Genomic DNA, 57250 nt, shown 5'->3' on the forward strand with positions numbered 1-57250 from the left:
TAGGTGTAGATAACCTCTACTGTCCCTATAGTGTTATAGGTGTAGATAACCTCTACTGTCCCTATAGTGTTATAGGTGTAGATAACCTCTACTGTCCCTATAGTGTTATAGGTGTAGATAACCTCTACTGTCCCTATAGTGTTATAGGTGTAGATAACCTCTACTGTCCCTATAGTGTTATAGGTGTAGATAACCTCTACTGTCCCTATAGTGTTATAGGTGTAGATATCCTCTACATGTCTGACCCCTCTACTGTGTAATGCTCATCTTACCTTCTGAAGGCAATGAACTGTGACGTGGCGTCATTCTTCAGTCCTGGAGCAGCTTCCAATAAGAGTCCGATAGCCACCTGAAGGTCTGAAAAACAACATATTGTGTTGCATTATATTGGTAGTGTTCTGTGTTTTCAGATGGAGTCCACGGTGTTCTCACCATAGTCAGAGTCCTCGGTGGTGTTGGGCAGCAGGATGAGGATGAACCTCTTGTCTTCAGAGGGCATGGTGTAGCTTCCATTCAGATCCAAGATGGCGTCATAGTGGAGCGGTCTGAAACTACGATTCATTCCCATCTCTGCGATTCTGATTATTTATTTTTTTAAAGGACAGACGCAGGATTTTTCGTTTCTCATGGTATCAGGACATGACAAAAACAGGTCAAAAAAATCAATCTTACAGAATTTACAATTATAATATTTTTTTTAAAGAAAATTAATTTTATATCTGAATTTGCAAAGTTTTATATAAACTTTATTCTATTAATTCTATACTGAATTAATGAATGGTTCTTTTTATTTTATATTATCAAAGAGTCACTGTGGTATTTTTATGTTTGTTTGACAACTAAAGACAAAAACCAATGCCATATTTACTGTCCGGCGTTGTTGACGATGAGTTGAGACTCAGCTCTGTGATTGGTCCTCATCTCGATGGCCCAATGGGCTCGGCCCAGACTGTGGAACAGGTCATACAAGGTGTTTCCTGGCTGGATACTGGGCAGCTGACGCACATCACCTAGACAAACAGGCAGACTGTGGAACAGGCCGTACTTCCTGACGGGCCACACCCAGGTGGTGAAGGTAGGAAACAACATTTCCACTTCGCTGACCCTCAACACTGGGGCCCCACAGGGGTGCGTGCTCAGCCCTTTCCTGTACTCCCTGTTCACCCATGACTGAGTGGCCATGCACGCCTCCAACTCAAATCATCAAGTCTGCAGACGAAACAACAGTAGTGGGCTTGATTACCACCAACAACGACGAGACAGCCTATAGGTAAGTGAGGGCTCTCTGGGGGTGGTGTCAGGAAAACAACCTCTCACTCAACGTCAACAAAACAAAAGGAGATGATCGTGGACTTCAGGAAACAGCAGAGGCAGCACCCCCCTATCCACATCGACGGGACAGTAGTGGAGAAGGTGAAAAGTTAAGTTCCTCAGGGTACACATCACAGACAAACTGAATTGGTCCACCCACAGACAGTGTGGTGAAGAAGGCGCAGCAGCACGGCTGAAAAAATGTGGCTTGTCACCTAGAACCCTGACAAAACTTTAAAAAGATTCACAATTGAGAGCATCCTGTCGGGCTGTATCACCGTCAGGTAACAGCAACTGCACCGCCCTCAACCGCAAGGCACAACACATCCCCTGCCCTCCAGGAGACCTACGCCACCCGATGTCACAGGAAGGCCAAAAAGATCATCAAGGACAACAACCACCCGAGCCACTGCCTGTTCACCCCACTACCATCCAGAGGCGAGGTCAGTACAGGTGCATCAAAGCTGGGACCAAGAGACTGAAAACAGCTTCCATCTCAAGGCCATCGGACTGTTAAACAGCCACCACTAAACACAGAGAGGCTGCTGCCTACATACAGACTCAAATCTCTGGCCACTTTAATAAATGGATCACTAGTCACTTTAAACAATGCCACTTTAAATAATGTTTACATATCTTACATTACTCATATCTCATATGTACAGTTGAAGTCGGAAGTTTACATACACCTAAACTCAGTTTTTCACAATTCCTGACATGTAATCCTAGTAAAATGTCCCTGTTTTAGGTCAGTTAGGATCAACACTTTATTTTAAGAACGTGAAATGTCAGAATAATAGTCGAGAGAATGATTTATTTCAGCTTTTATTTCTTTCTTTCATCACATTCTCAGTGGGTCAGAAGTTTACATACACTCAATTAGTATTTGGTAGCATTGCCTTTAAATGGTTTAACTTGGCCATCGATTTTGTGAAGTGCACCAGTCCCTCCTGCAGAAAAGCACCCCCACAACATGATGCTGCCACCCCCATGCTTCACGGTTGGGATGGTGTTCTTCAGCTTGCAAGCCTCCCCCTTTTTCCTCCAAACATAACGACGGTCATTATGGCCAACCAGTTATATTTGTGTTTCATCAGACCAGAGAATATTTCTCCAAAAGGTACAATCTTTGTCCCCATGTGGAGTTGCAAACCGTAGTCTGGCTTTTTTATGGCGGTTTTGGAGCAGTGGCTTCTTCTTTGCTGAGCAGCCTTTCAGGTTATGTCGATATAGAACTCCGTTTTTACTGTGGATATAGATACTTTGTACCTGTTTCCTCCAGCATCTTCACAAGGTCCTTTGCTGTTGTTCTGGGATTGATTTGCACTTTTCACACCAAAGTACATTCATCTCTAGGAGACAGAATGCATCTCCTTCCTGAGCAGTATGATGGCTGCGTGGTCCCATGGGGTTCATACTTGTGTACTATTGTTTGTACAGATGAACGTGGAACCTTCAGGCGTTTGGAAATTGCTCCCAAGGATGAACTAGACTTGTGGAGGACTACAATTTATTTTCTGAGGTCTTGGCTGATTTCTTTTGCTTTCCCCATGATGTCAAGCAAAGTTTGAAGGTAGGCCTTGAAATACATCCACAGGTACACCTCCAATTGACTCAAATGATGTCAATTAGCCTATCAGAAGCTTCTAAAGCCAAGACATAATTTTCTGGAATTTTCCAAGCTGTTTAAATGCACAGTCAACTTATTGTTTTTAAACTTCTGACCCACTGGAATTGTGATACAGTGAATTATAAGTGAAATAATCTGTCTGTAAACAATTGTTGTCCTAACCAACTTGCCAAAACTATAGTTTGTTAACAAGAAATCTGTGGAGTGGTTGAAAAACGAATTTTAATGACTCCAACCTAAGTGTATGTAAACGTCAACTGTTTATACTGTATTTTATACCATCTATTGCATCCTGTCATCGTTCCTTCCTTCCTCCTAATCTCATTCCATCCCTATAAAGGTAGTTGTTGGGGAATCGTTAGAACTAGAAGCACAAGCATTTCGCTACACTCACATTAACATCTGCTAACCACGTGTATGTGATTAAAAACATTTGACTTGATTTTGATTTGACAAGAAGTTGGTCGGCTGGATAGTGGTCAGCTGACAGCATCAACCAGCCAAACAGTCAGTAAGTCCTAACCCTTAAGTCCTAGCAGGGTTATTAAGCAGTGTAGTCTAATGTCATTCAGATAATGGAGGAGCTTATTGGGATACAAGGTGATTTGTCGATCAGTGATTCCGAGCTGTCTAGTGGGCCACATCGTGTTTCCCTTGTGTAAGACAGGAAGTCCATTGTATAGGACAGGAAGTCTTCACCTTACCCAACTCTGTTCCACCTTCACCCCCCCCACCCCACACGTGTTGGCATCACACTTTACATGTTGAACATGTGCAGCTTAAACCTGAACTAAAAAATGAACGTACCCAAGATGACGAACTTCCTGAGCTGTGCGTGTTTGGTGAGCATGGTGAGGACGGAGTGGAGGAGCTGAACACACACCAGACTGCCCTCGTCCACCACCAACACGCGCACACGCGCAAACTTCCACTCCTCAGGAGCCCCGTTGGGGTCTTTCTTGGCCTGCATGAAACTCCACACTACCTGAAAGGGAAGGGTGACAGGGAAGAGTGAACAGGAGGGAGGGGTTAGGTATCTGTGACCTCTGGAAGTGGCACTATGTACAGTCGTGGACAAAAGTTTTGAGAATGACACAAATATACATTTTTCACAAAGTCTGCTGCTTCAGTGTCGTTAGATATTTGTGTCAGATGTTACTATGAAATACTGAAGTATAATTACAAGCATTTCATAAGTGTCAAAGGCTTTTATTGACAATTACATGGAAGTTGATGAAAAGAGCCAATATTTGCAGTGTTGACCCTTCTTTTTCATGACCTCTGCAATCCGCCCTGGTATGCTGTCAATTAACTTCTGGGCCACATCCTGACTGATGGTGGCCCATTCTTGCATAATCAATGCTTGGAGTTTGTCAGAATTTGTGTTTTTTTTTGTCCACCCGCCTCTTGATGATTGACTCGATAAACGGTTGATTTAGGTGCAATCTTACTGGCAATAATATATTTGCCTGTGAAGCCCTTTTTGTACAAAGCAATGACGGCACGTGTTTCCTTGCAGGTAACCATTGTTGACAGAGGAAGAACAATGATTCCAAGCATCACCCTCCTTTTGAAGCTTCCAGTCTGTTATTCGAACTCAATCAGCATGACAGGGTGATCTCCAGTTTTGTCAACCCTCACACCTGTGTTAACGAGAGAATCACTGACATGACAGCTGGTCCTTTTGTGGCAGGGCTGAAATGCAGTGGAAATGTTTTTTGGGGGGGGGATTCAGTTCATTTGCATGGCAAAGAGGGACTTCGCAATTAATCTTCATAACAATCTGGAATATATGCAAATTGCCATCATACAAATTGAGGCAGGAGACTGTGAAAATGTATAATTTGTGTCATTCTCAAAACTTTTGGCCACGACTGTACAACACATGGACCTGACTACTGATGTTCAACTGGTTCATTTAGAACAGTGTGGCCGCCCACGGTGAGTGTGGCCGCCCACGGTGAGTGTGGCCGCCCACGGTGAGTGTGGCCGCCCACGGTGAGTGTGGCCGCCCACGGTGAGTGTGGCCGCCCACGGTGAGTGTGGCCGCCCACGGTGAGTGTGGCCGCCCACGGTGAGTGTGGCCGCCCACGGTGAGTGTGGCCGCCCACGGTGAGTGTGGCCGCCCACGGTGAGTGTGGCCGCCCACGGTGAGTGTGGCCGCCCACGGTGAGTGTGGCCACTGACAGAAAACAAGTGGAAAACTTGACCTACAAATTACACAAATAATCCTTTGTAAACCATGAAAGTGATAAAACATTTCAGCTGTTTATTTTGGTCTCACCGATACCTTTCTATTACAGAAACAAAGCCTACGTGAGAATGTGACTTCTAGCTTTACCCAGGCTAATGTTTGCCATTCAGAAACCTGTTCTGTAGTCGGCTAATAGCAGATAGTCAGAACTGGGTCAGAACCATTCTAGAAGTCCTTCTAAGGGCAGAACCCGACTCCTGTACCAACCTGGTGCAGGGTGTAGGCCTTGAAGCAGGTCCTCTTGGTGAGCAGAGACGCAGCTCTCCCTGTGGGTGCTGTTAGTAACACCTCGTCCTCTCCCTGTAAAACCCACGACGACGACTTCTTTTCGTCCTTTACCTCCCCATTTAACTGAGAGAGCAGACTCTTCGACCGGGCTTCTTCCTCCCACGCCTCGGCTTCCTCCCACGCCTCAGACCCCAATGAGTCATTTTCAAAGTCCCAGCATGCCTTCGCGACCTCCTTCTCTGGGCTCTGCTGCAAGGCGGCCTTGAACACCAGACTCACCACCGTGGTCTTACCACAGCCCCCCTTACCACTGATCACAGTCACCGGATTGAAGCAGATCATCTCTGCTGCACGTACCTGGTCTGGGTCTAAATCTACTGGAGGAGGGTCCTGGTCTGGGTCTAAATCTACTGGAAGAGGGCCCTGGTCTGGGTCTAAATCTACTGGAAGAGGGCCCTGGTCTGGGTCTAAATCTACTGGAAGAGGGCCCTGGTCTGGGTCTAAATCTACTGGAGGAGGGCCCTGGTCTGGGTCTAAATCTACTGCAGTAGGGCCCTGGTCTGGGTCTAAATCTACTGGAAGAGGGCCCTGGTCTGGGTCTAAATCTACTGGAAGAGGGCCCTGGTCTGGGTCTAAATCTACTGGAAGAGGGCCCTGGTCTGGGTCTAAATCTACTGCAGGAGGGCCCTGGTCTGGGTCTAAATCTACTGGAGGGCCCTGGTCTGTAGGGGCTGGTTCAGGTTTGATGTGGTCTGGGACAGAGTATCCGCTGGCTGTTCTAACAGCAGTACTAGTACGGTCTGTCTCTGCAGCGCTGCCATCCATATCACACCTTTCATTCAGCTCATGAGCCTTCCGCTCTGCGTCGGAGTCCCCTTCACCATGATCCTCCCTACTCCCTCCATCCGCTCCCTTCTTCCTCAGCCTCTGCAGAGCTGAAGCAGTCAGCACCTCTATGACATCCAGAGGTAAAACCCAGGGCTCTTCCTGCACCAGACAGCGTAGGCACTCAGCTATCCCAGTCTCATAAGAATGCAGGTTCTGCAGCGCCACCTTCTGGCGATCCCGCACCACTACGCCCAGCTCTTTGAGGAAGTGGACTGCGTCCCACACCTGAATGAAAGTACGAACGAATTAACTACATTTGAAATAAAAAAAAAAAAAATACATATGGAGCTGCCTCAGCAAGCGAACCAACAAACACATAAAACACAAAGTGGACAGACGTATTTGTTCTGTGTTCCTCGTACCTCCACCTCCACCACGGAGCTACACCCTCTCCTGACCTCGTCACACAGGGTGGGGAGCTCCGTGTAGGTACTGCCCGTCCTGTGGCAGTGGTTCTTCAGAGAGTCGTAGACTCGCAGGGCGTTACGCTGCTTCAGAGGGATCTCTTGGAAGAGTTTACACTCATGGAAGGATCTCAGCTGAGCCTCGCAATGGACCACCTTCAACTCCTTGTACATAACCTAGAGAGAGAGGGGAGTAGGGGAGGGGGAGGGGGAGAGGGGGAGCAGGGGAGAGAGGGGAGGGAGGAGGGGGAGGGGAAGATGGAGGAGGGGAGTAGGGAAGATGGAAGAGGGGAGTAGGGAAGATGGAAGAGGGGGAGTAGGGGGAGTAGGGGGAAGAGGGAGGGAGGGGGGAGGGAGGGGAAGAGAAAGAGGGAGGAGGGAGGAGAGAAAGAAAGGGAGGGAGGGGGAGAGAAAGAAAGGGAGGGAGGGGGGAGAGGGAGAGTAGGGGAGAGGGAGTAGAGGGGAGAAAAAGAGAGGGAGGGGGGAGAGAGGAAAAGTGAGAAGCGATTACTCAAGATAAATTCATCATTTTCTTATTTTAGTTTATGTCAAGGCGTTCATGGCAGATAGGAGGGATGCTATGTGATGCTACGTGATAGGAGGGATGCTATGTGATGCTACGTGATAGGAGGGATGCTACGTGATGCTACGTGATAGGAGGGATGCTACGTGATGCTACGTGATAGGAGGGATGCTACGTGATGCTAGGATAGGGATGCTACGTGATAGGAGGATGGAGGATGCTACGTGATAGACAGGATAGGGATGCTACGTGATGCTACGTGATAGGAGTGATGCTATGTGATAGGAGTGATGCTACGTGATAGGAGGGAGTGATGCTACGTGATAGGAGTGATGCTACGTGATGCTACGTGACTGGAGGGATGCTACGTGACTGGAGGGATGCTACGTGATGCTACGTGACTGGAGGGATGCTACGTGATTGGAGGGATGCTACGTGACTGGAGGGATGCTACGTGACTGGAGGGATGCTACGTGACTGGAGGGATGCTACGTGACTAGGCTACGTGGATGCTACGTGATTGGAGGGATGCTACGTGATGCTACGTGATAGGAGGGATGCTACGTGATGCTACGTGAGGGAGGGATGCTACGTGACGTGGAGGGATGCTACGTGACTGGAGGGGATGCTACGTGACTGGAGGGATGCTACGTGACTGGAGGGATGCTACGATGACTGGAGGGATGCTACTATAAGATGAGGGATGCTGGAGGGATGCTACGTGACTGGAGGGATGCTACGTGACAGGAGGGATGCTACGTGACTGGAGGGATGCTACGTGACTGGAGGGATGCTACGTGACTGGAGGGATGCTACGTGACTGGAGGGATGCTACGTGACTGGAGGGATGCTACGTGATAGTTCACTGCTGGATTGGTCCGATCGAAGACTACAGAAACTGTTGACAGAGTATGTTAACCAATCACAGTCCACAAGCAGCCAGGAGGTTATGCTTTACATAGTTAAAGCCCAGCTTCCAGACGTCCGTCTTGATCATCTCCTCTATTTTGGCCAGCAAGCTGAGATCCTCCTCTTCCTCCTCTATCTGTGTAGCACCCTGTGCCGCAGGATGTTTTGGGCTTTTCTTTCCCGACTCAGGAGCTCTGTGAAGCGCCCTGGCAGTAGGGTAGGCAGGTATCTCATCACATGGGGGTACAGAGAGGCAGCAGTCACGCGCATCCCTGCAACTGACAGACATACCGATGACATGAGCTGTGTTCCAGATACAGTATGTTAGTATGGGTATGTTAGTATGAGCTGTGTTCCAGATACCCATACTAACATACCGTATGTTAGTATGAGCTGTGTTCCAGATACCCATACTGTATGCTAGTATGAGCTGTGTTCCTGTGTTCCAGATACCCATACTAACATACTGTATGTTAGTATGAGCCGTGTTCCAGATACACATACTGTATGTTAGTATGAGCTGTGTTCCAGATACCCATACTGTATTTTAGTATGAGCTGTGTTCCAGATACCCATACTGTATGTTAGTATGAGCTGTGTTCCAGATACCCATACTGTATTTTAGTATGAGCTGTGTTCCAGATACCCATTCTAACATACTGTATGTTAGTATGAGCTGTGTTCCAGATACACATACTAACATACTGTATGATTAGTATGAGCTGTGTTCCAGATACCCATACTAACATACAGTATGTTAGTATGAGCTGTGTTCCAGATACCCATACTAACATACAGTATGTTAGTATGAGCTGTGTTCCAGATACCCATACTGTATGTTAGTATGAGCTGTGTTCCAGATACCCATACTAACATACAGTATGTTAGTATGAGCTGTGTTCCAGATACCCATACTGTATGTTAGTATGAGCTGTGTTCCAGATACCCATAGCCCATACCGTATGTTAGTATGAGCTGTGTTCTGTATGTTAGTATGAGAGCTGTGTTCCAGATACCCATACTAACATACTGTATGTTAGTATGAGCTGTGTTCCAGATACCCATACCGTATGTTAGTATGAGCTGTGTTCCAGATACCCATACTAACATACTGTATGTTAGTATGAGCTGTGTTCCAGATACCCATACTGTATGTTAGTATGAGCTGTGTTCCAGATACCCATGATAACATACTGTATGTGAGTATGAGCTGTGTTCCAGATACCCATACTAACATACTGTATGTTAGTATATGCTGTAAACCAACGGTAACATTTCATGTTGAGCGCTGATGCTCACACATCTACCGGAGCCGTTTCTGTTGCTATGCAACCGATTGCTAGCTTGTCAGCGTAACAAATGACTTGCTTGACTTCGGGGTGTTCGTAATGCTTCGATCTGGGAGTGCCAGAGTGCGCTCTGGGCGTTTGTAAATTCAAGGCGTTGTCAGATTCAACGGGTGTTGAGCGTTGGTAACTAACTGTGCTGCTGGCAACTAACTGTGCTGCTGGCAACTAACTGTGCTGCTGGCAACTAACTGTGCTGCTGGCAACTAACTGTGCTGCTGGCAACTAACTGTGGAGAAGAAGTTGGAGAGGATGGGGGACATCATCTATGAGTACGGGACAGAAAGATTTGGAGTGGAAGAGGCAAAAGGCGGGAGAAAGGTTCCAACCCCACCAGTTTCCAGAAGGCAACAAGAAATCAAGCGCCTCGTTCAAGAAAGGCGGCAGCTTAAGAAACAGTGGAAGAAGGCCTCGGAAGTGGAAAAGGAGGGCATAGAGGCACTTCAAGCTGACATCAAAACCCGGTTGGCATCCCTCCGTAGAGCAGAGAACCTACGGAAACGCAGAAGGAAAAAAGAACAAACTAGAATGCTACGATTCTATAAAGATCCCTTCAAGTTCCTTAAAAGTCTCTTCACAAAAGAAAAAGTGGAGCTCTAAAAACAACAAAGAAAGACCTAGAGGAGCACCTGAGAATAACAAACGTTGACTCAAAGCGACATGAACATCTGGCCATCCCATCAGATATCCCACCCATTGAACCCCGGAACATCATATTGAGACCAGCCCTCCGACATGGAAAGAGGTGGAAGACACAGTTCGACGGGCAAGAACAGCATCAGGCCCGGGGCCAAATGGAGTCCCGTACAAAGTGTATAAGAACACACCAGACGTCCTGAGGTTCCTCTGGAGGCTTATGAGAACAGCTTGGCAGAAGAAGATAATACCCAAAGTGTGGCGTAGGGCAGGCGGGGTCCTGATCCCTAAGGAGAAGGATGCAGTGAACATCAGCCAATTCCGCCCAATCTCCTTACTGAATGTCGAGGGAAAAATCTTCTTTAGGGTCATTGCCCAGAGGATGGCTGAGTACCTACAAAGGAATACGTCCGATGCATCTGTACAGAAGGCAGGAATATCAGGGTTCTCTGGCTGCTTGGAACATTCCAGCATGATCTGGCTCAGATCCAAATGGCCAAGGTGGAGAAAAGGGACCTCCATGTAGTCTTCCTCGACCTCGCCAATGCATTTGGCTCTGTGCCCCATGAACTCCTGTGGTCTGCCTTCAGATTTTTCCACATACCGGACACCATCACAAACCTGGTGAAGTCGTACTTCCAGGATCTGCAGTTCTGCTTCACCACCTCAGAGTTCACCACCTCATGGCAGTGCCTGAATGTAGGTATAATGGCGGGATGTACCATTTCTCCGTTGGCATTCACAATGGCAATGGAGGTTATCATCAGATCCTCAAAATGGGTTGCTGGTGGACAGCGAGATCGACTCTGGTTTCCGCCTCCCTCCACTCAGAGCCTACATGGACGACATTACAACATTGACCACCACTGTCCCATGCACCAGGAGACTGCTCAGAAAACTTGAGGAGAACATCAGCTGGGCCCGTATGAAGATTAAACCATCCAAGTCACGCAGCATCTCGATTGTGAAGGAGTACTCTCTGACCTGAAATTCTTCATCGGAGATGACCAAATCCCAACAGTGTCTGAGCAGCCGGTAAAAAGCCTTGGAAGGTGGTATGATGCAAGCCTGAAGGACAAAGACCAGGTGCAACAGCTGCGCAAAGACATCAGTAGTAGCCTACAGTCCATCGACAACACCCAGCTACCTGGAAAGTTAAAGGCCTGGTGTCTGCAGTTTGGACTCCTACCCCGGGTGTTGTGGCCCTTAGCACTGTATGAGGTTCCAATCTCAACAGTGGAGAAGATGGAAAGAGGAGTCACAGGCTACTTAAAGAAGTGGCTTGGAGTTCCACGATGCCTTACCACCATAGGCCTCTATGGAGATGGTGTCCTCAAGCTGCCCCTCACCAGTCTAACAGAGGAATTCAAGTGTGCAAAAACCAGGCTCCAAATGACACTGAATGAATCTCGAGACCCAGTGGTGAGCAACAACGCGCCGACCTTGGCAACTGGGCGCAAATGGAGGCCAGGAAAAGCAGTCCAGGAGGCAACAGCAGCCCTCAGACATGCTGACATTGTGGGTCATGTTCAGCAAGGGAGAGGAGGCCTTGGGCTAACTAGCCGTGCTGCTTGGAGTAAGGCCACTGCACCAGAGCGGCGGAAGATGGTAGTGCAGGAAGTACGCCATCAGGAGGAGGCTGCAAGGTGGGCCAAGGCAGTCTCTCTTGCCAAACAGGGACAGTGGACTCGATGGGACAGTGTGGAGAAGAGGAAGATCAGCTGGAAGGATCTGTGGGCCATGGAAGCGAGGCGGTTGAGCTTTTCCATCAGAGCAACATATGACGTCCTTCCAACACCAGTTAATCTTCACCAATGGTATGGTGAAGATCCGGATGTGCCCTCTGTTCCATGCCAGCCAACCTCAGGCACATTCTCACAGGCTGTAAAACAAGCCTCGCCCAAGGACGTACACTTGGCGTCACAACCAAGTCCTTAAAAACCTTGCGTCCGCCCTGAGGACAAGCGTAGTTGCCACCAACTCCCTACCACCCACAGCAGCATCACACTCCTGTACGGACAAACTTTGTCCGCAGATAGGGGCTAAACCACCGAAGAGCGGCTCTACACCATTAGAGCGAGACCAGCTGCGCTTGGCCCGCCGACTGGAAAATGCTAGCTGACATTGGCCGGCAACTTGTGTTTCCTCCGGAGATGCAACCACCACCCTAAGACCTGACATGGTGCTCTGGTCCCGTTCACTCAATAAGGTCTTCATCATTGAGCTCACAGTACCCTGGGAAAACTCAGTAGATGAGGCTTATGAGCCAGAAAACATCTGCGCTATGCTGATCTAGCTGCCAGAAGCACGGCATCATGGCTGGAACACAGAAGTCCGACCAGTGGAGGTGGGCTGCAGAGGTTTTGTGGCAACATCTACAACCAGACTGCTTAGAGACCTGGGAATTAAGGGCCAGAGCCAGCGTTCGGCAATCAAAGCTGTATCAGAGGCGGCAGAAGGCAGCAGTCAGTGGCTCTGGATGAAGAGCTGTGAAAGACCCCAGCTGGGCCCCGAAGTGAGAGGGCCAGGAGGTATGCGGTCAACAATGATTGACTCAGGGAGGAGGACGCCCCTGCCATGCATAGTCCCATGGGATGTTTGCTATCAACAACAAATGCAACTCCTATGACTAATTGGGAATGGGACGCAAGCGTAGGGATTGATCACCCTGTCGCTGGCCGCCTTTGAGGAGGGTGTATAGTGTGAAAGGCCGAAACACCTAGGAACCAAAGGTACACTACTGACGATGCGCTCCCCAAATTTCACCACGCTCACTGTTCATTAACTCTGGAAGTGCTTGCACAAAGGATAGTAACATCTCATCCTGTGTTCTTGGAATCTGTGCTGCTGGCAACTAACTGTGCTGCTGGTAACTAACTGTGCTGCTGGCAACTAACTGTGCTGCTGGCAACTAACTGTGCTGCTGGTAACTAACTGTGCTGCTGGTAACTATTGAAATACGTTTTTTTTTTGCCTATTGACCGACACATTCAACGGGTGTTGAGTGTTTGTAAATTCATCAGAGTGCTCTGAAATCAGAGTAGATAGCCAGAGGGAATTTACAAACGCACCCCTATGACTAATAAGCATACTACATACCCAATTTGTGTCACAAATAGTATGGTTAGTATGGTATAGAATGGTATAGTTAGTATGGTATAGAATGGTATGGTTAGTATGGTATAGAATGGTATAGAATAGTTAGAATGGTATGGTATAGTAATGGTATGGTTAGTATGGTATGGTTAGTATGGTATAGAATGGTATGGTTAGTATGGTATGGTTAGTATGGTATAGAATGGTATAGTATGGTATAGAATGGTATGGTATGGTTAGTATGGTATGGTTAGTATGGTATGGTTCGTATGGTATAGAATGGTATGGTTAGTATGGTATAGTATGGTTAGTACTACCATATGGTATGGTATAGTATGGTATAGTTAGTATGGTATAGTATGGTATGGTATAGAATGGTATAGTATGGTATGGTTAGTATGGTATGGTATAGAATGGTATAGAATGGTATGGTTAGTATGGTATAGATGGTTATGGTATGGTTAGTATGGTATAGAATGGTATGGTTAGTATGGTATAGAATGGTATGGTTAGTATGGTATAGAATGGTATGGTTAGTATAGTATGGTATGGTTAGTATGGTATAGTATGGTATAGTATGGTATAGAATGGTATGGTTAGTATGGTATAGTATGGTATGGTTAGTATGGTATAGTATGGTATAGAATGGTATAGAATGGTATGGTTAGTATGGTATATATGGTATGGTTAGTATGGTATAGTATGGTATGGTTAGTATGGTATAGAATGGTATAGTTAGTATGGTATAGAATGGTATGGTTAGTATGGTATAGTATGGTATGGTTAGTATGGTATAGTATGGTTAGTATGGTATGGTTAGTATGGTATAGAATGGTTAGTAGTTAGTATGGTATAGAATGTATGGTATGGTTAGTATGGTATGGTTAGTATGGTATGGTATGGGTATAGTATATGGTAAGGTATGGTATAGTGGTATGTATGGTATAGTATGGTATAGTATGGTATGGTATAGTATGGTAAGGTTAGTATGGCATAGTATGGTTAGTATGGTATAGTATGGTAGAAGTATTCAAACACAGCTATGGTCTTTACTCACAGCACAAGATGTATCTCTCCCCCACATCCACCTACCTGAAACAGAGACCAAGGCTTTAATCTGCTGTGCCAAAGCTCTGTGCTGCTCTCCTTCCTCAAACTCAGCCAGAACTTCCTGCAAGTTAGCAAACTCCACCTTCCTTCCCATCGGCAGCCAAGCAAAGAAGGGGCCGACAAACTGTGCGTCCACGCCGCAGGCGGTGAGGAACAGAGACAGGACAGAGTGGTCCGGGTCTCCCTGGAGGTCTGAGCGAAGGCGGTAGGCAGGGTAGCCCCGTAGCACCAGCTTGCCCCTGGCTGCGCGGGCCGTGCAGGTAGCCTCCCACCACGGGTCCTTCAGACTGAACCGGCCCAGTACTCTGCATCTCTTACCAGACACGCTGTCCAGGAAATCAACTAGAAAGGACACGGGATAGAAAATGAAACAATTACACAAGATAGTTAGTTATTGAGCTGACTAACGTTAGTTATATCATCAGCATGTATTCATCGTGGTGGATTGTATGATAGTGTTTTGTGGGAGGTGGGTTATAATTTGTGGGAAAGTTCCAACAGGAATCTGTAACAAAAACTTGGTAAAGTACAAGGTTGGCAACAAACAACGCATACAAAAGTATCATGATCAATTCACCTAACTAAATGCCGAATAGGCATCAACTCACCACGTAGCTTATTCTTAATGTTTGTTCGTAGGCTACCAGAGAGAGGACAGACATTTGTACGGAATAAACATGCTGAGTGGACAAAAACTTACTGAAATAGTCCACCCTCTCTACCCGGTATCTTATTCTGCCGCTATACAACTTTGTATACGTTGTTTTGTTGGCAAACCTTGTACTTTACCACGTTTTTGGTTACAGATTCCTCCTGTTGGAACTTCCCCACAAATTATACCCACCTTTCTGTGGGTCTATTAGTGTCACTAACAAGAGATAAACCAGATTGAACAAACTATATAAATTACAGTAGACTGCTTTCTCTACAGTTGGAGAAATTACAATCAATACAAGCTCGACCGACAAAGAGTGACACTGTCGCAGTCCCTTTACATTTACATTACATTTAACTTGCTTGCTAGATAAATATGCCTAATTTGTTGCAAGTGACAACCGCATTAGCTAGTTAGGTTAATTTATACATGTGAATTTATCAAAGCTATGATGATCTGTCAACGACCACTCACCTTCGTTTCGGCCCGGTACGGAGGAATTAAACACGTGTCCTCCTGAACTAACGCTGTCCATCTCTTTCATATCCAGAAACTCCGGCTGTGCTTCTTCTTCCTCCTCCTCATCATCATCATCATCTTCCCAATCAGAGTCGGAGTTTTTAACCTTCTTTTCGGGTAAAATGTAACCTACTAGGATTCTGTCACCAAGAGGACACCCCGACTGTGACATTTCTGTTTTGTTTTGCTTATTTCGCGCGTCAATTTAATTTGACAGCTGATATTTAAAAAAAAGGAAGTGGAAAAGCGGAAGTGCTTTTGCTTTTTTTCCCGAGGCAACCTAAAAAAATAAACTATCGTGTGAGCGCCACCTACCGGCCTGGGGGTTAAGGTGCAGCTTGATGAGTCTCATCTGGTTATCATTAGTCTTACCAGATACCACAACATCGTATTTTAAATCATGAATGCCGTTATAGTTGTGAATTACAGTGAAAGCGGACTATAGTTTGTTTACCTACAAATAATTCAAACGAATTCATCCCACATTGTCAATCTTATTTTATTAATAAAAGGCATGAAAAAATGTAAAGTCATCTTACAAAAACATAAGTATTAATAAATAATAATATATAATAATAATATATGTCATTTAGCAGACGCTTTTATCCAAAGCGACTTACAGTCATGTGTGCATACATTCTACATATGGGTGGTCCCGGGGATCGAACCCACTACCCTGGCGTTAAGTAAAGGGATAGTTGACCCAAATTACAAAATGACACATTGGTTTCCTTACCCTGTCAGCAGCCTATGGACAAGGTATGACAGCAATTCATGCTTTGGTTTAGTTTCCCTGGTACTGTTTTTACACGCTAACGTTTTAGCATGAACCCATCATTTTAAATTATCTTTATGAAATGTTTTTATTATAGAAGTACTGTATAAATTATATCCTAATTTTATAAATAAGAAATATAAAATGGAATCTGTCAGCAGATAATAAATACCTTTCTACAATAATATATATTTTTTAGCATAATATACTGTCAACGAAGGACATAGATTGCTGTCATTCAACCATATGAACATCACGTCTAGTCACATACCAGGGCTGGATTCCCTAAAAGCATCGTAGCACTGACTTTAATTCCATTCAAACTAAATGGATGAAAGATGATCATAGTGCTACGATGCTTTTAGGGAAACCAGCCCAGATCCGTACAGTCATTTAGAGAAAGGGAGATTTGAAACCATCTACAGTATCCTGTGGCTGAGTGGCCAGGACCAGGTCATTTAACCAGGGCCAGGTCATTTAACCAGGGCCAGGTCATTTAACCAGGGCCAGGTCATTTAACCAGGGCCAGGTCATTTAACCAGGACAGGACCAGGTCATTTAACCAGGGCCAGGTCATTTAACCAGGGCCAGGTCATTTAACCAGGGCCAGGTCATTTAACCAGGACCAGGTCATTTAACCAGGGCCAGGTCATTTAACCAGGGGTCATTTAACCAGGGCAGGTCATTTAACCAGGACAGGGCCAGGTCATTTAACCAGGAGGACCAGGTCATTTAACCAGAGCATTTAACCAGGACCAGGTCATTTAACCAGGACCAGGTCATTTAACCAGGACCAGGTCATTTAACCAGAGCCAGGTCATTTAACCAGGACCAGGTCATTTAACCAGGGCCAGGTCATTTAACCAGGACCAGGTCATTTAACCAGGGCCAGGTCATTTAACCAGACCAGGTCATTTAACCAGATATTTATGGAGGTCATTTAACCAGGGCCAGGTCATTTAACAGCAGGCCATGTAACCAGTATGCCATGTGTCATTTAGAGTAGTGAAGTTGCCCATTTAGATGCTGGTCTTTAACCAGGGGTCTGTTTTGTGTTTTTAACCAGGGCCAATGGTTTTAAGATTTTAGGACCAGGTCATTTAACCAGGGCCAGCAATGACAAGCAGATATATGGATCAGCTTTGTCACTCCTCTGGTCATGGAGACAGACAGGCCAGTTCCTGTATGCATTGTCATTTAGAGTAGTGAAGTTGCCCTGATGCTGGTCTGGGGTCATGGAGACAGAGAGGAGTTCCTTCTAGATCAGCTTTGTCACTCCTGGGTGGTCATGGAGACAGACAGGAGTTCCTCTGTAGCTTTGTCACTCCTGGGTGGTCATGGAGACAGAGAGGAGTTCCTCTGTAGCTTTGTCACTCCTGGGTGGTCATGGAGACAGAGAGGAGTTCCTCTGTAGCTTTGTCACTCCTGGGTGGTCATGGAGACAGAGAGGAGTTCCTCTGTAGCTTTGTCACTCCTGGGTGGTCATGGAGACAGAGAGGAGTTCCTCTGTAGCTTTGTCACTCCTGGGTGGTCATGGAGACAGAGAGGAGTTCCTCTGTTCTGAGGAGGCCTCTGTTGTACAGATCAATCTTATTCATCATTCTCTGCTTGGCAGGGTTGTCCACTATACTGAGGGAAGAGAAGCTGAGGTCACCTGAAACATAGACAGAACAATTTGAATTAAACCAGTATGTGACTCTGACTCAACATTGGCTGCTGTGTAAAGAAATTATCTTTGAAATCTTAATTTTTATACAACCAGGTTCTGAAGCTAAAACAGTGTTTTTCCTTGATCCTTTGACCATATATAGGGAGTTATAGTCTATAGGTAGTTACAGTCTATAGGGAGTTATAGTCTATAGGTAGTTATTGTCTATAGGTAGTTATAGTCTATAGGTAGTTACAGTCTATAGGTAGTTACAGTCTATAGGGGTAGTTATAGTCTATAGTCTATAGTAGTTATAGTCTATAGGGAGTTATAGTCTATAGGTAGTTACAGTAGTCTATAGGGAGTTATAGTCTATAGGTAGTTACAGTCTATAGGTAGTTACAGTCTATAGGTAGTTACAGTCTATAGGTAGTTACTAGTCTATAGGTAGTTATAGTCTATAGGTAGTTACAGTAGTTACAGTCTATAGGTAGTTATAGTCTATAGGTAGTTACAGTCTATAGGTAGTTATAGTCTATAGGTAGTTACAGTCTATAGGTAGTTAGTTACAGTCTATAGGTAGTTACAGTCTATAGGTAGTTACAGTCTATAGGTAGTTAGTCTATAGGTAGTTACAGTCTATAGGTAGTTATCTAGTCTATAGGTAGTTACAGTCTATAGGTAGTTATAGTCTATAGGTAGTTATAGTCTATAGGTAGTTATAGTCTATAGGTAGTTAGTCTATAGGTAGTTATAGTCTACAGGGAGTTATAGTCTATAGGTAGTCTATAGGAAGTTACAGTCTATAGTTAGTCTATAGGTAGTTAGTCTATAGGTAGTTAGTCTATAGGTAGTTATAGTCTATAGGTAGTTATAGTCTATAGGTAGTTATAGTCTATAGGTAGTTATAGTCTATAGGTAGTTATAGTCTATAGGTAGTTACAGTCTATAGGTAGTTAGTCTAGGTCTATAGGTAGTTAGTCTATAGTCTATAGGTAGTTATAGTCTAGTCTATAGGTAGTTAGTCTATAGGTAGTTATAGTCTATAGGTAGTTACAGTCTATAGGTTATAGTCTAGTTATAGTCTATAGGTTAGTCTATAGGTAGTTAGTCTATAGGTAGTTATAGTCTATAGGTAGTTATAGTCTATAGGTAGTTACAGTCTATAGGTAGTTACAGTCTATAGGTAGTTAGTCTATAGGTAGTTAGTCTATAGGTAGTTAGTCTATAGTCTATAGTTACAGTCTATAGGTAGTTATAGTCTATAGGTAGTTAGTCTATAGGTTAGTTATAGTCTATAGATAGTTACAGTCTATAGGTAGTTATAGTCTATAGGTAGTTATAGTCTATAGGTAGTTAGCCTATAGTCTATAGGTAGTTACAGTCTATAGGTAGTTACAGTCTATAGGTAGTTAGTTATAGATAGTTAGTCTATAGGTAGTTACAGTCTATAGGTAGTTACAGTCTATAGGTAGTTATAGTCTATAGGTAGTTAGTCTAGGTAGTAGCCTATAGATAGTTATAGTCTATAGGTAGTTACAGTCTATAGGTAGTTAGTCTATAGATAGTTATAGTCTATAGGTAGTTATAGTCTATAGGTAGTTAGTCTATAGGTAGTTACTATAGGTAGTTATAGTCTATAGTATAGGTAGTTACAGTCTATAGGTAGTTATAGTCTATAGGTAGTTACAGTCTATAGGTAGTTATAGTCTCTAGGTAGGTAGTTATAGTCTATAGGTAGTTATAGTCTATAGGTAGTTAGTCTATAGGTAGTTATAGTCTATAGGTCTAGTTATAGTCTATAGGTAGTTTATAGTCTATAGGTAGTTACAGTCTATAGGTAGTTATAGTCTATAGGTAGTTATAGTCTATAGGTAGTTAGTCTATAGGTAGTTATAGTCTATAGGTAGTTATAGTCTATAGGTAGTTAGTCTATAGTAGTTAGTCTATAGGTAGTTATAGTCTAGTCTATAGGTAGTTATAGTCTATAGGTAGTTACAGTCTATAGGTAGTTATAGTCTATAGGTAGTTACAGTCTATAGATAGTTACAGTCTATAGGTAGTTACAGTCTATAGGTAGTTACAGTCTATAGGTAGTTATAGTCTATAGGTAGTTACAGTCTATAGGTAGTTACAGTCTATAGGTAGTTAGTCTAGTTACTATAGGTAGTTATAGTCTATAGGTAGTTATAGTCTATAGGTAGTTAGTCTATAGGTAGTTACAGTCTATAGATAGTTATAGTCTATAGCTAGTTAGTCTATAGGAAGTTACAGTCTATAGGTAGTTACAGTCTATAGGTAGTTAGTCTACAGAAAGTTAGTCTATAGGTAGTTAGTCTATAGGTAGTTACAGTCTATAAATAGTTATAGTCGATAGGTAGTTAGTCTATAGGTAGTTACAGTCTATAGATAGTTATAGTCTATAGATAGTTACAGTCTATAGGTAGTTAGTCTATAGATAGTTAGTCTATAGGTAGTTATAGTCTAGGTAGTTATAGTCTATAGGTAGTTACAGTCTATAGATAGTTACAGTCTATAGGTAGTTACAGTCTATAGGTAGTTACATTCTATAGGTAGTTAGTCTATAGGTAGTTACAGTCTATAGGTAGTTACAGTCTATAGGTAGTTAGTCTATAGATAGTTAGTCTATAGGTTAGTTACAGTTAGTCTATAGGTAGTTACAGTCTATAGGTAGTTAGTCTATAGGTAGTTATAGTCTATAGTCTATAGGTAGTTATAGTCTATAGGTAGTTAGTCTAGTCTATAGGTAGTTACAGTCTATAGGTAGTTACAGTCTATAGGTAGTTACAGTTATAGATAGTTATAGTCTATAGGTAGTTTATAGTCTATAGGTAGTTAGTCTATAGGTTAGTCTATAGGTAGTTACAGTCAGTCTATAGGTAGTTATAGTCTATAGGTAGTTAGTCTATAGGTAGTTATAGTCTAGTTACAGTCTATAGGTTATAGTTATAGTCTATTAGGTAGTTACAGTCTATAGGTAGTTAGTCTATAGGTAGTTATAGTCTATAAATAGTTATAGTCGATAGTCTATAGGTAGTTACAGTCTATAGATAGTTATAGTCTATAGGTAGTTACAGTCTATAGGTAGTTAGTCTATAGTCTATAGGTAGTTTAGTCTATAGGTAGTTAGCTATAGATAGTTAGTCTATAGGTAGTTACAGTCTATAGGTAGTTACAGTCTATAGGTAGTTACAGTCTATAGGTAGTTATAGTCTATAGGTAGTTAGTCTATAGGTAGTTACATTCTATAGGTAGTTATAGTCTATAGGTAGTTATAGTCTATAGGTAGTTATAGTCTATAGGTAGTTACAGTCTATAGGTAGTTAGTCTATAGGTAGTTAGTCTATAGGTAGTTATAGTCTATAGGTAGTTAGTCTATAGGTAGTTAGTCTATAGGTAGTTATAGTCTATAGGTAGTTAGTCTATAGGTAGTTATAGTCTATAGGTAGTTATAGTCTATAGGTAGTTACAGTCTATAGGTAGTTATAGTCTATAGGTAGTTACAGTCTATAGATAGTTACAGTCTATAGGTAGTTACAGTCTATAGGTAGTTACAGTCTATAGGTAGTTACAGTCTATAGGTAGTTACAGTCTATAGGTAGTTACAGTCTATAGGTAGTAGTTATAGTAGTTACAGTATAGGTAGTTATAGTCTATAGGTAGTTATAGTCTATAGGTAGTTATAGTCTATAGGTAGTTACAGTCTATAGGTAGTTAGTTATAGTCTATAGGAAGTTAGTTATATTTAGTTACAGTCTATAGGTAGTTATTAGTCTATAGGTAGTTAGTCTATAGTCAGTATAAATAGTTAGTTATAGTCTATAGGTAGTTACAGTCTATAGATAGTTAGTTATAGATAGTTACAGTCTATAGGTAGTTAGTCTATAGGTAGTTATAGTCTATAGGTAGTTAGCCTATAGTCTATAGGTTAGTTAGTTAGCCTAGTCTTATAGGTAGTTACAGTCTATAGGTAGTTAGTTAGTTAGTCTATAGGTAGTTAGTCTATAGATAGTTAGTCTATAGGTAGTTACAGTCTATAGGTAGTTACAGTCTATAGATAGTTATAGTCTATAGGTAGTTAGTCTATAGGTAGTTAGTCTATAGGTAGTTATAGTCTATAGGTAGTTACAGTCTATAGTAGTTACAGTCTATAGGTAGTTATAGTCTATAGGTAGTTACAGTCTATAGGTAGTTATAGTCTATAGGTATATAGTTATAGGTAGTCTATAGGTAGTTACAGTCTATAGGTAGTTATGGTCTATAGGTAGTTACTCTATAGATAGTTATCTAGTCTATAGGTAGTTATAGTCTATAGGTAGTTAGTCTAGGTAGTTACAGTCTATAGGTAGTTATAGTCTATAGGTAGTTAGTCTATAGGTAGTTATAGTCTATAGGTAGTTATAGTCTATAGGTAGTTATAGTCTATAGGTAGTTACAGTCTATAGGTAGTTACAGTCTATAGGTAGTTAGTCTATAGGTAGTTATAGTCTATAGGTAGTTATAGTCTATAGTCTATAGGTAGTTATAGTCTATAGTCTATAGGTAGTTATAGTCTATAGGTAGTAGTCTATAGGTAGTTATAGTCTATAGGTAGTTACAGTCTATAGGTAGTTACAGTCTATAGGTAGTTACAGTCTATAGGTAGTTACAGTCTATAGATAGTTATAGTCTATAGGTAGTTACAGTCTATAGGTAGTTACAGTCTATAGGTAGTTACAGTCTATAGTTATAGTCTATAGGTAGTTATATAGTCTATAGGTAGTTAGTCTATAGGTAGTTACAGGTAGTTATAGTCTATAGGTAGTTACAGTCTATAGTTATAGTCTATAGGTAGTTACAGTCTATAGGTATTTATAGTCTATAGGTAGTTATAGTCTATAGGTAGTTATAGTCTATAGGTAGTTATAGTCTATAGGTAGTTATAGTCTATAGGTAGTTAGTCTATAGGTAGTTACAGTCTATAGGTAGTTACAGTCTATAGATAGTTATAGTCTATAGGTAGTTACAGTCTATAGGTAGTTACAGTCTATAGATAGTTATAGTCTATAGGTAGTTATCTAGTCTATAGGTAGTTACAGTCTATAGGTAGTTAGTTATAGATAGTTATAGTCTATAGGTATTTATAGTCTATAGATAGTTATAGTCTATAGGTATTTATAGTCTATAGGTAGTTAGTCTATAGGTAGTTACAGTCTATAGGTAGTTATAGTCTATAGGTATATAGTCTATAGGTAGTTAGTCTATAGGTAGTTACAGTCTATAGGTAGTTATAGTCTATAGGTATTTATAGTCTATAGGTAGTTACAGTCTATAGGTAGTTATAGTCTATAGGTAGTTACAGTCTATAGGTAGTTATAGTCTATAGGTAGTTAGTCTATAGATAGTTACAGTCTATAGGTAGTTATAGTCTATAGGTAGTTAGTCTATAGGTAGTTACAGTCTATAGATAGTTACAGTCTATAGGTAGTTATAGTCTATAGGTATTTATAGTCTATAGGTAGTTAGTCTATAGGTAGTTATAGTCTATAGGTAGTTACAGTCTATAGGTAGTTACAGTCTATAGATAGTTATAGTCTATAGGTAGTTACAGTCTATAGGTAGTTACAGTCTATAGGTAGTTAGTCTATAGATAGTTACAGTCGATAGGTAGTTAGTCTATAGATAGTTACAGTCGATAGGTAGTTAGTCTATAGATAGTTACAGTCTATAGGTAGTTAGACTATAGATAGTTACAGTCTATAGGTAGTTAGTCTATAGATAGTTACAGTCTATAGGTAGTTAGTCTATAGGGATTTACAGTCTATAGGTAGTTAGTCTATAGGTAGTTATAGTCTATAGGTAGTTACAGTCTATAGGTAGTTATAGTCTATAGGTAGGGCCTTGGGCTTAAACCTGGTTCGGTAAGGTGGTGAGGTATAACTCCTGGTCCCAAACATAATACTTGCCTTGAGGGAGGTCTGAGGGGCAGGGAGTAAACCCATTGGCTCTACAGTCTTCACAGCCCATTCCATTCACCTCAGCTGAACAGCTACATTGGACTGGCCAGCTACCGTAAAGATCCACTGGCTCTCCATTGGTCTGTAGGCTCTGGTCAGCCTCATCAGCCCCTAGCCCTGCTCTTTCTCCAGCCCCCTCCCGTGACAGGTGGCTGCTCCGCTCCCCACTGCCCAGATAGGTGACCTCTGACTGGCTACACTCACAGGGTCCTCCCTGGGCTGGAGCTGGCTGTGGGTTCTCAACGGGGTAACTGTGCAGCTCATCATCCTCCACAGGCACACTGGGGCTGGGGTTGGAGCTGGGGCCCTGTCCCGTCTGGGCAGGAGAGGCAGGGGGAGCTGGGGCCTCGTCGGTCAGCGTGTGGGGCTGGTCTTCAGGTGGGCACGGCAGGGGAAGCAGCTGGCTCAATACCTGTAACACCTGGAACAGGTAGGTTGGGGGAGAACACCCATTTCATTACTGTAAAAGACCATGTGCTATCAATGATTTACCTGTAAATAAAAGCAGTAATCGAGTATGACTCATAAAGTCAATATTGACTAAGTCCACAGATGTCGAGAGCCTGTAAATTACTTTAGTTCTCATTTGTCTAGTCAGCCCCTCACCTAGCTACAGTATTCACCTAGCTACAGTATTCACCTAGCTACAGTATTCACCTAGCTACAGTATTCACCTAGCTACAGTATTCACCTAGCTACAGTATTCACCTAGCTACAGTATTCACCTAGCTACAGTATTCACCTAGCTACAGTATTCACCTAGCTACAGTATTCACCTAGCTACGGTATTCACCTAGCTACAGGTATTCACCTAGCTACGGTATTCACCTAGCTACGGTATTCACCTAGCTACAGTATTCACCTAGCTACAGTATTCACCTAGCTACAGTATTCACCTTAGCTAGGACACCGGGGTTAACACCCCTACACTTACATTAAGTGCCATGGGATCTTTAATGACCTCAGAGAGTCAGGACACCTTTAATGTCCCATCCGAAAGACAGCACCCTACACAGGGCAGTGTCCCCAACCACCGCCCTGGGGCATTGGGATATTTTTTTAGACCAGAGGAAAGAGTGCCTCCTACTGGCCCTCCAACACCACTTCCAGCAGCATCTGGTCTCCCATCCAGGGGACCAACCAGAACCAACCCTGCTTAGCTCCAGAAGCAAGCCAGCAGTGGGATGCAACATCACTACTCTGGACGGCTCTGACTTAGAATACGTGGACAACTACAAATACTTAGGTGTCTGGTTAGACTGTAAACTCTCCTTCCAGACCCATATCAAACATCTCCAATCCAAAGTTAAATCTAGAATTGGCTTCCTATTTCGCAACAAAGCATCCTTCACTCATGCTGCCAAACATACCCTTGTAAAACTGACCATCCTACCAATCCTCGACTTCGGCGATGTCATTTACAAAATAGCCTCCAATACCCTACTCAACAAATTGGATGCAGTCTATCACAGTGCAATCCTTTTTTTTGTCACCAAAGCCCCATATACTACCCACCATTGCGACCTGTACGCTCTCGTTGGCTGGCCCTCGCTTCATACTCGTCGCCAAACCCACTGGCTCCATGTCATCTACAAGACCCTGCTAGGTAAAGTCCCCCTTTATCTCAGCTCACTGGTCACCATAGCATCTCCCACCTGTAGCACACGCTCCAGCAGGTATATCTCTCTGGTCACCCCCAAAACCAATTCTTTCTTTGGCCGCCTCTCCTTCCAGTTCTCTGCTGCCAGTGACTGGAACGAACTGCAAAAATCTCTGAAACTGGAAACACTTATCTCCCTCACTAGCTTTAAGCACCAACTGTCAGAGCAGCTCACAGATTACTGCACCTGTACATAGCCCACCTATAATTTAGCCCAAACAACTACCTCTTTCCCAACTGTATTTAATTTATTTATTTATTTTGCTCCTTTGCACCCCATTATTTTTTATGTCTACTTTGCACATTCTTCCATTGCAAAACTACCATTCCAGTGTTTTACTTGCTATATTGTATTTACTTTGCCACCATGGCCTTTTTTGCCTTTACCTCCCTTCTCACCTCATTTGCTCACATTGTATATAGACTTGTTTATACTGTATTATTGACTGTATGTTTGTTTTACTCCATGTGTAACTCTGTGTCGTATCTGTCGAACTGCTTTGCTTTATCTTGGCCAGGTCGCAATTGTAAATGAGAACTTGTTCTCAACTTGCCTACCTGGTTAAATAAAGGTGAAATAAATAAAATAAAAAATAAAAAATGCAGGGTAGTATGCAGGGTGGTATGCAGGGTGATATACAGGGTGATATGCTGGGTGCTATGCCGGGTGGTATGCCGGGTGGTATGCTGGGTGGTATGCTGGGTGGTATGCTGGGTGATATGCGGGGTGGTATGCGGGGTGATATGCTGGGTGCTATGCCGGGTGGTATGCCGGGTGGTATGCTGGGTGATATACAGGGTGATATACAGGGTGGTATGCAGGGTGATATGCAGGGTGGTATGCTGGGTGGTATGCAGGGTGATATGCAGGGTGGTACAGTCTATAGGTAGTTAGTCTATAGGTAGTTACAGTCTACAACTCTACCTAAACTATCTTCGACTAGCCCAAACTCTACCTAAACTATCTTCGACTAGCCCAAACTCTACCTAAACTAGCTTCGACTAGCCCAAACTCTACCTAAACTATCTTCGACTAGCCCAAACTCTACCTAAACTATCTTCGACTAGCCCAAACTCTACCTAAACTATCTTCGACTAGCCCAAACTCTATCTAAACTATCTTCGACTAGCCCAAACTCTACCTAAACTATCTTCAACTACCTCGAGTATTTCAAAAGTTGGCATTTTCAAACAAACTACAAAATACAACTATTTTCTGCGGATTCAGGTCTGATTCAGGTCTGATTCAGGTCTGATTCAGGTCTGATTCAGGTCTGATTCAGGTCTGATTCAGGTCTGATTCAGGTCTGATTCAGGTCTGATTCAGGTCTGATTCAGGTCTGATTCAGGTCTGATTCAGGTCTGATTCAGGTCTGATTCAGGTCTGATTCAGGTCTGATTCAGGTCTGATTCAGGTCTGATTCAGGTCTGATTCAGTGGAAAATCAAACAAACAGTCCTATCCTGAACCTTGACTCTAAAAGTCAGGTTCGTGTCCCTATTCTCACATTTACCCAACTCAGTAAAGTAGAATTGAATTGAAATGAAGTAAATTGAACTGCATTGAATTGTATTGAGTTGACTCACATTCTCCATGGTGGGTCTGTTGCGTGGTCGTGTAGCGGTGCAGTCCAGGGCTAGACGCAACAAGGTAAAGGACATAGAGTGGGGACAAAGACCAGCTCTCGGGTCCAGATACTGAAGACAGGAGTCTACACTGCCAGTGTCCTCCACCTCTCCACGTAGGACGTTTCTCTGGACGGGAGGGAGGGAGGATGAACCAGAGCTCATGTATCCAGCAATACAGCATTATCTCATGTGTTTAGCAAGCATTTCAATACAATGTGCAATTGTCATTCTAGTCTTACCAGCAGGGTGTGTTTAGGAGTCTCCTCTCTAGCTTTCCGTCCCGTTATCATTTCCATTATAACCTAAAGAACAAATAGCTTCTTATTAACAGGTTCTGGTCATGGGCATCCAAGCAATTCACAAACAGCTATGTTCTGGCATTCAGATCAGTTTATCTAGTATTAGTCGCAGGTAGCTGACAAAGACCACGTCTGTTGAAAGAGGATTGTTTTGTCACGCGCTCCCTAACTCACCACTCCCAAGCTGACCACGTCTGTTGAAAGAGGATTGTTTTGTCACGCGCTCCCTAACTCACCACTCCCAAGCTGAACACGTCTGTTGAAAGAGGATTGTTTTGTCACGCGCTCCCTAACTCACCACTCCCAAGCTGAACACGTCCAGACTGACGGACAGCTTTCCGTCTCGTATGTACTCCTCCGGCAGGTAGCCCAGGGTTCCGAAGGTCGTATCCAAGGTAACGGTGCAGCTCTGACTGACGGAGTGGGGCCTGAGACGGGCCGTCCCAAAATCAGACAGCTTGGGCTGCAGCCGCTCGTCCAGCAGTATGTTAGAACTACACAGAGAGAATACGCTTTGGAACTCAGGTGTGACAGGGTTTTATAGAACTACACAGAGAGAATACGCTTTGGAACTCAGGTGTGACAGGGTTTTATAGAACTACACAGAGAGAATACGCTTTGGAACTCAGGTGTGACAGGGTTCTATAGAACTACACAGAGAGAATACGCTTTGGAACTCAGGTGTGACAGGGTTCTTTAGAACTACACAGAGAGAATACGCTTTGGAACTCAGGTGTGACAGGGTTCTTTAGAACTACACAGAGAGAATACGCTTTGGAACTCAGGTGTGACAGGGTTTTATAGAACTAGACAGAGAGAATACGCTTTGGAACTCAGGTGTGACAGGGTTCTTTAGAACTACACAGAGAGAATACGCTTTGGAACTCAGGTGTGACAGGGTTCTATAGAACTAGACAGAGAGAATACGCTTTGGAACTCAGGTGTGACAGGGTTCTTTAGAACTACACAGAGAGAATACGCTTTGGAACTCAGGTGTGACAGGGTTCTTTAGAACTACACAGGAGAATACGCTTTGGAACTCAGGTGTGACAGGGTTCTTTAGAACTATAGAACTCAGGTGTGACAGGGTTTGAGAACTACGGTACGCTTTGGAACTGGTGTGACAGGGTTCTTTAGACTAGAGAGAATACGCTTTGGTGTGACAGGGTTCTCTAGAGTGAATACGCTTTGGACTCAGGTGTGACAGGGTTCTTTAGAACTACACAGATGTTATAGACTTAGGGTTTGAGCAGGTACCTTGTGATGTTATAGACTAGGGGTTTGAGCTCAGGTGTGACCTTGATGTACACAGAGAGTTACCACGCTTTGGAACTCAGGGTGACAGGGTTGTTTAGACTAGGGTTTTGAGCTCAGGTGTGACCTTTAGAACTGATGTTATAGACAGGGTTTGAGCGCTCCTGCCAGGAACTACACAGAGGAGGATGTTACAGGGTTCTTTAGAACTAGGAGAGAATGAGCCGGTTGAACTTGTGATGTTAGAACTACACAGACTGTGACAGGGTTTGAGCCACAGAGTACCTACAGGGTTCTTTAGAACTACACAGTGTGACAGGGTGCTTTAAACACCACACAGAGAGAATACCTAGTACCATGTGAACAGGGAAGTCTGTTAGCATTTAATGTTATACCAGGGGTTTGACCTATAGCCTGTGATGTTATAGACTAGGGGTTTGAGCCATACAGTCTGGGGTTTGAGCATTTAAACACCAATATACCTACTACCATACAGTCTGTTAGCATTTAAACACCAATATACCTACTACCATACAGTCTGTTAGCATTTAAACACCAATATACCTACTACCATACAGTCTGTTAGCATTTAAACACCCTGCCATATACCTACTACCATACAGTCTCTGTTAGCATTTAAACACCAATATACCTACTACCATACAGTCTGTTAGCATTTAAACACCAATATACCTACTACCATACAGTCTGTTAGCATTTAAACACCAATAGTCTGTTAGCATTTACCTACTACCATACAGTCTGTTAGCATTTAAACACCAATATACCTACTACCATACAGTCTGTTAGCATTTAAACACCAATATACCTACTACCATACAGTCTGTTAGCATTTAAACACCAATACACCTACTACCATACAGTCTGTTAGCATTTAAACACCAATACACCTACTACCATACAGTCTGTTCACTGATATGTTCAGTTAGCATTGAAATAGAATAGAATAGTAGTTTAGTAGAATTAAATAAACTTATTGTCATCACCAATACAAAACTAGAATAGGTAACACAACCTACAACTAGAATAGGTAACACAACCTACAACTAGAATAGGTAACACAACCTACAACTAGAATAGGTAACACAACCTACAACTAAATACAATACAACCTACAACTAGACAGTAGTTAGGTAACACAACCTACAACTAGAATAGGTAACACAACCTACAACTAGACTAGAATAGGTAACACAACCTACAACTAGAATAGAATAGTAAACACCAACCTACAACTAGTCTAGCATAACAACTACTAGAATAGGTAACACAACCTACAACTAGAATAGGTAACACAACCTACAACTAACTAGAATAGGTAACACAACCTACAACTAGACTAGAATAGGTAACACAACCTACAACTAGACTAGAATAGGTAACACAACCTACAACTAGACTAGAATAGGTAATACAACCTACTACTAGAATAGGTAACACAACCTACAACTAGAATAGGTAACACAACCTACAACTAGAATATAATAGGTAACACAACCTACACCTAGAATAGGTATATTTTCTGAAGAAAATGTGTGAGCTTGTGCATAGTGGTGTCTTAACTGAAGAGGTAGATCTCACCTGGTCATGCAGTCTGTGGAACAGAGATCCGTTGGGAAGGTAAGGGGTATAGAATAGAATATCTCACCTGGTCATGCAGTCTGTGGAACAGAGATCCGTTGGGAAGGTAAGGGGTATAGAATAGAATACCTCACCTGGTCATGCAGTCTGTGGAACAGAGATCCGTTGGGAAGGTAAGGGGTATAGAATAGAATACCTCACCTGGTCATGCAGTCTGTGGAACAGAGATCCGTTGGGAAGATAAGGGTATACCAGCCAGTAACGATCCCCATCAGAGTAACAACCCAACAGCTCTAAGATGTTAGGATGCTGGTAGCTGAAAGATAAACAGGCAGATTTGATGATTAGTAACAGGCAGATATTTACCTTTATTTAACCAGGTAAGTCATTGACAACAGATTTTTTTTGTTTTTTTTGTTTTACATTTAGGAGAAGATGTGTGCATGGAAGACTATTGATGTCATAATGGATTTCAGAGGTAAATATTTACGCCATCTAAAATGGAGGATTAATGGAGTAGGTAGACCATCTAAAATGGAGGATTAATGGAGTAGGTAGACATACAGAAACCATCTAAAATGGAGGATTGATGGAGTAGGTAGATATACAGAAACCATCTAAAATGGAGGATAAATAGAGTAGGTAGATATACAGAAACCATCTAAAATGGAGGATCAATGGAATAGTTAGACATACAGAAACCATCTAAAATGGAGGATTAATAGAGTAGGTAGACATACAGAAACCATCTAAAATGGAGGATTAATAGAGTAGGTAGACATACAGAAACCATCTAAAATGGAGGATTGATGGAGTAGGTAGACATACAGAAACAATGTAAAATGGAGGATTAATGGAGTAGGTAGACATACAGAAACCATCTAAAATTGAGGATTAATAGAGTAGGTAGACATACAGAAACCATCTAAAATGGAGGATTAATGGAGTAGGTAGACATACAGAAACCATCTAAAATGGAGGATTAATAGAGTAGGTAGATATACAGAAACCATCTAAAATGGAGGATCAATGGAATAGTTAGACATACAGAAACCATCTAAAATGGAGGATTGATGGAGTAGGTAGACATACAGAAACCATCTAAAATGGAGGATTAATAGAGTAGGTAGACATACAGAAACCATCTAAAATGGAGGATCAATGGAATAGTTAGACATACAGAAACCATCTAAAATGGAGGATCAATGGAATAGGTAGACATACAGAAACCATCTAAAATGGAGGATTAATAGAGTAGGTAGACATACAGAAACCATCTAAAATGGAGGATTAATAGAGTAGGTAGACATACAGAAACCATCTAAAATGGAGGATCAATGGAATAGTTAGACATACAGAAACCATCTAAAATGGAGGATCAATGGAGTAGGTAGACATACAGAAACCATCTAAAATGGAGGATCAATGGAATAGTTAGACATACAGAAACCATCTAAAATGGAGGATTAATGGAATAGTTAGACATACAGATGATGAACTTCCATCTCTCTCCTGAATAGATCCCACAACTTCCTCCATGAGGCTTTCTGCACCTGTACAGACCAACGAAGAAGACCAACAAACACTTGAAGCATATCAATAATAATAAATGATATATATATGATATATGATATATATATTATAAATAATAAATGTCTCTCTAGTTGAATAATGACCTGTATTATATTTCATCTCCATCGAGCCAGGGTCATTTTGAAAAGATGCCTTTTATAAATGGAGCACTGTATGGAGTGGGAGTGTCAGTACCTGCTTGAAGAGCTTGACTGCGAAGGTTTCATTTCCCTTCACCGCTCTGTAGACAGCAGAGAAGCTGCCCTCAGAGATCTTCATGTCCTGGTGAAAATGTCGAGTTCCCTCTACGACGTCTGAGTAGGTGATCACAAGCCTGTGGTTTCTACCTAGCAACAGAGTGAAAACACTAAGCCTGTGGTTTCTACCTAGCAACAAAGTGAAAACACTAAGCCTGTGGTTTCTACCTAGCAACAAAGTGAAAACACTACGCCTGTGGTTTCTACCTAGCAACAAAGTGAAAACACTAAGCCTGTGGTTTCTACCTAGCAACAAAGTGAAAACACTACGCCTGTGGTTTCTACTGAGCAACAGAGTGAAAACAACAAAGTGAAAACACTAAGCCTGTGGTTTCTACCTAGCAACAAAGTGAAAACACTAAGCCTGTGGTTTCTACCTAGCAACAAAGTGAAAACACTAAGCCTGTGGTTTCTAAAACAAAGTGAAAACACTACGCCTGTGGTTTCTACAACAAAGTGAAAACACTAAGCAACAGCAACAAAGTGAAAACACTACGCCTGTGGTTTCTACCAACAGCAACAGCAACAGTGAAAACACTAAGCCTGTGGTTTCTACCTAGCAACAAAGTGAAAACACTAAGCCTGTGGTTTCTACCTAGCAACAAAGTGAAAACACTAAGCCTGTGGTTTCTACCTAGCAACAAAGTGAAAACACTACGCCTGTGGTTTCTACCTAGCAACAAAGTGAAAAACACTAAGCCTGTGGTTTCTACTGAGCAACAAAGTGAAAACACTAAGCCTGTGGTTTCTACCTAGCAACAAAATGAAAACACTAAGCCTGTGGTTTCTACTGAGCAACAAAGTGAAAACACTAAGCCTGTGGTTTCTACCTAGCAACAAAGTGAAAACACTACGCCTGTGGTTTCTACCTAGCAACAGAGTGAAAACCCTAAGCCTGTGGTTTCTACCTAGCAACAAGTTCAAAACACTACGTCTGTGGTTTCTACCTAGCAACAGAGTGAAAACACTACGCCTGTGGTTTCTACCTAGCAACAGAGTGAAAAACACTACGCCTGTGGTTTCTACAAGGTGAGAATACTTAGAACATACGCAGAGTAACGAGGAAAAACCTCAGCGTTCTCACTAGTACTTTTACACACAATGAGTCGTATGGCTCCGTATCAAACAGCACCCTATTCCCTACGTAGTGGACTACATTTGACCCATGGGCACTATTTAGGGAATATAGTGTGCCTATTTGGGTTGCACCCTATGAAACCGGCCGTCAATGAAACGACAAAATAAAAAGAGAAGTGAAATAGGGAATTGGATACCTCTCAGAAGCTTATTGTCATAGGATGTTCCACATAATGTCCTCAATATTATTTATGGGTCTGTTGTAACTAGGGACCATCTCAACACACCAGTCTGTTGTAACTAGGGACCATCTCAATACATCAGTCTGTTGTAACTAGGGACCATCTCAACACATCAGTCTGTTGTAACTAGGGACCATCTCAACACACCAGTCTGTTGTAACTAGGGACCATCTCAACACATCAGTCTGTTGTAACTAGGGACCATCTCAACACATCAGTCTGTTGTAACTATGGACCATCTCAACACATCAGTCTGTTGTAACTAGGGACCATCTCAACACATCAGTCTGTTGTAACTAGGGACCATCTCAACACACCAGTCTGTTGTAACTAGGGACCATCTCAACACACCAGTCTGTTGTAACTAGGGACCATCTCAACACATCATCAGTCTGTTGTAACTAGGGACCATCTCAACACATCAGTCTGTTGTAACTAGGGACCATCTCAACACATCAGTCTGTTGTAAACTAGGGACCATCTCAACACAACACATCAGTCTGTTGTAACTAGGGACCATCTCTCAACACATCAGTCTGTTGTAACTAGGGACCATCTCAACACATCAGTCTGTTGTAACTAGGGACCATCTCAACACATCAGTCTGTTGTAACTAGGGACCATCTCAACACATCAGTCTGTTGTAACCAGTCTGTTGTAACTAGGGACCATCTCAACACACCAGTCTGTTGTAACTAGGGACCATCTCAACACATCATCAGTCTGTTGTAACTAGGGACCATCTCAACACATCAGTCTGTTGTAACTAGGGACCATCTCAACACATCAGTCTGTTGTAACTAGGGACCATCTCAACACATCAGTCTGTTGTAACTAGGGACCATCTCAACACATCAGTCTGTTGTGGACCAGAGGTGTGATGTTTTGATGACCCAACATAAGAACTGTGTGATAGTAGTACCAACATACAATTCCTACTGAAACAATGAAATGACTCAGCAATCTAATGTATTCATCTCATTAGGAATGTTAAAAGAAGGACAGAAAAATCACAAATCAGAAAAAGAAAGTCAAATGAAAACTATATTAACATTGTCACATACATCGGATGGGTGCAGTCTAATGTATTGTTTTACAAGGCAGTAGTACGGCGCCCCTGGAGCTAATGAGGGTTAAGTGCCTTGCTCAAGGGCACACGGGCAGTTTTTTCACATTGTCGGCTCAGCAGCCTTTCAGTTATGTACCTTCACTTGACACATGATCATTAGACTGGTTCCAACCAGGTCGGGTCGACTCGCTGACAGGTGGGGGTGGCTGAGAAAACAGGATGTGGTGACGAAAACACACACAACACGGAACATACAACAGGCAACGGTTACTACAGTGTAACTAAGGATGAATTACAGGGTGACACATGGACTAGCCTACATAGACAACAGTTAATACAGTGTAACTAAGGATGAATTACAGGGTGACACATGGACTAGCCTACATAGACAACAGTTATTACAGGGTGACACATGGACTAGCCTACATAGACAACAATTAGTACAGTGTAACTAAGGATGAATTACAGGGTGACACATGGACTAGCCTACATAGACAACAGTTAATACAGTGTAACTAAGGATGAATTACAGGGTGACACATGGACTAGTCTACATAGACAACAGTTACTACAGTGTAACTAAGGATGAATTACAGGGTGACACATGGACTAGCCTACATAGACAACAGTTAGTACAGTGTAACTAAGGATGAATTACAGGGTGACACATGGACTAGCCTACATAGACAACAGTTAGTACAGTGTAACTAAGGATGAATTACAGGGTGACACATGGAACTAGCCTGAATTACATGAGACAGCAGTTAGTACAGTGTAACTAAGGATGAATTACAGGGTGACACATGGACTAGCTACATAGACAACAGTTAGTACAGTGTAACTAAGGATGAATTACAGGGTGACACATGGACTAGCCTACATAGACAACAGTTAGTACAGTGTAACTAAGGATGAATTACAGGGTGACACATGGACTAGCCTACATAGACAACAGTTAGTACAGTGTAACTAAGGATGAATTACAGGGTGACACATGGACTAGCCTACATAGACAACAGTTAGTACAGTGTAACTAAGGATGAATTACAGGGTGACACATGGACTAGTCTACATAGACAACAGTTAGTACAGTGTAACTAGGATGAATTACAGGGTGACACATGGACTAGGCTACATAGACAACAGTTAGTACAGTGTAACTAAGGATGAATTACAGGGTGACACATGGACTAGTCTACATAGACAACAGTTAGTACAGTGTAACTAAGGATGAATTACAGGGTGACACATGGACTAGTGTAACTTATTACAGGGTGACACATGGACAACATAGACAACAGTTAGTACAGTGTAACTAGGATGAATTACAGGGTGACACATGGACTAGCCTACATAGACAACAGTTAATACAGTGTAACTAAGGATGAATTACAGGGTGACACATGGACTATCCTACATAGACAACAGTTATTACAGTGTAACTAAGGATGAATTACAGGGTGACACATGGACTAGCCTACATAGACAACAGTTATTACAGGGTGACACATGGACTAGCCTACATAGACAACAGTTACACAGGGTGACACATGGACTAGCCTACATAGACAACAGTTAGTACAGTGTAACTAAGGATGAATTACAGGGTGACACATGGACTAGCCTACATAGACAACAGTTATTACAGTGTAACTAAGGATGAATTACAGGGTGACACATGGACTAGCCTACATAGACAACAGTTACTACAGGGTGACACATGGACTAGCCTACATAGACAACAGTTATTGTACAGGGTGACACATGGACTAGCCTGACACATGGACTAGCCTACATAGACAACAGTTAGTACAGTGTAACTAAGGATGAATTACAGGGTGACACATGGACTAGCCTACATAGACAACAGTTATTGCAGGGTGACACATGGACTAGTCTACATAGACAACAGTTAGTTCAGTGTAACTAAGGATGAATTACAGGGTGACACATGGACTAGCCTACATAGACAACAGTTATTACAGGGTGACACATGGACTAGCCTACATAGACAACAGTTAGTGTAACAGGATGAATGACACATGGACTAGCCTACATAGACAACAGTTAGTACAGTGTAATTACAGGGTGACACATGGACTAGCCTACATAGACAACAGTTATTACAGGGTGACACATGGACTAGCCTACATAGACAACAGTTATTACAGGGTGACACATGGACTAGCCTACATAGACAACAGTTACAGTGTAACTAAGGATGAATTACAGGGTGACACATGGACTAGCCTACATAGACAACAGTTACTGACACATGGACTAGCCTACATAGACAACAGTTATACAGTGTAACTAGGGAATTACAGACACATGGACTAGTCTACATAGACAACAGTTATACAGTGTAACAGGATGAATGGGTGACACATGGACTAGCCTAATAGACAACAGTTGACATTAGTAGCCTACCGTGGGTGACACATGGACTAGCCTACATAGACAACAGTTATTACAGGGTGACTTCATCGACTAGTCTACATAGACAACAGTTTGTTACAGGGTACACATCGACTAGGACATACAACAGTTAGTACAGGGTGACACATGGACTAGCCTACATAGACAACAGTTATGATTAATAGATGAATCAGGGTGACACATGTAGCCTACATAGACAACAGTTAACTAAGGGTTTGATTAATATGATATTACAGGACATGACTAGTGACAACATGGACTATTAATAGCCTACATAGACAACAGTTACTACAGGGTGATAACTGTTATGGATCATAACATTATAAGTTGATCATGACCAGTAGCTACCGTGGGTAACTGAAGAGGGGAGGGGTTTGATTAATAGATACATCAGGACATGACTAGTAGCCTACCGTGGGTAACTGAGGAGGGGAAGGGTTTGATTAATAGATACATCATGACATGACTAGTAGCCTACCGTGGGTAACTGAGGAGGGGAGGGGTTTGATTAATAGATACATCAGGACATGACTAGTAGCCTACCGTGGGTAACTGAGGAGGGGAGGGGTTTGATTAATAGATACATCAGGACATAACTAGTAGCCTACCATGGGTAACTGAGGAGGGGAGGGGTTTGATTAATAGATACATCAGGACATGACTAGTAGCCTACCGTGGGTAACTGAGGAGGGGAAGGGTTTGATTAATAGATACATCAGGACATGACTAGTAGCCTACCATGGGTAACTGAGGGGAGGGGTTTGATTAATAGATACATCAGGACATGTAACTGAGGGGAGGGGTTTGATTAATAGATACATCAGGACATGACTAGTTTGATTAATAGATACATCAGGACATGACTAGTAGCCTACCGGGTAACTGAGGAGGGAGGGGTTTGATTAATAGATACATCAGGACATGACTAGTAGCCTACCGTGGGTAACTGAGGAGGGGAGGGATTAATAGTTTGATTAATAGATACATCATGACATGACTAGTAGCCTACCGTGGGTAACTGAGGAGGGGAGGGGTTTGATTAATAGATACATCAGGACATGACTAGTAGCCTACCATGGGTAACTGAGGAGGGGGGGTTTGATTAATAGATACATCAGGACATGACTAGTAGCCTACCGTGGGTAACTGAGGAGGGGAAGGGTTTGATTAATAGATACATCAGGACATGACTAGTAGCCTACCATGGGTAACTGAGGGGAGGGGTTTGATTAATAGATACATCAGGACATAACTAGTAGCCTACCGTGGGTAACTGAGGGGAGGGGTTTGATTAATAGATACATCAGGACATGACTAGTAGCCTACCGTGGGTAACTGAGGAGGGGAGGGGTTTGATTAATAGATACATCAGGACATGACTAGTAGCCTACCGTGGGTAACTGAGGAGGGGAGGGTTTGATTAATAGATACATCAGGACATGACTAGTAGCCTACCGTGGGTAACTGAGGAGGGGAAGGGTTTGATTAATAGATACATCAGGACATGACTAGTAGCCTACCGTGGGTAACTGAGGAGGGGAGGGATTATCCCTGCTGCTCTTTGATGGTCCACTGTTGGGGAAGGAATACTGTGTTTCTGAAAGGACAACATTTCATTGTTTTATTGACCACTATCATCGCTCTACATTATCAACCATTAGTGTAGCAGGACACTGAAAATGTTCAGTCTGACAGATTGCTAAATGTTGTGTTGACAGTGTTGAGTGCTTTGCACACGAATAGAGGAAGTTTACGCAACAATGACATTACAGAAGTGAAACCAAAAGGGTATTTGCTTCAGTGAAAAACAAGCTACAGTTCTGGAGGTCGTAACGTGTGGAATACTATACGAAACTGACACAAACTGCAGTGTGGTATAGGTCTATTAATAGGTGGCCTTACCTTGAGGAATAAAGAGCTGTAGAGCTCTGTAGTGACCCATATCCTCCAACACCTTCACAAGGTCCCCAACAGTTGTGTTCTGTTGCGCCCACGACCAGATGAGTTCTCGCGTGGGGCTCTTGCCTATTGCCTCCAGCCTCTCGGTGCGTCGCACCTCCGTCCAACTTGGCACGATACGCGCCGCTGAAGGGGGATACATAAAGGAGAGAAATAAGCACGTTCTTATAGTGTGTGGGCGTATTGGCCGTCTGGCAATTCTGGCTGGTCTGGCATCCCATTCTGGTGCTGGTCGAGCAGCAGACCACAGTGGTGCTGGTCCGAGAGCAGCAGACCACAGTGGTGCTGGTCCGAGAGCAGCAGACCACAGTGGTGCTGGTCCGAGAGCAGCAGACCACAGTGGTGCTGGTCCGAGAGCAGCAGACCACAGTGGTGCTGGTCCGAGAGCAGCAGACCACAGTGGTGTAGTTGAGGCAGACAGAATACAGAGGAAGACTCACACACACTGACACAGATCCTGTGTCCTACTGTTGCCTGTTCGGCCTCATAGGTTGGCTGTATATTGTATAAAATAGTCTCTTCAGCCCGGCAAGGCAACGAGGGTTTCTGACCTGTAGCAGAGAGGAAGAGCCGTGTATCTGGCCCCTCATTGGCTAGAAGGGGTCCTACCTTATCTCATTTTACACGCCTGCCTTCCATCCTTGATGATACACCTGTATGTATTTCCATTGTTAAAGCGGGCCGCTTGACTCGTCAATATAATAGATCACATTTAACTGTAGTGACTAGGGAGTCCGGTGTCGGATTCCATTTAACTGTAGTGACTAGGGACTCCGGTGTCGGATTCCATTTAACTGTAGTGACTAGGGAGTCCGGTGTCGGATTCTATTTAACTGTAGTGACTAGGGACTCCGGAAGTCGGATTCCATTTAACTGTAGTGACTAGGGAGTCCGGTGGTGTCGGATTCCATTTAACTGTAGTGACTAGGGACTCCGGTGTCGGATTCCATTTAACTGTAGTGACTAGGGACTCCGGTGTCGGATTCCATTTAACTGTAGTGACTAGGGACTCCGGTGTCAGATTCCATTTAACTGTAGTGACTAGGGACTCCGGAGTCAGATTCCATTTAACTGTAGTGACTAGGCACTCCGGTGTCGGATTCCATTTAACTGTAGTGACTAGGGACTCCGGTGTCAGATTCCATTGCACATCCACCGTCATTGGAGGCTGGAAAGTCCCGTCTGAAATGTAATTTCCCTCACTGGGAGGGCCCGTCACTGCATGCCTCAAACGAAGCACACCGCTGGAAATCTGTCCGCATCCACAGAAACTAGTCCCATCTTTCTGTGACAAACACAGATGGTTTTATATTGAATTAAATATTTTTTTTTTTTAACTGTAATTATTTGTTTTCTCATGATTTGTTTTCTCATGATTTGTTTTCTCACCCCCTCACTCACTCACTCACTCACTCACTCACTCACTCACTCACTCACTCACTCACTCACCCACCCCCTCACTCACTCACTCCCTCACTCACCCCCTCACTCACCCACTCACTCACTCACTCACTCACCACTCACTCACCCCCTCACTCACCCCCTCACTCACCCCCTCACTCACTCACCCCCTCACTCACTCACTCACTCACTCAATCCCTCACTCACCCACTCACTCACTCACTCACTCACTCACTCCCTCACTCACCCCCTCACTCACCCCCTCACTCACTCACTCACTCCCTCACCCACCCACTCACTCACTCACTCACTCACTCACTCACTCACTCACTCACCCACTCACTCACTCACTCACTCACTCACTCACTCACTCACCCCCACTCACTCACTCACTCACCCACCCCACTCACTCACTCACTCCACTCACTCACCCCACTCACTCACTCACTCACTCACCACTCACTCACTCACTCACTCACTCACTCACTCACTCACTCCCTCACTCACCCCCTCACTCACCCCCTCACTCACTCACTCACTCACTCACTCACTCACTCACTCACTCACCCCACTCACTCACTCACTCAATCACTCACTCACTCACTCACCACCCCCTCACTCACTCACTCACCCACCCCCTCACTCACTCACTCACTCACCCCACTCACTCACTCACTCACTCACTCACTCCCCTCACTCACCCCCTCACTCACCCCCTCACTCACTCACTCACTCACCCCCTCACTCACTCACTCACTCACTCACTCACTCACTCACTCACTCACCCACTCATTTTTACCCGTGACATAGTTTTCAAAGTAGCCCAGTTTGGCAGGAAAACTACAAACACAACAACTGGCTCAGTGACTGTGCAGAGGCTCGCGGAAGCCAATGTAGAGTGAGGTTAAATGCAGGTTAAAAACACGATCCACGTCTATACCATGGTCAAAATGATGCAGTGCCATGGTTAAGGACAATGGCAGTACAATGGTAGTACCATCATACTTCAGGGCTAAAACCATAGTACTTTTCCACGATACAGACTATATCATGGTATTAATGAAAGTACCACAGTAGTACCATGGTATTAATGAAAGTACCACAGTAGTACCATGGTATTAATGAAAGTACCACAGTAGTACCATGGTATTAATGAAAGTACCACAGTAGTACCATGGTATTAATGAAAGTACTACAGTAGTACCATGGTATTAATGAAAGTACCACAGTAGTACCATGGTATTAATGAAAGTACCACAGTAGTACCATGGTATTAATGAAAGTACCAGAGTAGTACCATGGTATTAATGAAAGTACTACAGTAGTACCATGGTACATTTTTGTTAGGGGAGAGCAAGCAAGAGGCAAATGCCCTCGAAGAGGGGTTATGAAGCAGTGATGATGTGAGTTGCTAAAATACCAGAGCTACTGTGCATTTCTGACCCAGTCTGCCGATGTTATAGTGACATTATACTATGTGCTATACACTAACAGCGTTACATAGTGCGGTGGGGGGAAAAAACGGAATGTTTATTTATCACAGATGAGATTGTTAACATGTAATCTACACAACCTGTACCACGGTGTACACAACACTTCCGTTTAGGTAACCCCGTAATCATTCCGTTTAAACCGCGCACAGAAAGTAATACTTTGTTCACATTACTCACCGAGCCCGCGCCATCCGAGGCTGTCATCACCGCTGTCGATTATCTTACAAAACTTCTCCATCAAAACTGGGGGGACATCATAGAGGTACATAGACGAGTCCATCTGAACTGCGACTGAGCTGGAACCTTAGTATCGCCAAGAATCTAACCTATGTGAAGCTGGCCACAATAAAGATCAGCCACGATAGTTGAATTTGCGGTTTCACTTTCAAAATAAAAGTTCCCTATTTGAACGCGATTCAAATGGTTACAAATAGTTGAATCATGACATATTTTGACTAGATAAATGCTAAACAAGGTTGGAATGTTGTTATATAAAAATAAATACAAATAATTAATTATGAATGAATTAGAAAATCAGTTACATGTATTAGACCTCAGAATTGCATTGGGGGGCATACTCATATTTTTCACTGTACAGCCTTAGCTATGTATTGTGAATAAATTAAAACGGGGTATCAGTCTACTCCGGGACACCCACAGAACACAACTATGAAGAGTTTACACCAATATTAGGGTTGTAGCTCTTATTGCAGGACTTTGACTGTGGGGAAATTACCACCCCACTCAGCCTATTGTACATATTAAATGCTGGTGTTTTTACAGATATTTCCAGTCCTCCTTCGACCAGCAACCAGTGTTGTCTACTCAGTGAAACTCAGAGAACACAACTCTCAGTGACACTCAGAGAACACAACTCTCAGTGACACTCGGAGAACACAACTCTCAGTGACACTCAGAGAACACAACTCTCAGTGACACTCAGAGAACACAACTCTCAGTGACACTCGAGAACACAACTCTCAGTGACACTCAGAGAACACAACTCTCAGTGACACTCAGAGAACACAACTCTCAGTGACACTCAGAGAACACAACTCTCAGTGACACTCAGAGAACACAACTGTGAAGAGTTTCCATAAAGAGTAGCGTCATAGCTCTCGAAGATTGCGGGACTCTGAAACCACTGTGAAATGAGCTGGGCTTTAGGAGGGGGGTAGTTCATTCAGCACAGAGGGATAAGAGGCTTTAGGAGGGGGGTAGTTCATTCAGCACAGAGGGATAAGAGGCTTTAGGAGGGGGGTAGTTCATTCAGCACAGAGGGATAAGAGGCTTTAGGAGGGGGGTAGTTCATTCAGCACAGAGGGATAAGAGGCTTTAGGAGGGGGTAGTTCATTCAGCACAGAGGGAGAACATAAGAGGCTTTAGGAGGGGGTAGTTCATTCAGCACAGAGGGATAAGAGGCTTTAGGAGGGGGTAGTTCATTCAGCACAGAGGGATTAGAGGCTTTAGGAGGGGGGTAGTTCATTCAGCACAGAGGGATAAGAGGCTTTAGGAGGGGGGTAGTTCATTCAGCACAGAGGGATAAGAGGCTTTAGGAGGGGGGTAGAATGGTGAGTGTTGCCACGTGTTGCTGGTCGAGGGAGGATTGGAAAGTGTTTGTAAAAACACCAACTATCAATAAGTACAATGAGCTGACTAGGGAAGTCCCGCAATAAGAGCTAAAAACGCTAATATTTGTTTAAACTCACAGTTCTGTGGGTGTCACTGAGTAGATTAATATCCCGTCTCGTTGATCCACAGTCCATAGGTAAGCCTGGGAAGTGCTACTCTCTAGTCTAATACACCCACAGTCCATAGGTAGGCCTGGGTAGTGCAACTCTCTAGTCTAATACACCCACAGTCCATAGGTAAGCCTGGGTAGTGCAACTCTCTAGTCTAATACCCCCACAGTCCATAGGTAAGCCTGGGTAGTACAACTCTCTAGTCTAATCCACCCACAGTCCATAGGTAGGCCTGGGTAGTGCAACTCTCTAGTCTAATACCCCCACAGTCCATAGGTAAGCCTGGGTAGTGCAACTCTCTAGTCTAATACACCCACAGTCCATAGGTAAGCCTGGGTAGTGCAACTCTCTAGTCTAATACACCCACAGTCCATAGGTAAGCCTGGGTAGTGCAACTCTCTAGTCTAATACACCCACAGTCCATAGGTAAGCCTGGGTAGTGCAACTCTCTAGTCTAATACACCCACAGTCCATAGGTAAGCCTGGGTAGTGCAACTCTCTAGTCTAATACACCCACAGTCCATAGGTAAGCCTGGGTAGTGCAACTCTCTAGTCTAATACACCCACAGTCCATAGGTAAGCCTGAGTAGTACAACTCTCTAGTCTAATACACCCACAGTCCATAGGTAAGCCTGGGTAGTGCAACTCTCTAGTCTAATACACCCACAGTCCATAGGTAAGCCTGGGTAGTCCATAGCAACTCTCTAGTCTAATACACCCACAGTCCATAGGTAAGCCTGGGTAGTGCAACTCTCTAGTCTAATACACCCACAGTCCATAGGTAAGCCTGGGTAGTGCAACTCTCTAGTCTAATACACCCACAGTCCATAGGTAAGCCTGGGTAGTGCAACTCTCTAGTCTAATACACCCACAGTCCATAGGTAAGCCTGGGTAGTACAACTCTCTAGTCTAATACACCCACAGTCCATAGGTAAGCCTGGGTAGTGCAACTCTCTAGTCTAATACACCCACAGTCCATAGGTAAGCCTGGTTAGTGCAACTCTCTAGTCTAATACACCCACAGTCCATAGGTAAGCCTGGTTAGTGCAACTCTCTAGTCTAATACACCCACAGTCCATAGGTAAGCCTGGGTAGTACAACTCTCTAGTCTAATCCACCCACAGTCCATAGGTAGGCCTGGTTAGTGCAACTCTCTAGTCTAATCCACCCACAGTCCATAGGTAGGCCTGGTTAGTGCAACTCTCTAGTCTAATCCACCCACAGTCCATAGGTAAGCCTGGGTAGTACAACTCTCTAGTCTAATCCACCCACAGTCCATAGGTAAGCCTGGTTAGTGCAACTCTCTAGTCTAATACACCCACAGTCCATAGGTAAGCCTGGGTAGTACAACTCTCTAGTCTAATCCACCCACAGTGCGATTCAAACAGATTTGGAATTGATATAACAATATTGCAACCTTTTTTTCTTCCATTATCTAGTATAAATATGGCATGATTCCACTGTTTGTATTCGTTTGCATCACTTTCAATTATAGACTATTATTTTGAAGGCAAACGGCAAATTCCACTGTTGTGGATAATCCTTATTTTGGCTAGTTTTACGTATGTAAAGCCAAAGGTATTGACTGAGTGTAGACTACCAGACCGAGGCGCATGTTGCAGAATTCGGGAAATTCCATACTTCTGCCCCCGGACTTCCGAGACATCTGGCGCGTTCAGATGCTCGTCTGATCTTGGGAACTCGGATATTTCCGAACTGCTGATTCGTTGAATGTGGCATGTGTATAACTACAACAAGTTAGCAAGTCGGGACATTTTCGAGTTCCTCGTTCTGACTAAAACTTGAAACGGCATTTGAAAAGGGGTGTGGTGACGGTGCGGTGACAGCCTACCAGTGGAGGCTGATGGGCTGAGCTATGTGGGAACACGGTGATCTGTGTAATGGCTGGAATGGAATTCATGGAACGGAGTCAAACAGGGTTTCTATGTGTTTGGTAACGTTTCATTAATTCCATTCCAGCCATTACAATGAGCCCATCCGAACAGACTCCACTGCAGCCTACTGTATCCACTGCAGCCTACTGTATCCACTGCAGCCTACTGTAGTAGAGTTATGACATTATTTATTTATTTATTTCACATTTATTTAACCAGGTAGGCAAGTTGAGAACAAGTTCTCATTTACAATTGCGACCTGGTCAAGATAAAGCAAAGCAGTTCGACAGATACAACGACACAGAGTTACACATGGAGTAAAACAAACATACAGTCAATAATACAGTATAAACAAGTCTATATACAATGTGAGCAAATGAGGTGAGAAGGGAGGTAAAGGCAAAAAAAAGGCCATGGTGGCAAAGTAAATACAATACAGCAAGTAAAACACTGGAATGGTAGTTTTGCAATGGAAGAATGTGCAAAGTAGAGATAGAAATAATGGGGTTCAAAGGAAAAAAATAAATAAATAAAATACAGTTGGGAAAGAGGTAGTTGTTTGGGCTAAATTATAGGTGTGAAACACAGTTGTTTACATACCTATTTTATTAGGTGGCTACTGTGTGTAACATTTAATTAATTCCATTCCAGCCATTACAATGAGCCCGTCCTCCTATAGCCCATCCGACCAGCCTCCACTGCAGCCTACTGTAGTGGAATTATGACATTAACCTGAAATACAGTTGGTTACTTACCTATTTTATTAGGTGGCTACTGTGTGTAACATTTAATTAATTCCATTCCAGCCATTACAATGAGCCCGTCCTCCTATAGCCCATCCGACCAGCCTCCACTGCAGCCTACTGTAGTGGAGTTATGACAGAAATACCTATTTTATTAGGTGGCTGTGTGTAACATTTAATTAATTCCATTCCAGTTACAATGGCCCGTCCTCCTAGTTATCCACTGACATTAACCTGAAATACAGTTGGTTACATACCTATTTTATTAGGTGGCTACTGTGTGTAACATTTAATTAATTCCATTCCAGCCATTACAATGAGCCCGTCCTCCTATAGCCCATCCGACCAGCCTCCACTGCAGCCTACTGTAGTGGAGTTATGACATTAACCTGAAATACAGTTGGTTACTTACCTATTTTATTAGGTGGCTACTGTGTGTAACATTTGTTTTTTCCCCACTTTACTTGATTCTGGTTTTCGTAGTTTATCTCCTGAGAAGGAGGCCGACAATCAGCTGCAAGAAACCACCAATCATTATTCAGCTTTTCTCCTCACTTCAGCATTATGAATCGTGACTCACGGTGACAGGGTCGGGCCACGACTCGTAACACTGTCACCAGTAATACTCAAGCATGTCCACTGGATGGCGACGTCGTACCGGGAGAAAACAAATTCGGAGCCTTGAACAACAGACCCAAGACGTTCAATCTGTTACCAGGGTTACAGGATTAAGTCCCAAGGGATGTTTAGACAGTGCGGTAGCATTGACTACTGTTTTTACGACATCACTCACCTAATACCACACCACATGGTGGATCCATAGTACTGCAGTTTAGGATAGTTACTCAACCTGTGAAAGTGTGTGTGAGCCATGCAAAGCCTCTAGATGAACAGCCATCAACTTTATCTGTCTGGACATTTCTCTGTTATTCATCTTGAATATATGGAATATTACACCTACTCTTCCTCCCTCCCTCTTCCTCATTATCCTCCTCATCCTCATTTTCCTCCTCCCCTCTTCCCCCTCTTATGTATGAGAGAGAGAGAGAGAGAGAGAGAGAGAGAGAGAGAGAGAGAGAGAGAGAGAGAGAGAGAGAGAGAGAGAGAGAGAGAGAGAGAGAGAGAGATAGATAGAGAGAGAGAGGGTGTGTATTTGTGTGTGTGTGCGTGCGTGCGTGTGTGTGTGTGCGTGTGTGAGCCAGTTGTAACTGCTGTTCGGTAGCGTATCTGTTGATTGACATGTCAGTACAGAGACAGAATATTACATGACTAAACCAGCATCCACCAACACTGATGCTGCCTGGGACTCATTTCCCCTGTGAATAACTATTTGAAATGGCTGAACATACAAGTTGTGTCTGAACCCACATATCAGTCTCAACGGCATCCGAACAAAACTAAACACTGAACAAAAATATAAACGCAACATGCAACATTTTAAAATATTTTTAAGGAAATCTGTAAATGTAAGGTAATAAATGAGGCTCGAATCTTTTCACGACTGGGAATACAGATATGCATCTGTTGGTCACAGATACCTTTAAATAAAAGGTAGGGGTGTGGATCAGAAAACCAGTCAGTATCTGGTGGGACCACCATTTGCCTCATGCAGCACAACACGCCTCATGCAGTACAACACGCCTCATGCAGTACAACACGCCTCATGCAGCACAACACGCCTCATGCAGCACAACACGCCTCATGCAGCACAACACGCCTCATGCAGCACAAAATGCCTCATGCAGTACAACACGCCTCATGCAGCACAACACGCCTCATGCAGCACAACACGCCTCATGCAGTACAACACGCCTCATGCAGCACAACACGCCTCATGCAGTACAACACGCCATGCATGCAGCATGCAGCAACACGCCTCATGCAGTACAACACGCCTCATGCAGCACAACACGCCTCATGCAGCACAACACGCCTCATGCAGTACAACACGCCTCATGCAGTACAACACGCCTCATGCAGCACAACATGCCTCATGCAGCACAACACGCCTCATGCAGCACAACACGCCTCATGCAGCACAACACGCCTCATGCAGCACAACACGCCTCATGCAGCACAACACGCCTCATGCAGCACAACACGCCTCATACAGCACAACACGCCTCATGCAGCGAGACACGCCTCATGCAGCGAGACACGCCTCATGCCCAGCACAACACGCCTCATACAGCACAACACGCCTCATGCAGCGAGACACGCCTCATGCAGCCATAGCCCAGGGGTTGACTACTCTACAGGAGAATAGGGCCATAGCCCAGGGGTTGACTACTCTACAGGAGAATAGGGCCATAGCCCAGGGGTTGGCTACTCTACATCAGAATAGGGCCATAGCCCAGGGGTTGACTACTCTACAGGAGAATAGGGCCATAGCCCAGGGGTTGACTACTCTACAGGAGAATAGGGCCATAGCCCAGGGGTTGACTACTCTACAGGAGAATAGGGCCATAGCCCAGGGGTTGACTACTCTACAGGAGAATAGGGCCATAGCCCAGGGGTTGACTACTCTACAGGAGAATAGGGCCATAGCCCAGGGGTTGACTACTCTACAGGAGAATAGGGCCATAGCCCAGGGGTTGACTACTCTACAGGAGAATAGGGCCATAGCCCAGGGGTTGACTACTCTACTGGAGAATAGGGCCATAGCCCAGGGGTTGACCTCTATAGGGCCATAGCCCAGGGGTTGACTACTCCACTGGAGAATCCATAGCTTGACTCCTACAGGAGAATAGGTGCCCAGGGGTTGACTACTCTACAGGAGAATGGGCCATAGCCCAGGGGTTGGCTCTGGTCTGTTGTCTCAGGAGAATGGGCTGTAACTCTCTACAGGTCCATGCCCAGGGGTTGAACTCTGGAATGTAGCTCTGGGGTTGTAACTCTGGTCTGGGCCATAGCTCTGGGGTTGAACTCTACAGGAGAATAGGGCCATAGCTCAGGGGTTGTAACTACTGGTCTGTAACTCTGGTCTGTAGGGCCATCCCAGGTCTGTCTAAGGAGAATAGGGCCATAGCTCTGGGGTCTGTAACTCTGGAGAATCTGTAACTCTGGGAGAATCCATGTAGGGGTTGACTGGTCTGTAGGGCCATCCCAGGGGTTGGTCTCTAAGGAGAATGGGCCATAGCTCTGGTCTGTAAGGAGAATCTGGTCTGTACTCTACAGGTCTGGGCCATAGCTCTGGGGTCTGTAGCTCTGGTCTGTAACTCTAGTCTCTAGCTCTGGTCTGTAACTCTGGAGAATGGGCCATAGCTCTTGGTCTCTGTAGCTCTGGTCTGTCCTCTGTCCTTGGTGTTGAAAGGGTTGATACTTGGCTCTGGTCTGTATCTCTGGTCTGTAGCTCTGGTCTGTAACTCTGGTCTGTAGCTCTGGTCTGTAACTCTGGTCTCTAACTCTGGTCTGTAGCTCTGGTCTGTAACTCTGGTCTGTAGCTCTGGTCTGTAACTCGTGTCTGTAACTCGTGTCTGGTCTGTAACTCTGGTCTGTAGCTCTGGTCTCTATCTCTGGTCTGTAGCTCTGGTCTGTAACTCTAGTCTGTAGCTCTGGTCTGTAACTCTGGTCTGTAGCTCTGGTCTGTAACTCCAGTCTGTAGCTCTGGTCTGTAACTCCGGTCTGTAACTCTGGTCTGTAACTCTGGTCTGTAACTCTGGTCTGTAGCTCTGGTCTGTAACTCTGGTCTGTAACTCTGGTCTGTAGCTCTGGTCTGTAACTCTGGTCTGTAACTCTGGTCTGTAGCTCTGGTCTGTAGCTCTGGTCTGTAACTCTGGTCTGTAGCTCTGGTCTGTAACTCTGGTCTGTATTTCTGGTCTGTAACTCTGGTCTGTAGCTCTGGTCTGTAACTCTGGTCTGTAACTCTGGTCTGTAGCTCTGGTCTGTAGCTCTGGTCTGTAACTCTGGTCTGTAGCTCTGGTCTGTAACTCTGGTCTGTAGCTCTGGTCTGTAACTCTGGTCTGTAACTCTGGTCTGTAGCTCTGGTCTGTAACTCTGGTCTGTAACTCTGGTCTGTAGCTCTGCTGGCGAAGGCAGTCCGGGACAGGACCACCTGTTTGTTTCTGTTGGTTTGGTTTAATAACAATAAATAGCATGTTTATGTTTGTATAGCAGTCAAGCAGTTCCTGGCTGTAGTACTAACGTCCAGCCACTGGGTGGCACTAGCAGACAGCCTGCCTGTCCTGATTCAAGGGAGTTGACTAACTGTCCCCACACAAGTTGAAATGAATCATGACTCGTCGTTTCTGAAATGGCCTCTGGTCTCAGTGGTCTCACGACATGGTACAGTGACCATATGGAATGGCAGCATTTAGGACCAGAGAGAGACTCTTCAGTTGAAAACCTTCAACTCTCCTCAGTTCAATTCGCATTTGGAAGTTGCTTTCATTTATACACTACATGACCCAACAGTATGTTGGACACCTGCTCGTCCAACATCTCATTCCAAAATCAGGAAGAATCACTCTTCTGGGAAGGTTTTCCACCAGATGTTGGAACATTGCTGTGGGGACTTTCATTCTGCAACAAGAGCGTTAGTGAGGTCAGGCACTGATGTTGGGTTGATTAGGACTGGCTCGCAGTCAGTGTTTTAATTCATCCCAAAGGTGTTCAATGGGGTTAAGGTCAGGGCTCTGTGCAGGCCAGTCATGTTCTTCGATCTCGACAAACCATTTTTTTGTATGGACCTTGTTTTGTGCACTGGGGTATTGTCATGCTGAAACAGGAAAGAGCCTCCCCCAAACTGTTGCCACAAAGTTGAAGGACAGAATCATCTAGGTTAGAATGTCATTGCATGCTGTAGCGTTAAGATTTCCCTTCACCGGAACTAAGGGGTCGAAACCATGAAAATCAGCCCCAGATCATTATTCCTCCTCCACTAAACTCCTCAAACACCAAACAGTTGGCAGATGATTTTTACGTGCTATGTGCTTCAGCCCTCGGCGATTCCCGTTCTGTGAACTTGTGTGGCCTACCACTTCACAGCTGAGCCGTTGTTGCTCCTAGACATTTTCCACTTCACAATAACAGCACTTACAGTTGACCGGGGGCAGCTCTAACAGGACGGAAATTTGATTAACTGACTTGTTGGAAGGGTGGCATGCTATCACGGTGCCACGTTGAAAGTCAAATGAGCTCTTCAGTAAGGGCCATTCTACTGCCAATGTTTGTCTATGGAGATTGCATGACTGTGTGCTCGGTTTTATACACCTGTCAGCAGCAGGTGTGGCTGAATTAGACAAATCCTCTCATTTGAATTGGCGTTCACATACTTTTGTTTATACAGTGTAGTTCACACTGGGGCATTGGATAAAACAAGTATGGGCTTTTATTACAGCACAAAGTTGACTGTTGAGAGGGTTTATCACCTGCATAGATAGACCTTAACTGAACCCATTTCATCTCACATGTAAATCCATGCAGGCCTATCCAGGACAGCCTCGCATGTTCTAGGGTATTTTATCATGTCAGGTTTTGCTGAGTTTCACAACTACAGAACCTTGCAATCCCCAACACATCTGGCTATCGTTATAGCCGTGTTGAGGGATGAGCCTCTGGTCAACAGTAGTGTACTACGTAGGGAATAAGGTGGTTCTGGTCAACAGTAGTGTACTACGTAGGGAATAAGGTGGTTCTGGTCAACAGTAGTGTACTATGTAGGGAATAAGGTGGTTCTCTTCAACAGTAGTGTACTATGTAGGGAATAAGGTGGTTCTGGTCAACAGTAGTGTACTACGTAGGGAATAAGGTGGTTCTGGTCAACAGTAGTGTACTATGTAGGGAATAAGGTGGTTCTCTTCAACAGTAGTGTACTACGTAGGGAATAAGGTGGTTCTGGTCAACAGTAGTGTACTACGTAGGGAATAAGGTGGTTCTCTTCAACAGTAGTGTACTACGTAGGGAACAAGGTGGTTCTCTTCAACAGTAGTGTACTATGTAGGGAATAAGGTGGTTCTGGTCAACAGTAGTGTACTATGTAGGGAATAAGGTGGTTCTCTTCAACAGTAGTGCACCCGGCCGTGATCAGACCCGGCCGTGATCAGGAGTCCCACGGCCCAGCGTCGTCCGGGTTAGGAGAGGGTTTGGCCCAGCGTCGTCCGGGTTAGGAGAGGGTTTGGCCCAGCGTCGTCCGGGTTAGGAGAGGGTTTGGTCAGGGAGACCGTCATTGACCCAGCGTCGTCCGGGTTAGGAGAGGGTTTGGCCCAGCGTCGTCCGGGTTAGGAGAGGGTTTGGCCCAGCGTCGTCCGGGTTAGGAGAGGGTTTGGCTGGGGAGACCGTCATTGACCCAGCGTCGTCCGGGTTAGGAGAGGGTTTGGCCCAGCGTCGTCCGGGTTAGGAGAGGGTTTGGCCCAGCGTCGTCCGGGTTAGGAGAGGGTTTGGCCGGGGAGACCGTCATTGTAAATAAGAATTTGTCCTTAACTGACTTGCCTTGTTAAATAAAGGTTAAATAATAAATAGGATCCCCCATCTGGTCAGGGGTTCCCCAGGTCAGGGGTTCCCCAGGTCAGAGGTTCCCCAGGTCAGAGGTTCCCCAGGTCAGGGGTTCCCCAGGTCAGAGGTTCCCCAGGTCAGAGGTTCCCCAGGTCAGAGGTTCCCCAGGTCACGGGTTCCCCAGGTCAGGGGTTCCCCAGGTCAGAGGTTCCCCAGGTCAGGGGTTCCCCAGGTCAGGGGTTCCCCAGGTCAGAGGTTCCCCAGGTCAGGGGTTCCCCAGGTCAGAGGTTCCCCAGGTCATTCTCAGACTATAGGCTATTACTGAAGATATACATATGTCCCTTATCCTTTCCACATAGAGCCCAGGTTTTCAGTGTCAAACGTCAATCCCCAGTCCCCCTCAACAACCCCCACCCCTGGTCCCCCTCAACAACCCCCACCCTGGTCCCCCTCAACAACCCCCACCCTGGTCCCCCTCAACAACCCCCACCCTGGTCCCCCTTATCTTCCCTCCAGTCCCCCTCAACAACCCCACCCTGGTCCCCCTTATCTTCCCTCCAGTCCCCCTCAACAACCCCCACCCTGGTCCCCCTTATCTTCCCTCCAGTCCCCCTCAACAACCCCCACCCTGGTCCCCGTTATCTTCCCTCCAGTCCCCCTCAACAACCCCCATCCTGGTCCCTGTTATCTTAATTCCAGTTCCCCTCAACAACCCCCACCCTGGACCCCCTTATCTTCCCCCCAGTCCCCCTCAACAACCCCCACCCTGGTCCCCCTCAACAACCCCCACCCTGGTCCACCTCAAAACCCCCCACCCTGGTCCCCCTCAACAACCCCCACCCTGGTCCCCCTCAACAACCCCCACCCTGGTCCCCCTCAACAACCCCCACCCCTTGTCCCCCTCAACAACCCCCACCCTGGTCCCCCTCAACAACCCCCACCCTGGTCCCCCTCAACAACCCCCACCCTGGTCCCCCTCAACAACCCCCACCCCTGGTCCCCCTCAACAACCCCCACCCTGGTCCCCCTCAACAACCCCCACCCCTGGTCCCCCTCAACAACCCCCACCCTGGTCCCCCTCAACAACCCCCACCCTGGTCCCCCTCAACAACCCCCACCCTCGTCCCCCTCAACAACCCCCACCCTGGTCCCCCTCAACAACCCCCACCCTGGTCCCCCTTATCTTCCCTCCAGTCCCCCTCAACAACCCCCACCCTGGTCCCCGTTATCTTCCCCCAGTCCCCCTCAACAACCCCCACCCTGGTCCCCGTTATCTTCCCCCCCCCTCCCCCTCAACAACCCCCACCCTGGTCCCCCTCAACAACCCCCACCCTGGTCCCCCTTATCTTCCCCCAGTCCCCCTCAACAACCCCTACCCTGGTCCCCCTTATCTTCCCTCCAGTCCCCCTCAACAACCCACACCCCTGGTCCCCCTTAACAACCCCCACCCTGGTCCCCCTCAACAACCCCCACCCTGGTCCCCCTCAACAACCCCCACCCTCGTCCCCCTCAACAACCCCCACCCTGGTCCCCGTTATCTTCCCCCAGTCCCCCTCAACAACCCCCACCCTGGTCCCCCTCAACAACCCCCACCCTGGTCCCCCTCAACAACCCCCACCCTGGTCCCCCTCAACAACCCCCACCCTGGTCCCCGTTATCTTCCCCCAGTCCCCCTCAACAACCCCCACCCTGGTCCCCCTCAACAACCCCCACCCTGGTCCCCCTCAACAACCCCCACCCTGGTCCCCCTTATCTTCCCTCCAGTCCCCCTCAACCACCCCCACCCTGGTTCCCGTTATCTTCCACCCAGTCCCCCTCAACAACCCCTACCCTGGTCCCCCTTAACAACCCCCACCCTGGTCCCCCTTATCTTCCCTCCAGTCCCCCTCAACAACCCCCACCCTGGTCCCCGTTATCTTCCACCCAGTCCCCCTCAACAACCCCTACCCTGGTCCCCCTTATCTTCCCTCCAGTCCCCCTCAACAACCCCCCCCGTCCCCCTCAACAACCCCCACCCTGGTCCCCCTTATCTTCCCTCCAGTCCCCCTCAACAACCCCCACCCTGGTCCCCGTTATCTTCCCCCAGTCCCCCTCAACAACCCCTACCCTGGTCCCCCTTATCTTCCCTCCAGTCCCCCTCAACTACCCCCACCCTGGTCCCCGTTATCTTCCCCCAGTCCCCCTCAACAACCCCCACCCTGGTCCCCGTTATCTTCCCCCAGTCCCCCTCAACAACCCCTACCCTGGTCCCCCTTATCTTCCCTCCAGTCCCCCTCAACAACCCCCACCCTGGTCCCCGTTATCTTCCCCCAGTCCCCCTCAACAACCCCCACCCTGGTCCCCGTTATCTTCCCCCAGTCCCCCTCAACAACCCCTACCCTGGTCCCCCTTATCTTCCCTCCAGTCCCCCTCAACAATCCCCACCCTGGTCCCCGTTATCTTCCCCCAGTAGCCCTCAACAACCCCCACCCTGATCCCCGTTATCTTCCCCCAGTCCCCCTCAACAAACCCTACCCTGGTCCCTGTTATCTTCCGTCCAGTCCCCCTCAACAACCCCTACCCTGGTCCCCCTTATCTTCCCTCCAGTCCCCCTCAACAACCCCCACCCTGGTCCCCCTTATCTTCTCTCCAGTCCCCCTCAACAACCCTACCCTGGTACCCCTTATCTTCCCTCCAGTCCCCCTCAACAACCCCCACCCTGGTCCCCCTTATCTTCTCTCCAGTCCCCCTCAACAACCCCCACCCCTGGTCCCCCTTATCTTCATTCCAGTCCCCCTCAGTAACTCCCTAATTCCCTCTCTCTTTTGCCTCAAATGCCTACCATGTCCCCTTCCTCTCTACCCCACCCCACCCCACTCCTCTACCTTCCTGGCCCAGGAAGGGTGGTTTAAAACAGGATTCAGTGGAGGAGGATGAGGATGAGGGGGAAAAGAACGGCACGGTGCCCAGCTCTTCTGAAGTGACGGCTCATAGCTGCAAATAATGCACTCAATTTGCAGGCAGTGGAATGGCTGGTTAAGCAGCGCTCTGTGCTCTGTGCTCTGTGCAGGGGCTGAGAACATACGTGCTGGGAAGACCAAGTCAGAGATAGTGGAGAGAAACCTGGGTTGAGCCTCTGAGAGAGAGAGAGAGAGAGAGAGAGAGAGAGAGAGAGAGAGAGAGAGAGAGAGAGAGAGAGAGAGAGGGAGAGGGAGAGACAAGAGAGACAAGAGAGGCAGAGAGAGAGGCAGAGAGAGAGACAAGAGAGAGACAGAGACAGAGAGAGAGAGAGAGAGAGAGACAGAGACAGAGAGAGAGACAGAGAGAGAGACAGAGAGAGAGGGAGAGAGAGAGAGAGGCAGAGAGGGAGAGGAGGTGGAGCGCTATGATAATTCCATTGAATCCACGTAGTTTCAAACACTAACTGTACGGTGTCCATATTAAGCCAGCCTCAGCGTCACAAGGAGTTGAGAATGTCCTAATATGGACCCCGTATTCATGGTATAGAACGGCAACACTGACTCTACTCCCGTCAGAACACCTCCACACGAGATACAGGGACATACACTACACTGACTCTACTCCCCTCAGAACACCTCCACACGAGATACAGGGACATACACTACACTGACTCTACTCCCCTCAGAACACCTCCACACGAGATACAGGGACATACACTACACTGACTCTACTCCCCTCAGAACACCTCCACACGAGATACAGGGACATACACTACACTGACTCTACTCCCCTCAGAACACCTCCACACGAGATACAGGGACATACACTACACTGACTCTACTCCCCTCAGAACACCTCCACACGAGATACAGGGACATACACTACACTGACTCTACTCCCCTCAGAACACCTCCACACGAGATACAGGGACATACACTACACTGACTCTTCTCCCCTCAGAACACGAGATACAGGGACATACACTACACTGACTCTACTCCCCTCAGAACACCTCCACACGAGATACGGGGACATACACTACACTGACTCTACTCCCCTCAGAACACCTCCACACGAGATACAGGGACATACACTACACTGACTCTACTCCCGTCAGAACACCTCCACACGAGATACAGGGACATACACTACACTGACTCTACTCCCCTCAGAACACCTCCACACGAGATACAGGGACATACACTACACTGACTCTACTCCCCTCAGAACACGAGGTACAGGGACATACACTACACTGACTCTACTCCCCTCAGAACACGAGATACAGGGACATACACTACACTGATGTATATGACAGACAAACGGTTTGCCTTCCGAGCAAGGTCAAAGGTCAAAGCTCCTTGTTGATGCGACAGACTCTGCTACAGTTTTATATTGACTGTGCTCAGGTCCTGAGGCCTCACCAGAGAGGAGTAGAAGGACACGGTAAGCGGCTCTCGGATCCAGATGAAGGTCAGAGTGACTCAGAGGGAACAGTAATAACCTGCTACGTTATCAGAAAGGAGTTAGAGGCAGACAGGACCGTGTGTCCCAGGTGAGTCGTTCCACCTCAACGAAGCGCAAGAAAGAGGATTTT

The 57250-nt window shown here is 45.1% G+C and overlaps 2 protein-coding genes across 2 annotated transcripts; both read right to left on the minus strand.

Annotated features, from left to right (window-relative positions):
* Positions 1 to 258: 258 nt before the first annotated feature.
* On the minus strand, positions 259 to 15681 carry LOC124027312 (DNA helicase B-like). The gene is made up of 9 exons (XM_046339773.1): positions 15465 to 15681; positions 14318 to 14677; positions 8197 to 8450; positions 6674 to 6892; positions 5403 to 6536; positions 3749 to 3926; positions 869 to 1010; positions 433 to 578; positions 259 to 357 (listed from the first exon to the last, which is right to left on the minus strand). Exons 1-9 carry the CDS (start codon positions 15679 to 15681, stop codon positions 269 to 271), a joined length of 2739 nt encoding a protein of 912 aa, XP_046195729.1. The 3' UTR covers positions 259 to 268.
* Positions 15682 to 17547: 1866 nt separating this feature from the next.
* Positions 17548 to 42290, minus strand: LOC124027313 (interleukin-1 receptor-associated kinase 3-like). The gene is made up of 12 exons (XM_046339774.1): positions 42079 to 42290; positions 38951 to 39133; positions 38569 to 38645; positions 34746 to 34815; positions 32160 to 32311; positions 31881 to 31945; positions 30534 to 30708; positions 27835 to 28074; positions 27477 to 27539; positions 27196 to 27363; positions 23899 to 24370; positions 17548 to 17938 (listed from the first exon to the last, which is right to left on the minus strand). Exons 1-12 carry the CDS (start codon positions 42179 to 42181, stop codon positions 17802 to 17804), a joined length of 1905 nt encoding a protein of 634 aa, XP_046195730.1. The 5' UTR covers positions 42182 to 42290; the 3' UTR covers positions 17548 to 17801.
* Between the last annotated feature and the right edge of the window lie 14960 nt (positions 42291 to 57250).

This window comes from Oncorhynchus gorbuscha, unplaced genomic scaffold (genome assembly GCF_021184085.1).
Source record: "Oncorhynchus gorbuscha isolate QuinsamMale2020 ecotype Even-year unplaced genomic scaffold, OgorEven_v1.0 Un_scaffold_3088, whole genome shotgun sequence".
Lineage (NCBI taxonomy): Eukaryota > Metazoa > Chordata > Actinopteri > Salmoniformes > Salmonidae > Oncorhynchus > Oncorhynchus gorbuscha.

Excerpts from the sequence above, each read along its gene's own strand:
- LOC124027313 (XM_046339774.1), bottom strand. The coding sequence starts at position 42,181 with ATGGACTCGTCTATGTACCTCTATGATGTCCCCCCAGTTTTGATGGAG. Across the intron at positions 31,946-32,159 it reads CAGTCAAGCTCTTCAAGCAG|GTGCAGAAAGCCTCATGGAG; the intron begins GTACTGACACTC and ends TGGTCTGTACAG. Across the intron at positions 30,709-31,880 it reads GAGATGGAAGTTCATCATCT|CTACCAGCATCCTAACATCT; the intron begins GTATGTCTAACT and ends TTTATCTTTCAG.
- LOC124027312 (XM_046339773.1), bottom strand. The coding sequence starts at position 15,681 with ATGTCACAGTCGGGGTGTCCTCTTGGTGACAGAATCCTAGTAGGTTAC. Across the intron at positions 14,678-15,464 it reads CGTACCGGGCCGAAACGAAG|TTGATTTCCTGGACAGCGTG; the intron begins GTGAGTGGTCGT and ends TGTCCTTTCTAG. Across the intron at positions 8,451-14,317 it reads AGCCTTGGTCTCTGTTTCAG|CTCATGTCATCGGTATGTCT; the intron begins GTAGGTGGATGT and ends TCTGGAACACAG.